This window comes from Mustela nigripes, chromosome 13 (assembly GCF_022355385.1).
Source record: "Mustela nigripes isolate SB6536 chromosome 13, MUSNIG.SB6536, whole genome shotgun sequence".
NCBI classification, from domain to species: Eukaryota; Metazoa; Chordata; class Mammalia; order Carnivora; family Mustelidae; genus Mustela; species Mustela nigripes.
This window is the reverse complement of record NC_081569.1, coordinates 1,027,701-1,090,405: the sequence shown is the minus strand read 5'-3', so window position 1 is coordinate 1,090,405 and position 62,705 is coordinate 1,027,701. Positions and strand designations below refer to the sequence as shown.

Sequence of the window (62,705 nt, the reverse complement as noted above, 5' to 3'; positions counted from 1 at the left end):
GTGGTGACGCCAGTGGCTGCCAGTCCCCTGTGGGTTGCAGGGAAGTTGCAGGAGACAACCACCAGCCACCCTGCGGGTCTCCTGTCGCTGTCGGGTGGGACAACCTACTCCAAGGACCTAGTGTTTCAGGTTTTCCTTCTGTGGTTAGAAGCAGTTACGGTGTGCAATCCAGCGGGGACCCGGGCTAGAAACCCTGTTTCTCTCCGCAGACATTTGGGTCGCCAGCCGCGTCATTGGCTTTGTCGTGTGACCTTGGGCCCAGTCCTGCCCCTCTCCGAGCGTCCTGGGAGAAACTGGGGGTCAGAGGTCGATCCCACTGTGACCGCTTAGAGAGACACGGGTCACAGTGACAGAGGCGGGCGTGGACGCCCCCGGCTGGGATCAGAGCTCCTGGGGCACGTCGGGTGAGCGGGACACGCACTTTGTATCAGCCGCTGGTGAGCGTGCAGGGAAGCAACAAGGGTGGGAAGCCAAGGGCGCGTCAGGGTTCTTCGGAGGAGCGGAGCCTGCAGGATCCCTACGTTTACGCCGTATGCACCGTGGGGGCGGAGAGTTCTAACGGACGAGCTCCGGGGCCCACGCCCCTGGGTGCACAGCCCGCTGCGCAAAGACCCGAGAGCGGCAGCCTCTGGAGTCGGAAGGCGGAGACCGTGTCCCGTCCGGCAGGAGGACAGAGCCTTGACTCAGTCTGCCGGATTGCATGTTCGTCCCCTCCAAAACCCCTTCCCGGACGCACCCAGGGCCCGGCTGGTGGCACGTACAATCCACCCCTGCGGACACCAGAAGCCGACTTCCCGAGGGACAGCTGGGGGCGTCTCCTTGGTCAGCTACGGGGCTTTTCTGGGGGACGGTTCCGTGCACCCTGTCGGGCCACGGAGTCTAAGTCGGCATAAGAGAGGACGTTCCGGCACTCAGGGAGGTCTGTTCCCGCAGACAGCGGCAGGAACACCAATGCTGGGGGGCAGGCACGGGACGGTGTCCGGGGCCTCAGGTATCTTCCAAGCACGGGGGTCTTTGCAAAGGCTTCCAAACGTAGGTGGTGTCGCCACCAGGATCCACACGGGACCGAGCGCATCGGCACCTAGTCCAGGCCAGACTGTCCCCGTCCTTCTTCAGTCCACCCACCACAGGGCTTGTGTGAGGACACTCTCCCTCAATAACCATCAGGGGCTCCCATCACCCAGCAAACAACGCTCAGACTCACTGAGCCAATCTACAGGGCCTTCCTCCCCCGCTGACCACACCACAGCTTGTCTCCCCACGGCTTTCCCACCAACCTCCCATGCCCCAGGTCTCTGTGTCCTGTCCCTCCTGGAGGGACAAGCTCCCAGTCCTTCAGGAGAGGGCTCTCTGACCCTCCGTGAGTCGCCTGGGCCCCGGGTCTGATGCTTACACCAGCACTGGCCACACGACCCCGCTCTGTCTGCGTCCTGCATCTGTCACCCCCGTGAATGGGGCGCACGCTTGCTCCTGTGCCCAAGCCACACTCGGTGCCGGCCAAGGTGACGGTCTCAGATCCCGCTCACGGAGGTGGACGGATTGTGTCTGCCGCCGGCTCCCTTCCGCCTGCAGTCCTTCCTGCTGAAACCTGAACCCCTTCTGAACCGTTAATCTGCCCAGCTGATGTGTGCGAGTGGTTTCCAGGCGCCAAGCCCCGCCCGCCCGCCCCAGGTTTGGGGACAGACCTGGTGAGAGGTAAGAGGACACGATCTTGGCTTTCAGGAGGTGTGCGCTCCAGCAGATGATGTAGGAACAGAGCTGACGAGCAGACGCCCCCCCACAGACCCCCCAGCAAGCCGTTGCCCTGGACAGACAGCTCCCGGCCAGCAGGGATGCTCCAGGTGTTTTATCTCCGTCCTTCAGTGCCCAGCGGGGGACAAGGCGCATTGTCCCGGCGGTGGTTCACACTTGGGCCAACAACGGGTCCACCTCCTCCCACATGTCCGAACCCCGGGCATCTCAGACGCACCCAGAACCCCGAACTGGAAAGAGCATCAGAGCTGGAGAAGCCCCGTCCCCGGGCGTCATTTCAGTTCCCTCGACAGCATTCCTCGTCCCGTGAAGACGAGCGCGGGTCCCTGCACACGGAGCTGTCCCGTGGGAGCGAGGGGTGCTGTGTGGTGTGGTTTCAGAGATGGCAGAGGGGGCGTGAGAGGCCTGGGCTCCAGGGGAGCCTGCGGGTGGTGGCGGTTGTCCAGAGCCGGCACCTGCTGTCCGTGGCTCCTGTTCCTCCTGGTGCAGAGACAGGGACGGGCGGCTCACACCCTCATCCCGGCTCACACCCTCATCCCGGCGAGCACACAGAATTGCTGCCCGTGTAGCATGGTCAAGCTTCCGCCCAGAGCCGGCCAGTTCCATGCACCAGGCATCCCGGCAAAGCTGAGCTTCTGGAAATTCACCGCGACCCTCTCTGCCTCGGAACTGACGCCGTATTAGTGTGGGGGGGGAGGTGACAATTCACTCGGGCTCCTTGGCTTTGCCTCGCTGAGCAAATACGTCTTGGATACAAGGCAAGTGTTTAACCTGGTTGAACAAGACACATCTCCATGGGAACTCCCGCTCTGGCCGCTGTGCTGCTGGGGACAGGGAGTGACCATGCGGCACACAGATAGATCATCTCAGAGCACGTGCTGGTCTCCATCGCATGGGGCCATCCACTGTCCCCAGCAGCAGCAGCACTAAATGAACCGGTATCGTAGGTTCGATTTCTTTAAGCTGTGGCCATCGTCTTGATGCCTCCTGTTTGGGGACGCGTGGGGCTCCACGGTGAGAGGCGCGGGGGAGCTCAGGAAGGGTCTCTGGGACCACAGAATCTGATGGAAACGCCTGCGGACATGAATGGTCTCAGTCCCCTCTGGAAGGACAAAGAGGATTTGGGGGCGTCAGAGAACTGCCTCGCATATCTGGGAAGGACGTGGATGGATGTTTCGGGGACGCGGAAGCTCCATGTGGAAGGTGATTGGGGAGGCTCCTGTCATGGCCTGCTCCCCTCGCGCTCTGTGCAGTGAGACAGCCACAGAGGGGACAAGGCGCGTCCCCCAGGTTGAGGGAGCGGGTGAGGCAGGGCAGGTGGCTCAGAGCTCGGTGAGCATCCTCCCCCACCTGTACCGGGAGCACAGGGTTTACACGCGTGCACACACAGACTGCACACGCATGCACACAGCAGGCTCCAGCGCCCGGCTCAGGGCCCTCTGCAGACCAGGCCCCGCAAGGCCAGTCATGGGAGTGATGGATGAACTCTGCCCGCTACAGTTCATCCTGGAGGCCGGGATGGACCGTGTGCCTGTGACAAATCGTGCGGCTCCTTTTCTGTCTTTACATGAACACACTTGTCAGCAAAAGAGAAGGAGAGAGAAAACCACAGAGAAGCCCGGCGGGTGTCAGGGCAGGCCTCTTACCGATGCGGTGACTTGCTTCTGTGACTTCTCGTTCGGAGTGGGACGCGGGGGCCTCTGCCTGAGAGTGAGGACAGCCCAGGCTCAGGACGGGCACCCCAGGGTTCCGCCCACCCCCACCCCTGTCCAGCGGGGGAGGGGGAGCGGGAGGAAAAGAGCAAAGAGAGCCCCAGCGAAGGTCTCTTCCCTTTGACCACGGCCCGCACGGCACAGTTCCGAACGTCGGCTTCAGAGTCAGAGCGGGATTTAACCAAAATGAGGTCCAAGTTCAAAACCCTGCTAGCTGGGTGACTTCAGCGTCCTTAGTAACGTCTCTGGCCTCGGTTTCTGCATCTGTAACGGAGTCGAGAGGAGTGGGAGCCCGGGAAGGAGCCGCTGTGTCCGTCTCTGGCAGGCACAGTCCGGCTTGGGTCCGTGGGTCCCCCCACTAAATGGTGCATTTTTTCCGCTGCTGTGCCCTCACCCCCAGAACCCCGTCCAGGGCGGAGCAGGCACTTGGTACCAACCGTTTCAGGGAGCAGCCATGCAAACACCGTGGACAGCCTTGCATCCTCAGAGCTCAGTCCGGGGGGGACAGTTTTGGGCATCGGTGACTTCTCGCTGCCAACTGGACACGATTTCCACATTTGGCTTCCTCACTTGAAACTACAGGGTTAAAACCTCGGAGTGGAGCCCGAGCACGAGGAGTTACTGTAATAGTTTTGAAATATTATTTTAATAACTTAAAAGGTGACTGTGGAGATGAAACTCGCTTTCGCCACCACACTGAGAAGAAAGAATTAAACTGACACAGAGCAGCACGGTGGCCTGCGAACCACAGGTTCCTGAAACCCCGCGCTGCGGTCCCCCTTCCTGGGTCTCTGCGTTCAGGTCAGACCCTCTCTGGGTCACAAATCACTAGTGGCCAGCACACGTCACACAAGAAGGATGCTCTCCCGGCCGCGGAGACCCGGAAACAAAGCTGTCCTGCGTTAGCTGTGCCTCCCGGACCCGAGAGGGGACCCCACATGCTCCCCCAGCGATCTGCTCTGTGCTTGTCTACACCGCAGGAACCCGTCTACACATAGTCGTACTTCTTCTCCTGGGTCTCTTGCTTCTCTGTGTTGGACGCGAGGAACGCCCTTCCTTGCTGGTCCCTCCCCGTTCGCTTGCTACAGCCCAACTCTCCGTCAGGCAGAGGCACCGGGGCAACGTGAGGCTCACGTCGGCCCCGGGAAGAGACCCCCCCAGTTCTCACGTGGCTCCCTGCAGGGTGAGGGGCCAGGCAGGTCCTTGAGGTGACCAGAGCCCCTCTCCTGAGGGCCCAGCTCAGCGCTCTGCAAGCGGCGTGCGGACGGGGCCCTGGTGCCGTTGGAGGCTGTGCTGATCCCCAGAGCCAGCCGGGATGGGAGCCGGGGGTCTGGGTGGGCACTGTGCTGAGCTGCCCGGGACCCCTCTCCCACCCTGGATGGCTGACCCCTCCACCTGCCAGCGTCAGCGGCCCCAGCATCAGGGGAGCGGCTCGCACCATTGCCTTCAGCTGAAGCAAGCTCCCCTCCCCCACGAAGCCAGCTGCCCCGACACTGTTCCAGGCAGAAGCAGGAGCTGGAAGACCCACACCCTTACTTCCAGGGGCGACAGCAGCTCCAGAGCCCCGGGGGGACGGTCCGCCTCCGCTGCTCCGGGACGGCTCTACCCTCCAGGCCGCGGACGCACGTGCTCTCGCATGGGGTCCCCGGCCAACCGGTGTCTGTCCCATCGTCTGCCCCTGCAGAACCTCACCCGAGCCGCCTTCTCGGCTCCAGAATCTTAGCCTCGCAAATGCAGGGACACCCAAACCACCGTGTGAACGCTCGCATTTCGTGGATTTTGTGCTCTGTTCAAGCAAAAGCTTATGACGGTCCTTACGTGTGTCATTTCTAAATGTCCTGTTTTACGCTATTTTTCGTTGCTGCGGGAGAACGGGGCAGCTAATCTACAGGAGTTTATCCACCGGCGTTTTTCACTGTGTGGAGCGTCCCAAACCCACATTAATAATGTTTTTCCTCTCGTAGGCGACACGTCCTTTGCACGGCTCCGTATGTGTTCTCGCCTTTAATGCCGGTCTCGGGAAATGCTCCGTCCTTTCCACAAATGCTCCCCGAAGGCCGCGGGGTTCAGCCCTGGGGTGGGCGCCAGAGAAGCAGCGCTCGGTGGTTTCCACGTGGCGTACAAGTAAGTGGGTCCGTCTGCTACCGAACCAAGACAAGGTGCTCTGACACCTAGTAACGTGAACAGCAGGGACGGGCGGTGGTGAGGAGGCTGGCGGACCCCTCCGGTGGTGAGGAGGCTGGTGGACCCCTCCGGCTCAGTGACGTGGGGACAAGGAAGGACATTTCTGCCAGCGAATGCCCCGAGTGGGGACGGACATGGGGTGCTTGGGCAGCACGGGGACCCGGGGCTCGGTGGGAGGTGAGCGCGCTGGGGGGACCACAGACCCTGTTTGGTCCACATGCCGCGGGAGCCAGCGAAGGTGACGCAACCCGGTTTCGACCGGTTGGGTGGATCCCTTCGGCTCCTTACGGAGGATGAGCTCCAGGGCAAGGGGAGGGCAGCAGCGCTGCAGCGAAGGGTGTGGAGTTGGTCGGGTGTGAGGGGCGGCGAGGCACAGGCAGGCGAGCGGGATGTGCGAGTGAACCGAGGTCCGCAGGCGAACGCGGGGCGGACGGACTCGCTGATGCGGCTCCACTCTTGGCTGCAGGGACCGCTGGGGATGCCGCGGGAACCCCGGGAGGGGCCTGGCGAGAGCATGACCTAGCGGGTCGCCGGGGGGTGCGTGAAGGGTGCGGTGCCGTCACACACCCACGGAGGCGTCAGCGGACATTGGTCTCTCCGCGCTGGAGCTCGGGGGAAGGACCGGCAGCCAGGACATGAACGGGCCCGTCCGCCCTCGGGTGGCGTTTGAAGCCGGGGCCGCGGGGCCCAGCCCGGGACCCCACAGCCGGAAGGAGGAGGGGCGCGGAAGAGAGGCAGAGACAGGAGCAGGAACGTGGAGGCCAGTATGGAGGGGAGAGGCCGGGGGGCGGGTGTGAAGGAGCTGCTGCGGGGCTGGTGACACGGACACGGAGCAAGGACCCAGCGGGACGGAAGGCTCCGGCACCTTCAGGGGCAGTGCTGGAATAGTCCCGGGTGAGAGGTGGGGCGGGGGGAGCCGAGGCTGCTCCCCACGGTCCAGAACATCCCTCCAGGCAGAAACTGGGGGTGCCCTGCTTGCCGACCTCACCCTCCTGGACGCCCCGTGTCTGACGCCTGGGAGCAATTTCATCTCCTTCACACTCCGTCCGGTTCTCGACCGGCTGACGGCAGAAGGGCAAGCTTAGGGCCGGTTTCTCCGTCTCGACTGCGGGCTCATGTCTACACCCCGCTGACGGGGTCCTGCTCGGCGAAGTTGACCCCAGCCTGATGCCCGATGGAGAAAAACCCTTTCTGTTCACATGTGTTTCCTGCCAGGCCCTTCGGGGTCTCATGGTTTTTAACATCGAGCCCTCCAACCCCCACGCACACTGCCTACGGCGAAGGGCGTAACAGAGTCTGGTTCCGACTTTCTGCTGCTAAATCCCTGGAGGTGTGACATGCCTCCTCTGTACACCGAGACCTTCACACGCCCGCATCTGTGTCTTGACTCTTTCTTTTGTTCAAAGAACACAAAGTTCTGTTGCTGAAACCACACTGGAAATCACTCCAAGCTCCCGACACCAACCTGCAGACAGGCCGCCGCAGGAAGACTGTTCCAGAACTCCCAGAACACGGGAGTGGGGTGCCGAGCGCCGGGGCTTACGTCTCCATTCCGCGCTCACTCCCTGCTCGGCCCTGAGGGAGCACTTGACCCATGGGCTCGGCTTCCTCGATGTGAAATGCGGCCAGCGGCACTCTCTTATCCCTGCCCCGCTAAGCCCCGCATTCCCGCAGGAAGGGGCTGGCCCTGGAGCACGCCCCGCGCGTTTGCGCGTCCATGTGCCGCCCCACGCCGCTCCCTCTGCTCCCACAGCCGTGTCACACCCTCTTCGGAGGGACTCATCACTCACAAAGTAGATGCCAGAGCCACCCTTCCTTGAGACCGTCCCCGTGCCCCGGCTGTCCAGCCACCCCCTCGGGCTACCCCGGCCGCCTGCGCGCGCATCTCCCAGGGATGTATGTATCTCGTGTCTGGCCCCAGCAGTGGGCCCTCATCCCAGGAGGTGAAAGCTGGGCTAATTATCCCCTGATGAGCAGAACCAGCACGGAGCAGGGGCTCCACGGGTCAAGCAGACAGGTGGGCAAGCAGGTGCTGACACAAGGCAAAGTGAGGGTCCAGCCGGCCGCCCATGCCCCTCGTTGGCTCAGTGGCCACATCCTTAGTTCTCTCCTGCTCCCTGATGACAGCATCTTGATGTCAGAACCCCTCTCTCTTTGGGACTGTCGACCCCAGCTAGGTGCCTGAAAGTCTCTTCACAGCTCCTTGAACAGCTGTCCCCTTCTTTCCCTGCGGACGTCCCTGTGAGCTCCTGCTACAGGCTTTGGTGGCCTCAGGACATTGGCATGAGCCCACCAGGCAGGTCCCTCACTGGCCTGCAAACCTGTGGGATGGCAGGGCTGTCCGGTGGTTCTGACCCTGGCTTCCCACCTGTCCAGGGCTGCGCAGTGGGGCCTAGACTCTATGTGTGCCCACCCTCGCCCCTCAGGCTGCAGGAAGGCAACTAACATTCGTTGAGCAATTGCCGTGAGCCTGATGCTTTGTATGGGGTTTGCTTTTCACTCTCTCAAACCCCCGAAGACCGGGGTGATCGCTTCCGTCCCCAGCAACCCCAAGCAGCTGAAAGTTTCCAGCAGAAATGGAACATGTAGGATTTAGTCGCCAAGCCCAAAGACCCGTGCTTCCTCCGCATCTTCCTCTGACGCCCTGGCCCTGCTTTCCCGGGGTCATCATGGACCTGGGGCGCGCTGCATCCGGCCCATGGAATTAGACCCCCAGGGAACCCACTGAGCAGCTCTGTCGAGGCACCAGCTCCACGGGTCTCCCCCAGTTCAAAGTCCACGCTGCCTCGGGTTTAGAGTGAGAACCCCCGGTCCCTCCAAGATTTGCATTTAGGTCCTGCCCATGTTGCTTATGGATCCTCAGTGTCTCTCTCCAGAGCAATGCTCCCTCCTCTTCCCTCCCAGAGCAGCCAGTTCCTGGAGGGGGTCGGGGACTCACCCTCGAGAGCACACTTCTAGACGCGAACCGACCATCCCAGAGCCCACCCTCCTGCGTCTTAATGGAGCGGTTCGCCCTCCCGGCTCCTCTCCACCCGCCGCAGCCGGGGCCCGCATTCTCGGGCCGGTGCCTGGAGTTAAGAGTCCTGGAGTGGGAGCTCGGGGTTGAGCTGTTGGACCTACTGGTCCAAGCCGACCTATCGGAGCACACACCTGGGCGCGGAGACCAAGTCCACCCTGTGAGTGTTGCAAGAAGCAGACTCGAGCCGGCTGGCGGGGCGAGGACTGGTGTAGACGGACGGTCCAGACCGCGGAGGGTGACCTCCCGGAATCCGGGTTCTCCTTGACCCTGCACAGAATGCCAGTCCCAAGAGCATGACGGACCGGGGACCCCCGCAGCCGGGCGAGGGTGGTGAGTGCCACACGGTTCCATCAGCATTTATTATGCACCTACTATGTGGCAGTCTTGCTAGCGAGAAGGCTGGGTCTGCCGAATACGGCGGTGATGGAAGTGGGGGTGTGCCGGGGAGCAGCTCCCTTGACCTTGTCAGTAGCAGAGTCAGAGAAGGTGCACGAGGTCTGTGGGTCTCAAACCTGAGCATGCATTGGAACCACCGAGAGGGCCGGCAAATCACGCCCCTGCACCTGCGTCCTGCCCCCACCTCCAGGATTTTCTGCTTCAGTAGATCGGGGGGGGGGGGGGGTTGCTGAATCTGCCCTTCGAACACACTCCTACGTAACCAGTCCTGTGTCACGTGAGGTTGAACCTGACCTCAGCCCGTCCCTGCCGGGCTCCTCCCTGCTTAGCCGCTCCCTGGACAGGGGTCTGTTTCCCACTGGCTGACCCCGGGAGGGGCCGCGTGACTCGCGCGCACACGGGGCTTCCCTGTGACTCTGGGGCAGGAACCCCCACCGTCTTTCTTTCTCTCCGTCAGCAGACAGCTGTGTCCCAGACACGGGGCTGCCCACACGGCCGGGGCTCCGCGACGATGAAGGCGTGAAATCCAGCTGCAGGGGTGACCATGCCCCGAGGGAAACGCAGCTCTGTTGTCGTGAGCTGTGGGGACGGCTTGTTGGTGCAGCACGTCATGGCCTGAGCCGACAGATATGGGGACTGTCCGGAGAGAACGGCCCCGAGCGGAGGCCCATGGGGAAGCGTCCAGGCAGGGAAGGGGTAGGGGTTTGCAACAAGACACAGTGGGGTATCTAGGGCACAAGACAGTCTAGTAGCAGATGCGGGGGGTGGCAGGCAGCAGCCAAGCCGGTGGGGACCAGAGGCAAGAGACCTCAAAGGCAGGGTGTCCACGGCAGGGCCCGAGATGCTGGTGCCCGTCCCGAAATGGTTCTGCCCAAACTCTCCAATAACACACTCTGTTCTTCAAGCCCCAAGACCTCCCGCATCAGCCTGTCCCCCTCTCTCTCACCAGAAGGGCCAGTTGGCTCTGCCCACAAATAAAGGTCAGTAACGTTCAACTAACGGCCTTGCCCCGGCCCGGCTCAGCCATCTCCCTGCTACTGATACCAGCCCCTCTGGGCCCGCCACCCTGCTGCCCTGCTGCCACCACACTGCAGCCAGAGCAATCTCTTAAAAATACGAAGTGGATCAGTGGATCGTAGATGATGGGTGGATCTCTCTGTTTACTGCCTTCCGGCAGCTTCACGTTATACTGAGAATAAAACCCAACCTCTTTCCTGTGCTTGAGGGTCTCACCTAACCCAGCCCTGCTTGCTTCCCTGATCTCACTCCTCCTGTGCTAATTCGAGCCACGTGGCGAGCTTGCTTCATTCCCACCTCAGGACCTTTGCACAACCGGCTCCTTCTGCCAGATGCGCTCATCCTGAGATGTTGCACACCATATTCTCCCAGGAGCCTTCAGCGGCTGCCCTACCACAGAGCCTCCAGTCCCCTCTGAAGGGGAAATCGTCCTTCGTTACGCCTCTTGCTGTTTGAAACCACGTCTTTGCTCACTTGATGCTACGTACACTTTCATTAGAATGGAAGTTCTAAGACGTCAGCTCTCAGGCGTCGAGCGTTCATTTCATCACTCGTCATTCAATGAGTCTTTTTTATTAAGCATCTAGTATGTTCAAGACATTGTTGCTTCTGGGGACAATATTTCAGTCCCAAGCCACGGCCTTGCCCATTCGAGTTGCTTAATAAATATCGTTCAATTAAGTAAGTGAGTGGAGCAAGGGGTAGGTAAGAGGCTGGGCCGGGAAGACCTGCATCACGTCTACCTCGCTAACGGTAGAGCTGAGCTTTGATCCTAAAGCTGATCGGTCATAAAATGCTAACTTGGGCTGGCGGAGACATCCACCTCCAGCAGCACTGGTCCCAGAGAGAATGAGCAGGGAGAGCCTTCCTCGCTGGGACTCCTGCCGTCACGCGGGGATCACTACGACGCGGGACAGGACTGTGAACAGCCAGCACGAAAACACCGTGCACGTTTCTTCCCTTCGCAGGGGACTGTCTGGTGACGTGTCAGGCATAGTTTATTAGCTGCTTTCCTTGACGAATGAAAGGAAACTGTTAGCAATTAACCGCACGCACACCGTAGATTTCCAACAACAATTTTTTTTTAAAGATTTTTTCTTTTATTTATCTGACAGAGATCACAAGTAGGCAGAGAGGCAGGCAGAGAGAGAGGAGGAAGCAGGCTCCCTGCTGAGCAGAGAGCCCGATGTGGGGCTCGATCCCAGGACCCTGGGATCGTGACCTGAGCCGAAGGCAGAGGCTTAACCCACTGAGCCACCCAGGCGCCCCTCCAACAACAATTTAATGTTGGGATTTAACGAATCTTTCAGGAATCTCCAGAAACTGCTGTGAGTTGCAGTCAGACTGGAGAGGGCGGAGAAACGGCGCGTTCGCGGCTTGGCCGGCACTGCCGGGCTCCAGACGGACACGCGGACGTTCCGCTCCCGTTTTCAGAGACGGGTGTATCTGAATACGTGCTATCAGATACCACGTGGTACCTCTTCCGTCTAAAGTCAGGCTGCCTCCTCCCCTCCTTCCCATTACGGGGACGAGTCCCGGTATCATCCACAACGGGCTACGACTAAACCCCAGTGCGTCTGGCTCCCCGCGGACAAAGCCCGGAATCTAGATGACTGGGGGCCGTGCGTGTGTTTAGAAGTACCTTCGACGGCAGAAAGAAAAGTAACAAAGAATCGACTTTCGCTGGTACTTGGAGGGAAAAATCTAAGTTAATGACGGCTAAGATGCCTTATGACAGCCCAGTGCACACTGGCTTGTTCCCACGGGGAGATAAATGTTCTCCCTACACGATTACTCATGCACTGTTGCTCAGAGCACTCTGGCAAAATGCAGTCCAGGTCCAGTTACTCTGTATGCAAATCTAGGATTTAGGCCCAAATTGGTGTCTTATTGGGGAACTGAGAAGCGTTCCTTAGCCCACGCCCTCACCTTGTCCAAGCTCGCATCAGAGACTTCTCTCCGTGCGCCAATGTCGAGACATTAATTGCTTTTTGCAATGTGCTCTGACTTGTGTCCAATCACTTTTCTTTAATGACTCGGGCAGGGACCTCGGTGACATTGTGAGTGGCACAATGAGATGAAGGAACCGGATGAACGGTCTTCTCCTCGGCGTCCTCCGCGATACGATTTCACAGGCGAGAGGTGTGCTGGGGCTTCTGCCCAGGTCAGCGATGACGCATTTATCCAGCGTGAGGGATGTCCTCACGTCGCTGGCATGGAAAAAGTCATGCTGAGGCTGTGCTCACACAAACACAGACGGACAGACCTGCAGCAGGATAGCAAGCCCAAAAAAGCCATACCTTCAACCGACGTGTGTCAAGCGGGGAAAGATGGTCTTTCTCATAAAGATACCCCCGTGGGGAAACACACACCGTACTCGTGCATCTCACACCAAGTGTGAATACGAGTTCGGGAAGACGGACAGACCTAACCATGAAAGGTAAGACAACAGGGGTTCAAGAAGAAAACATGGCAACTTCACGACCTCAGAGTCTAAAAATTTCTTAAATGGACTCAAATTGTCAGTCATAACGAAGAGAATGATACCTTTCTCTATCAAAACAGAGGACCTCCGTGGTCAGAAAGACACCATTGGGAGAATAAAGATGCAGCGCCCAGAAGAGAAAATAGTATCTGTGACGTAACTCGTATCCGGAATGTATACAGACGCCCGACGAATCATGAAGAAAAAGACAACATGCCAAACAGAAAACTGGGAAAAAACGTGAACCGGCACTTCACAAACTAGGACACCCAAAGGGCCAGTGAGCGTACAGAAGGAAGTGAGTGTCGTTCACCCTCGGGAAAATGTGAACTGAAGACACAGCGAGGTCCCACGACACACCTGCATGACGGAGAGTACTGGGAGCTCACAGGCCTGCTGCATGGGGAGGGTCAGCTGGAGGAAGCACGGAGACAATATGGAGACAATGTTGGGGCCTGAACCTTACAGCAAAGCATGTGCCTACCTTGTGGTTCAGCATTTTTACTCTTAGACATGCCCGCCCCGGAAATGCACACAGGCATCTGCCAAAAGCACAGACAAGAGTCTTCGTGGCCCTGGGACACCTGGGTGGCTCCGTCTGTTAAGTGTCTGTGTTCAGCTCAAGTCATGATCCCCGGGTCCTGGGATTGAGTCCCACATGGGGGGGGGGGGGTCCCTGCTCAGTGGGGAGTCTGCTTCTCCCTCTCCCACTGCTACTCCCCCTCTCTTGCTCACTCGCTTGCTCTCATTCTCACTCTATCTCTGGCAAATAAATAAATAAAATATTTTTTAAAAAGAGTGTTCATAGCCCAAAACCAGAAGCTACCCAAATGCCCATCCACTGTAGAATGGATAGATAAATTGTGCCAGGTTCTCCATCAGTGATGCAACAAAGTGGGAAGGCTACCCCCCCCCCCCCCCCCCAGCAACACGACGTTTCCCACAGCAGCGCGCTGGGTGAGGAAGAGAGACACAGAAGAACACGAAGTATGTGTTCACTTGTCTTTTTAGATCCACCTATGCACGAAATCCTATGGCATTTCTCTTTCTCTGACTTACTTCTCTCACTCTGACTTACTTCGCTTGGCACACAAAGAGGAAGCAGGGACAGACCCGTGAATACAGAGAACACACTGGTGGTTGCCAGAGGGGCAGGCAGGGGACGGGTGGGCAGGTGGGTGACGGGGAGCGGGAGGTCCAGGCTTCCAGGAATGGGATAAAGACTCCACGGCATGGAAGGTGCAGCTCCCACGGGAGTCACCCTTCCTGTAACAGCGTCGTGGTGACGGACGGCGGTTACACTCCTGAGCTCAGCCTCCCAGGAAACGGCCCACGTTGTACAGATCCTTGGAAGTGAGGACACTTGTTTAACAGGAAGGGGGCATGAGGGAGGCTTCTGGAGTGTCTGGGTGTCCTGCCTTCTCATCTGTGCTCAGTATATGCCTGGTGTTTCCATTTGCGCAAAATCACCAAGTCGGACGCCCACAACGTGTGTGTCAAACTCAACGCTTAACCGTTCCTGCCTAGAACAAAATCTCACGGCAAGAGATCATATAATTTTTCAGTTTATTTTTGATTATATTTGGAGAGGCAGACTTTACACAAAGAGCTTCCAACCAACCATGGTACGTTGCCCAAATTTTACACAAGCCATTGGAAAAAGGATCTAAAAATGTGCTTAGTTATTGGTATTATATAACATTGATCAAGCACCAAGAGTGTGCTGACAGCTGTACAGAGCCAACGTAGAAAAGACGACCCCTGCCCTCGAAAATACCATTCCTTGAGGCTCGCACGTAAACCTTCACCTCACGCTCCACACCCTTTTACTCATAAGGCATAAATAGGGAATTTGGTTGCATTTCTCGTTGAGTCAATAAATATCTAATACCCTTTCCCCCAACTGTACCAGCAATCAGTAGTGTCTCTGCCTTTCAACACAAATGTCCGTAGTACGGTATACAGTACGTACTGGTGTGGTGTTCACACAACTGACCACAGCATTCTTGTCGGTTGGCTATGACACGGAGCAGGTTGAACTTCAACATTCACAGATTCTTATACCGCTGAACAGCATCATTGACTGTCGGCAGAACTGACTTCTTGTTTAAAACAAAGAAAAGGAGGTGCCTTGCTCTTACATTGATCCAGTGTAAACAGAAGCAGCCCTGCCTGGATCCCGAGAAGGGTCTGGGGACTCGGGGCGGTGAGTTCGCACACCTACTAAGGGGACTCCCTTGTGGGTGTCGGTCACACAACCGCGGGCGCAACCGCACTAACAGTTCATGATCCGCTAGTCACGGGCCGTCGGAATCTGATTTGTTTACCGTGTTTGCAGTTTGCAGAAGGGGCTCGTGGCGTGACATCAGAAAACCGAGCTGGGAACCTTTTTTCTTTTCTGCGAGGCTGCGATCAAAGAGGACCAGACTAGCGAAGAGAAATGGAACGATCCTGAACCGAACCACGGGCTGAGGGGACCCGAGTTCGACGTCATCCCTTAAGCGACCTCCTCTGATGGTTCCTCTTTTAAAAGCAAGAGAAATGAAGTGGATTTGAGGCCCGGGCGTAAGAAATTGTACTTCGTGGGAAAATGCCAGAGAGCACTGTAGAAGGTGGTGCCCAGCCCGGGAGGCCGGCCAGTCCACCTGTCCGTCACCCTCCAGGAGATCACAGCAGCAGGAAAGGAGAGGCAATGTTAGAGGGAGGGGGAGGGGTCTCCTTCCCAGTCTGTCTCTGGCCTTGCCCTGTTCTGCAAATACAGGGATGGAGGAGTCTGGGGCCCAGGGAGAGAAGGCTGGCACGGGCTTGGGGCCAGTGAAGAGACAAGACCCAACCATGAGCTACGCCTTCCCTTCCCCGGTCCCCAGGACCCCAAGCATGCACCAGCTTCAAGCCACAGCAAGGATTCTTAACTTGATCGCGTGCTCCCGCCTATCAGGCTGCGGATAACCCATCCGCATAGGAAACAACTTGCCGTTGGGGCCGTCTGGGTTCCCAGTGCACTGGCAGGTCTGGGTGTTGTCCATTATGTGGCAATGGCGTCAGCTTGAACTCTAAGGCTACACTGGACTAAGAGCAAGACGAAATTTCTCGCCACCTGCTCAGATAGGAGAAGGGTAGAAGAACAATCTAGAGAGTCCAGTTTCCTCCACACATGCGGTGGGGCTCACGGTCACGCGTCCCCCCGTGGTAGCCAGACACTGGCTCAAGCAGGGCCCATTAGGAACAGGTTCACCCAAAAGTAGTGACAACAGGGGTCTGGTCCAGCCCCTGTGGTCCTACCTGGCAGGGAGAGCTGGGGGGCAGGGGGATCTGACCAAGTTTCTCTGATCTCGGGACGTTATCTTATCTCCACTTCTCTGTAGATCCCAGCGAGACCTTGGGAACTCCCTGTCTCTGGGGCTCTCCTGGTTTAATCTATGATAACAGAGACCACCTGTCCCGGAACCCCCCCCCCCCGCTGCCCTGTGCATGGGAGAGCTGGTCCGGGGACGCCCGAATCTTGTGGGTGCAAATTGTGCATTCCCTTCCGGAAGAAAGAAACATTATTTGGTGTGCCCGACCAGGAACGGCACTAGGAGACTAACACTCTGACCACAGACAGTAACATAGAGAGAGATAGAGATATATTTTTAAATTTTTCAATTATAAATCCTCAGTTCTTCATACTAAGGCTTCATCCTAGTCACCTAGAAGAAAGTCCATCCACCAGAGACTAGAAACAGGTTGCGTGGAGACCCCTAACGACGAAGGCTTGCTCCCGACAGAAGCACCCTGGCTTTACTCGCCGACGGCGGGAGACGTTCGGACGCCCTGTGCGGGGCACTACAGGGTCAGACAGAGCAAGAGAAGCATTACGCGGAGGTTTCTGGGATGGATGCCGGAATCCTATTGCTTTAAAATCTGAGACGCGCCCCTAACCTCTCCTTAGGGAGCTTCCTCTGCCGTCCAAGAGAACCCTCTCGCTCCCACCTTGTTCTCAGAAAGGTTAAGCTGGCTAGTATCTGTCGAACACCTTTCTCCGACCTGTAATCAGACATTAGGATCAGCTGCTGGAAAGGATTCTTTCTGTCCGGTTGGGTCAAAGCACCATTCGACAGGTGGGAGCAGAGACCAAAATCCGATCGAGTTACAGCCGCTTCCTTCACGCTGGAGAAACTGTGCTCTCGTGCTGTTTAACAGAGGACACCGTAACCCCAGACTAGGTATTTAGATAGACATATAGACATATAGATAGATAGATAAATAGATAAATGTTTAAATAGAGATTTTTTTCTTTTTTTCTTTTTTTTTTTTTTTTTTGCGCTGCTGACAAGAACACGAGTTGGGGTCATGGTGGGTGAGAACACCCGGGTACCTTTGTCGTATGATTGGCAAACCTGCCAGATCCTGTGAAAGCCCCCGGAAATGGCTGGGATTGGGGCACACGGAAGCCACGGCTTACGGTTAGAATGGGCGAGTTCAGCCAACGTCTCTGCTTCAAGGCACAAAGAAACGTTCCAAGCTCTTCCAGGAGACAGAAGACCAGGGAGCGGAGCCCCCGACCAAAGCAGGCGTGGGAGGCCCTTCTGGGGGTGGGAGGGTGGCCTGGGACTCTCAAAGCCTGGCCTTACGCCAGGGGCAAGCGGCTCCCCCAGGCCTTGGGCAGGGACAGGAAAGTCTCCCGGCCTGAGCACCGCAGCCTCTCAGGCAGAGGCAGCGCACTCCGGGCCATGCCTGGTCAGGCAGTCCAGCTCCCCCCTGCACTGAGCACAAGGAGGACGGTCCGGAATGTTCCGTGAAGATCGTAATGACGACCGAAGGGCGAGAATGGAAAGTCAGTAGCCCTTGATGAAAGTCAGCAGAGAAGAAACCTCCTCCGCGGCCACGACCCCCGTGACTGCACCTGCCGTGGACTGGACGCGATAGAAAACAGAACTGTCTTCCTTCTCGTCTTGCGATCTCCCGTAGCCTCCCCCGCGGGCAGGTATTAAATAGCTTTCGTGTAACCCACCCCCCTCAACTATCATCTGTTCTGTTCTGTTTTGTTTTTTGCTTGGAATTCAGTTTGTGTCCACCGGTGGCGCAGAGCGTTCTTTCTGTAGGAGAAGACATCGCACGGCTCCCAAAAGCATCCGCGCGTCACCGAGTCAAAGCCAACAGGAGGCGGGTGTCTCCGGAGAATGCACCCGCCCCAGACCCTGCTCGCCCTGGCAGAGACCGGCAAGCAGTGGCCGCACCGGCCCCGAGCCCTCCCGCCGCCGGGGGTGCCGCCGGCCGTCGCGGGCTGTGCGCCGCCAGCGGCCCCGCGCTCAGGACTTCATGGTGCAGATGGGCACGACGATGACGAGGATGACGGTGCAGGCGGCGGCCGCGACCAGGGCGGCGATCTTGCAGACCTTGGCCCGTCTGAACTCGGCTTCCTTGCGCTTGAGCAGGGAGTCGTAGCCGGGCGTGTAAATGTCTTCCATCCAGTACTCCAGGTTGTTTGGGTTTAAAGATTCTTGCGTCTGGAAGTGAAGAGAAGCGGTTAGAGACACCGCCAACACCGGTTCCCGAAGGTCCCCCGTGCGGCCCGCCGCTGGCTGACCGGGACGTCCGCCGCCGTCGCCGGGCCGGGCTGGGATGGGCTGCTGAGGGCCCAGGCCCCTTGGCATGGCGGCGGCGGGCACCTGCCCCACCCTTGCTGCCTGTGTGCCGAAGGCCCCGACGTGGGGAAACCACGGGTCTCCTCCGCAGCAGCCAGCACACAGGGCTGCGGCCTCGGGCAGGCTGTCCCCACGGCTGGAGGAACGGCGACCACCCCTGACCAGGGGTCTCCCCAGCAGCCCCCCGGGAGCAGGGCCCTTTGCGGCACGGCTGTCCTCTCGCTCTGATTCCGTTCCCAGCTCCTCCCTGAAGCCTCCACTGAAAACTCAAAGTGCCTCCCGATAAGCAGCTCGAACCAAATAGAAACTCTTTCCATGTCAAACATTTGTCGGAGCAGGTCAGGCCCCTGCGCAGGGTCAGGGTCTACAGACGTGTGCAGGCCATCCCCGGGCCTGGGGCTGCGTCCCCACGGGCAGAAGCCGCATGGAACCTGTCTCCTGGCTCCCCGAGATGGGGGCACCATCCACAGGAAAAACACCAGAACGAGCCTGTCCTGCCGAGGGCCCCACTCCCGGGGACGGTTACGACCCCCCGTCACAAAAGGCAGCGTTCTCGTTTGGCAGCAAGTATTTGATAACACAGTGTCACATGAAAGCAAACACGTTAAGATTCCAAGTGCGGGCCCCTCGCTCTCTGAAACGCAAACAAAACATCCGTTTTGAAGATGGCCTCGGCTTGCTTCATACTCGAAACTCGGGCACATGAGAGTCTGTCTCACGCACACGAGATCACAAAACAAACCCCTCCAAACCACTCTAAACCTGAGTCAGACTGTGGCTTTGGGAGAGCGCTGGTGATTCGAACCCGTTTCACTCATCATCACCTGACCTTGCAGAGGAGCCCTGTCTTTCCCGCCATGCTCTTTGCCCCAGGAGCCTGGCTCCCGGGACCACCCGGGGGCGCCCGGTCAGGGGATGAGGGGCCTCTTGGTCCCTACCAGGCACCAGCTCCCGAGCCGTGGGTCTCGGTGGATTGCAGAGCAGCTCCCTTGCCTCAGCTTCAGACCCCCGGGTGACGATGTCCTGTCACTGGCGCCAGCTCCCCAGAGGCTGCCCGGCCTCTGCTCCTGCTCTCCGCACCTGCAGACCACCCCCCCACAGGCGGGCCAGCCAGGTGGACAGCTGCGGCCCCACGTCCAGCCCCCACCACCTGCCCGTGGACAACCGCCAGGCTGAGAACAGTTCCTACACATTCCAGTGGTTGACAAAAGTCAAGAGGACTATTTCACACTATGTGAACATTATATGAAATTCAGATCTCTCCGCCCACAATAACGCTTCGTGGAATCCCAGACATGCCCGGCCGTTCGCAGGGAGGGGGCAGCCACTTTCAGGGGGCAGAGGCAGAGTCCGGCAGCTGTGACAGACACCAGAGTCCTCAAGGCCCAGACTGGTCACCAGCCTCCTTTGCAACCCTGTTCTAGTGCCTTCTGTACAACACTACATCATGGCAAGGACAGGGCTGAAGGGTCCTTAGAACTCCCCAGACTCCCTTCCCCACTAAGACAGAACATCCACGGGCTCCTGTCCCCTGCGGGGTGGGAAGCAGCGCTAGCCACTCCAATGTCCATCCTGGGCAAGAGGACCCTCTCCTTGAGCTCAGGATGCTCCGTCTTGGCAAGAGCCCCCTACAGCGTGCTCCACCAGGGTCCCCGGGACGGCAGCCTCTCCGAGCTGCCCACTCCCATTGTTTGGACACACGCCCATCTGCACGCTTCAGCCAGAGCTCCTTCCCCACCAAGCTCTGCCCTCCGTGGGCCCTTGGGCTGCGTGGCTTCGGCCACCAACCCCCTCAGCCATCACACAGACAGCAGATGGGACAGACGGATCCAGGGTGGGCGCATCTGGCTGGGAGACTGGTCCGCAGTGGCGGGGGGCTACCCGCGAGGGCTGGTGCACCTGTTCCTGCCGTGCACCTTGAGGACGAGCTCTGGCCACGTGAGCCACACCAGTCCCCCTCCTTCCCGAACCTGCCAAGGAGGGAAGCTGTGAACACACCCCACTTCCGGTATCTTCTTCCCTCCGGCTCAAACACAAGGATATCAGCTTCTTTTCTTGTACGTGTGTTTGATGGGCTGGGGGACAGCCTATGAAATAAACTATTTTTCACGAGTTTTTCTAGCAAGCGGAAACTCTAGTGACAACAGATGAAACGGTGACACTGAGGTTTCCAGGGATGCAGGCGAGGAACCTTGTTGTGACCAGACTCCAGCAGGGAAAACCAGGAAAACCCAGCCCACACCCTTTCTCTGCCCTCCAGTAGGCCTTACCAACAGGGATTCTCATGTGCCCACGAGGGGACCCCGTGAAGACCATCCCCACGCTAACGCTGTTCGCACACGACCCGAGCTCCGGGAGCGTCCCCTAACTGCTGTCCCTTAGGGCCCAGTATGAACAAATGTCACTGCACAGCAGTCACGACAGGGGCCGGAGGCTCCTGGACACTCCCATCAACAGGAAAGGACATGCGGGAGAAAGGGCCCAGGCCACTGTTGGGCTGAGCTTCTCCATCTCCTCACTGGGAAGCTGGAGGTGACCACAGTTGTCCCTGTGCCTTGAGCTTGCAGCTTGCCGTGAAAAGCCCCTGCGAGGGGGACTGACGGGTCTCAGCATCACGGACTGGCCCCGAAATCCGTTTCAGTGCCCACTTAATGGCGGTGCTTTAAGTACCTTCTTTCCAAAATTCCTCACCATGACTCTGCAAGGGAGACAGCGCCGTGTGCCCACCGGACAGCCGAGGGGAGGGATGCTCAAGCAGAGGCGTGAATGTCCTGGGTCTCATGGCAACGGAGCCCTGGACCGGAGCCCCACACTGCCGTGGACCCGTGGAGTCCATTCCGGCCACACCGCGCCCCCCCACCCCCTGCCTCGGGCCCGGGCCAGCCCCTCCTGGCGTCTCTCCCACTGCCCCTCAGTGACACGGTCATCCTGGGACCCAGAGGTCCGGCCCTACCACCCACAGAGCTAATATGCAGGTGGGGACACGCGCCTCCGGGTCCCGCAGTGACACGGACACAGGCAGATGTGGGGCCAGCGGGAGCGGGTGGAGCTGCCCACCCACGTGCGAGGGGCCCGGGCCCCAGCCCCGCGTGTGGGGACCAGACACATGCCCGCCGGCCACGACGGCCTTCGCAGAGCTCGCGGGGCGCTCCTTACCTGGGGACGGCTCCGTATGGAAACAGAGTCCATAGCTCGGCTCCCACAAATGTGCTTATCCCACGAGCTACGTGTGGAAGGAGAGATCAGCGTGCATCTCACTAAACAGTTCGGCTCAGGTCTCGTGTGCAAAGACGAGGAGCTTCACTGGGCGCAAAGCCTTAAACGTGCGGTGAGCAATGGTGCGGCCCGAGCGAGGGCGTCAGTCACACCGCGTCACGCTCCCCTGGTTACCATCTCCGCTCTGCAGCCCGGTAAAGCTCCGAATTCCGTGGCGGCGGCCCGGGGAGCTGAAGGGTGCCGGGACGGGCTGGCCCTGGCCATCCCGGGTCCTTCCTGCGCGGCCCGGGCGGGGACGGGCTCCTCCCCCGCCGCCCCTCCCCCACCCGCACGCCCGGTGGGGACAGCGCGAGGCTCACCTGCAGGTCCAGGGCGGTCAGCTTGCCCTTGTCGCCCGCGTTCCTCGTGTACTCCTCGATGGTCCAGGAGGGCTGGCCCCGCTTCACCTCGGCCAGCTGAGTCAGCCGCATGTCCGTGTACAGGGGGTTGCTCTTCAGGTGGGCTTTGAGGGAGGCGGGGTGGGGACGCGGGCTGAACACCTGCGCCACCAGGAAGCTGTCTTTGGGCTGCTTGGGCAGTCGGTGCTGGGGGGGGATGTCGTACTGTCTGTCCGCCTGCGGGGGGTGGGGCACAGAGAGGTCCAGACAGACGGCACGGGGGCTGTAGGGTTTCCCTCCTGCTAGACCTCCCCGGGCCCCGAGGCCAGCCGCGGGCGGAACCGCTTCCCACGCAGACGCCGCTCCCCGGGAGCAGCCGCAATGCAGCCGGCCTGGCCGAGGCCCACACTCGACCAACCCCCACACCCTCACGACCCCCGACCACGGGCAGCTGCGCTCCTGGTGCAGAAAAGGGGAGAACCGGACCGTGAGGGGCGGTGGGGCAGGGAGGGGACGGGCGGCGCGAGCGCGTGTGCGCCCCTGCCCGGAACTGGGCCAGCGAGCCTCCGCCGGCCCCTCTCCAGCCCCGCCAGCCGTCCGCAGCTGCGGACGGACAGAGCAGCCACCAGCATGGACACCGATGATTCTCTGGGATCAGAAAAAAAAAAAAAATCACTGCTTTTATTTACTCTTTTCCCCCGACTTTGGACACTGAAAACCCGCCGAGAGCCTGTCTTCGGAGTTTTTCCTTCTTGGCACCATGGGAGGGTCCCGGCCTCCCACCGGGCTCTGTGTGTCGGCAGCCCACGCCGCCGTCACTTCCTCTTGGACCCCGGGCCCTCGGGTGTGTCCCCGACCTTCAGAATCAGGGGAGGGGTCTGAGAAGGCAGCACACGGTCCTTGGAGCTGGGGCGGGGGTGGGGAATGACCCCGACACCTGTCACCCCACTGCAGGGGACGCGAGCACCTGCACCTGAGCTCCCTCCGGCCCACGCAGACGAAAGGGCCGAATGGGGAGCTGCTGTCCTCGGGGACCGGCGCCGGCGCCGGGAACAATTTCCTTATTTGTCTGGCTTTTCCTACTCACCCTCTACCGATCTTACCATGGAAAGACTCAAACTTTCCAAGAGGAGCACCGTGAATCCATGAGGCCCAGGGAAGGGACCCTGGACCCCGCACGCCGGGAAGGCAACCCCGTTCCCTCTGCCTGCACCCCGCTATCCCAGAAGGAACAGGGTGTGCCCTGGGCAACGCCCGCCTCTGCACCACGTCCCCCATCACGAGGACTTGACCTCGGCCACCCATCCTGCATCCAGACCCCACTTTCGCCCACGGGCAGCCTGGCAGCCCGCGCTCCTCGAGCCGGCGGGACAGACAACCCGCCCGAGCCGTCCCACCCGTGCCAACGCGGAAAGCCCACAAATCTGGAAGGAGAGCCAGCGCACGGAGGGAAGCCCTCCTTCCCGACCCGCGCTCTGCGCACGGGGACGGGAAAGGTGTGCGGGCCCGGCCTCATGGGCGCGGGTAAGATTACCTCTTTGGCCTTGCGGTGCCAGTCCTTACTCTCCCCGGGGCCTCTGTCCTTGCTGTCCTCCTCCCCGAGGCCCCCGCGGCTGGCGTGGGTGATGGTGCGCCAGTCTCTGGGTGAGTTGGAGGTGCTGGCGATTTTGGATTCCGTAGCGCTGTTCTCCTCCGTCAGGGACCTGGAGGACGGCCGGGTGAAGAGGTTCTTCTTTAAGGCCTTGACGCGAAGGCTCTCGCTGTTGCTGCCGCTGGCGTCCGAGCAGTACCAGTCAGCCGCGTGCTCCAGCTTGGGTCCGCGGGGGCCGCCGGGCGCGCGGAACATGCGCGGAGAGGCACTGTCGTCCGACGGAGCCTCGCTTGTCAAGGAATTCAGGTCGATCTGCACACTCACCTTCTCAGGCTGTTGCATTTTCTGATCCAGCTTGTTTAGCTTGCCCAGGACCTGGGAGATTTCCTCGCGGACCCCCGACAGTGACTCGAGCTTCCGCTCAATCTCACCGATGCGGAGCACCAGTCTGCACACGCTGGTTTTCAGCTCCTCGTCCGAGGGGTGGCTGTTGTTAGGCCGGTTGCCCTTTTCTCCTTTGCTGCCGGGAAGCCCATTGGCAGTTTTGGTTAGGTTGTGCTCGGGGGAACTGTCGCCGTCGGACTTGTGAAGCTGAGACAGGGACCCCGTGCTGTTGTAGCAGGAAGACGGCATCACGCCCGTGGAGCCGCTGACGCTCATGTCATCCAGAAACCGAAAGATGTCGCTGATGTCGTCGCTGACGATTTCCGAGTCGTCGTCGGACTGCTTGGTGGCGTGCCTGTCGCCGTACGTGGTCTGCCCCGAGGCGCACAGGTCTTTGCGTTTCTTGGCCTCCAGCACGTGCTGCTCCGTCTGGGTGCCCACGCTGCTGGTGTCCGAGCTGAGCTGCCCGCTGGTGCAGCCGGTGCTCTTGTCTTTGAACTTCTTGACCGGCTCGTGCTTCTCCAGCTCAACCGGGGACGAGAGCTCTTTAGACCTGAGCGCATTCGGTTTCGCCATGTAGCCAACGGGCAGGATGGGCTGTTGGTCCTTCGGCACCAGGTAAGTGGGGCGCCTGTCTGGGGTAGGGAAACCGGGGCTCTGGCTGCTGGGATTAGGGTAGCGCAGCTTCTCCTCAGAGGGGTTTCTGTTAAAAAAGGACCGTTCAAAGTCAGGGACTTCCTCGGTGTTCAGGCTCCAGCTTTTGGCCGGCCAGGGGATCTGCTTGCCCGGCCTCCCGGCACAGCGCCTGACATCCTGCGTCCCCATCACCGGCGTGGGTCCGAAGTACGTGGAGGCTTGAAGGTCGTCCAAGCTCTCGTGCTTTGCGCGCCTTTTGTCGGGCACAGGGGAGTACATGGGATTCAGGTACTGGCTGCTGTAGGGCACCTCGAAGCTGTGGTTGAAGAAGGCAGTCTTGTGGGGCTCCTTCCGGCCCTGGGGCTCCCCGTGCTGGGCCTCCGCCTTGTTAGCGGGGCCAACCAACGTGGGGGACACGGTCATCAGATTATGGAAATCCTCTTTAAAGATGTTCCTTTTCTGGACACAAGACGGCACCATGAACGGCTCTTCGCTGGAAATGAAGGTTTCCTTGATGCCCTGGCTGACGGGCAGGGAGTCCTGGTCCGAAATGGACTCGTTCTCGATGTTCATGGGGAAGTAGGTTCTCTGCATCTCGCAGGGCTGGGGGCTGGCCACCGAGTAGGGGGGGGCGAGGGTCTGCAGCCGGTCTAGGGAGGCCGCCCGGCCCTTCAGCTCTCTGCTCACGCCCAGCAGGAAGTTGGGCTCCGAGGTGGGCACGAACTGCGGGCAGTCCTGGCGGTCAGCCTTCCGGCCCTGGGAGGACTGCCGGGCAGGGTAGCCCCGGTGGAAGGGCCTCTCGCTCAGCTCACAGCCGACCGGCTCACACGCGGCGGCAGTGCAGACCTCCGTGTCAGAGCGGCACGACTCGAAGGACGCCTCCTTCTTGCGCACCTTCTGCCGGCCGGTGGGCAGCTTCTCCTTGGCGACGCCCCCGTTCATTTGGATCAGGTTGAATATGGTCACGATGTCCGCGGCCACCATGATCTTCTTGGACTGCTGGTTGTTCACGGTACATTTCATCTTGTCTTTGAACAGCGTGGCCGGGAAGTTGGGGTCGAGGCAAGCCGTATAGAAGAGCACGCTTCTCAGCTTGGCGAGCTGGGAGAGGTCAAAGCGGGCGCACAGGGACTTGCACAGATCCTGGTAGGAAACGGTGTTTTGCTTGCTGTCCAGCTCCTCCAAGATCTTCATCAGGAAGAGGGAGGTGTCCTGGTTGGTCTCCATGACTTCGGACGTCACAGGCTCCTGCCGTCACGGTCTTCCAGTCCGTTCTACAGGGACAACATCAAAAATCGGAGGGAGGTCACAAACACGGTGGGGCTGGGAGCCAAGCTTGTTACGAACCACACAGAGACATGCAGGGAGAGCCCTCTTAATTGAAAAATGTATTATCAGCTTTGAAAATATTTAAAACACACGACTTTGTAATTCCCTTCCCGGGAATCGATGACAATGATTTACGGATAAAGATGTTCGCTGCGATGGCATTTATAACAGTGAAAAAAATAAACCATCTTTAATACTCCAATAACCGAGGGATGCGTGAACAAAACTATCATACAGGACGACTTTCCACAGGCATTACGACGATAGCCACACACATCCTTACGACGGAATGTGACCCGTCCATAAAAAGGAACTCATTGGGGCATCTGGGCGACTCAGTCCGTGAAGCCAATGACTCCGGGTTTCTGCTCAGGTCCCGGTCTGAGGGTCATGAAATCGAGTCCCATGTGGGGCTCCGTGCTCAGTGGGGAGTCTGCTTGGGGGGTCTCTCCCTCTGCCTGCCCCACCCCCGCTCTCTCGCTGTCTCTCTTTCAAATAAATGAATCTTAAAAAGAAAAAAAGGCATGAACTAGTGTACAGACAAGGATGTGGACGGCGCCCACAGGCGTGACGCTCAAGCTGAAGAAGCCAGAGTCGCCGGCTGTGTCCCGTAGGACTCAACTCTGATCACATTCTAGAAAACACACCCACGGCCTCAGGGCTGGCTGTGAGCGGTGCAGGGGGCTTCCCCGACTGACTCAGGAGACCACGCGCTCACACGTGTGAGTTTTCTTGCACGTCCATTACACCTTCCTTGAAAGATGACACATGGAGGACTTTTGGGGACACACACCGAAAAACCATGCTGCAGTACTGAGAGGGGGAAAAACAGGAAAATAAATGTTTTAAGCCAGAAGCTCTTAATTACAGGAAGTTATATATTCTTAGAGATGAAAATGAAAGAAAACAATGTACACTGAAATATTAGCAGTGGTTATGTTTGGGTGATAAATATGGATTTTTCCTGAAGAAGAATCTTTGTTCTTCAGTATTTTATGATGCAAATTTTCAAACGTAGAGCGAAGCTGGAAGAATTTTTCTAGCAAATACCCGTGTACTCGCCCTCTGGATTGCACCGCTAATGTTTCACGATATTCTGTCCCTCTCAGGCCGATCTATCTACCCTTCATCGAGCCTTCTTGTTTCTTCTACTGCACTTTGAAGTAGAGTGCGGGCATCTGAACATTCCGTCACGTGCATCGTTAACCCGAGGTCGATCATCGCTCACGGTGTTCCTTTGAGGATCAGATCCTCATGCACGAACCCTGAGTGTGCGTTTGCTGAAGCTCTGATGAATGTGCCTGCTCGTGCAGTAACCCTAACCTCCGGAAGACCCGGAGCGTTCCCAGCCCCCCTCCCACCCACCGTGTTCTCGTGTGGCCTGGGTACCGTCACGTGCTCCTTGAGACTTCCCGTCCTTTCTAAAATTCTGACATGTGCTACTTGTCATCTGCACACCGTAATAACGATAGTAAGCCTTACTTCGAAACGGAGGGAAAGCAACGCTAACCCATCCTGATGGACAAGTTAAACACACTAAACCCAGAGTTCCACGAAACATCACAAGAGCAGTAGAGCGCATCAATACACACGGACCAGGTCTGCCCACAGCACCGCCACACACACACACACCGCCCCTCGGCACACCTGCTTGGAAAGGCACTCAGATGGGCCGACTTGCTGATTCTGAGGTCGGCTCAGCCCGTTTCCCCGGGGAATGGTGTCTTTTCTCCGGGTTAGAGTTCGGTGCTCCTGGCAATGGGTTCTCCGTCCCTCCCGAGGGAGCCTCCCCAGGGGCTCCTGGCTCAGGCTTGAGCTCCCCGACACGTGTCTGCAAGGACATGTAGGGCCCACGGTTTGGATTTTCCCATGCGGAAGAGACAACAGCTCTGAGGGGTCCTGTTCCTGCCCAGGCCTGCCTGGCCACTAAGCCCGCCCTGTGGAAGCATCGGTGAGAGGCGGGGACAGCCTGTTGCACTGGGGCATCAAGTAAATGAAGGGACACTGGAATCCGAGCGGCGTCGAATGAACGCACGGAGGGAAGGGTGAGCGGGGCACACGGTACTGGGATGTTTGCTGCTGGATTCTTCCAACAAGCACTTCTACGGTTGCCCTGATCCACAGGAAGCATGCATGGGGGACACAGGGCGGCCACAGGGAACCCCATGCCGCAGCGAGCCGACCCCTGCGGCTCCCGGGACCACAGGACGCTGCCCCCCTGGGAGAACCTCGCCACGCCCTATACCACTTCCCTGGCTGAAAATCTCCATCCCAGCCCAAAAGCGGCATTAGGAAGGGCGCGGCCCCGTGTACCCTGGGGAGAGTGGGATCTGGGGGCTTACGAATGGCCAGGGAGGGGACAGCGCAGGGGTTCCAGGCAGAGGGCGGGAGGCTCGAAGGGGTGGTGGGGCAGAGTCCGCTTGGGGAGACGGAGAGAGGGAGGAGGAGCCGCACAAGCAGGGATTCGGAGCAGGTGGGTGCTGGGCTGCTGGGGGGGCATCTGGACTTGATTCTGGCGCTAGTGGGAGCGGAGAACACCAGGCGTACAGCTTGGGGTGAGCTCTTAGCCCACGGGATGCGCAGGCAGATCCACACCATCTGCCCCTTGAACGCCTCCCGATCTGCACAGCCTGCTCTAGGCTCTCCCGACTCCCATCCAAGGCGGCCTCCAGTCTGTGGCTCTGGGAAGCGCAGGCCCCAGACGTCTGATGTTTTCCCCGCCCCTTCACGCATCCCCCTCTGGCCGTGATGGATGTTGCTGCCGCCTGGTCCTTGCGGCTGGAGTGAAGGTTCACCCCTCACAGCCTCACGCATTTGTCAGAGCTCCTGGTGCTGACCTCTGCTGCCAACCGAAACAGAGCAGAAGAGCGGGGGTGTGCTGGGGGCTCGTGGGGTTGCTGTGGGAAGCTCTGGGCGGACTCAGCTGTCCTCACCTGCCTTACAGACTCCGTCTCCTTTCTGCCAACAACCCTCAGATCTGGTGGGAACGAATGACACAAACCTTCACTCGGATCAGCAAAACTGTTACGAAGGGTTCTCATTCAGGCTTTCCCACGGGCCGTCATATCCTGATTGTTCAGAAGCCAATATGATGGCAGCGATGAAATGTGGCCGCGGCGGTCCGGCTCACACGCTGCCGCACAGTTCCTCGGCAGCCCCCGTGTGGCTCCTGCCCGAGTGCTGGCCGGCTTGTGGTTTGGATGTTGTCTGCTTCCAGGACAGTGTTCACTGCCGTGACTTCAGTACAGATTGAGGGAAACTGTAAAAGGGAGGCAGCAAGTGAGCATTCTGAGATGTGTGATCTGGAAAGTCTGCATTTCCTTGCGTCGCCTACAACACAACGTCCCGCTGGATGGAGACCCCTTTCCCTCTCGCAGGCAGCTCTCCTCCACACCGTCTGTTGAAGACGGCGACCAGCGCTGGGAGGAGCTACCCTTCTGTTTGCCCAGACGAGTCCCCCACCCCAAGCTCAACCGTGGTGCAAAGCCCTTGCCTAAGAAACCAGGACATTATGAAGCAATTTCCAGGTCTGGTGAGAAGGCAAGCTTAGAAAATGTGAGAAACCTTCCATTATGAACACCTACAAATGCTGGATAAAATACATTTTTTTTAAACGTGTGGAGCTAAGTTTGGGAGAGAGCCAGGTGAATGTCCAGGTGCCAGAAACAGAGAAAGGATTGAAGATCATGGGGTGAGCGGGAACATTGGTAATGTGGCTGCTGTGGGGAAGGTGGGCAGGTGGTTCCCACTGAGTTAGGAGACAAGAGGCCTCCACCAGATGGCGAGTGGGAACACGGATGTCTGCCTGGGGCTGGGACCCCTGAAGGACTATTCTCTAACTCTGCGTGAAAATAGGAAATACAGAAAAAATCTGTTCATGAGCTCAGGAAACAAGGAAGCTTGTTGGCCTCTGAGTTAAATAGAGGAAAAGATTACTCCTTGAATTGTAAAGCAGGGATACGCCTTAAATGCTTTGGGGCCAAAATTTATGCTACCACAGGGTTCAAGAACTCTCGAGCTGAGAAATTAATATGATATCAGTTCCACACTGGTGACACCCCTGGATGCAAGCAAGGCAAATGCGAAACTGCTCTGGTCAATCCACGGCACCCTGCGGAGGTAAGAAGCCACATGCACTGACCCTGAGTAAAGGTTCAAAAAATTACAGTGCACAAGAGAAAATATTCAACAGGGAGTGAGAGTCATCAGACACAAAATAATCAGGACCATTAGGACTTTAAGAATGTCACAAAATGGAACGGCAATCTTAAAAAAGCTGTAAATATATTTTAAACAAGGAAAGATATTTTAAAATATTTGGAAATCCAAATGAAAGAGGACGTTGTGAAAAAAGAACATAGAAACCTGGAAAAGAACCAAACGGTACCCCTTGAAATATAAAAATAGTCACTGAAATAAAAATCACAATATCACAAATCACAAATTAAATAACATATAGCATAAGTAACGAGAAAAACAGTGAACTGGAAGACAAATCTAAGGAAATCTATCAGTATGCAGCATAGAGAAATACAAAGATTTTAAAAATATGAAATCAGGGTTAAAAGACATAGAGCACAGGAGAACTTTTAACAAATGCCTAACAAGAATTCCAGGAGAGATAAGAGAGGATGGTGTAAAGTCAATGATCAAAATAACAATGTCTAGAAATGTTCGCAAATTGGAAACGCGAGTCCTCAAATCCAAATAGAAACTGCAAATAAGACCTATAAAAATAAATGTACCCTTAAAGAGCAAAGCACACCATATTGAAACTGAAGAATACCAGAAGCAGAGAGAAAGCCTGAAAGTGGGTGAGGCCGTCAGGAGAGGGAATGAATTACCGAGAAAAGAATAAAACAAAAAACGGGTGTTTCAGGAATAATTAAAAAAAAAAAAAAAGGAGAGGGGACAGGGGCAACTGGATGACACAGTCAGTTAAGGGTCCAACTCTTGGTTTCAGCTAAGGTCATGATCTCGGGTCATGAGATCAAGGCCCCTATCCAGCTCTGTGCTTAGAACAGAGTTTACTTGGGATTCTCTCTCCCTTTCCCTCTACCATTCCCACTCATGTTCTTGCTTTCCCTCTCTCTGAAATAAATAAATCTTTACAAAAAAAAAACCTAAAAGGGACAATTCTGTTTTATAAAGATGAGATTGTAATTTGGGGCATTTTTTTAGATAAACTCAGATCTATGTATAAAATCCACATTTTGTGTATATTCTGTGAAAAGATGTCCAGAATTCTTGGTCCTTTTAGAGTTAAAAAAAGAAAAGAAAAACTAAAAGACATGGACACAAAATTCTTAAAGTGTTAAGGAAAAGTGACTTACAGCTCATAATTATATCACCTGAAAAAAACCCCACTATTCATAAATTAAAATTAAAACTGAAGACACATTTCTTACTGTGAAAGTAAGGGAAAAGAAGCTCCTTTGGGGGGAAAAAAGCAAATTTAGAAAAAAGAAAGTAATAAACATATAATTAATTCTAAACATGTAGCAATTGTATAAAACCATATTAGTGACTGTTTTTTTTTAGCTACAATGAATGGGGGATGGTAATCAGGGTTAAAACTTCTTGAGCATTACCAGGTATTCTCAGGAGTAGGAAAAGGATGTTAAATAAATTTAGATGTTAACTCAAAAAAATGTATATTACAAAACAGTTTATGGATAGCCAACAATAGAACAGGAAGAAATTATAGAACTTAATGTAGAACTTCTAAACTAGTATAAAGAAAACCGAATAAATAAAATCTCAATCAATTAATAGAAAATCAGGAATAAGAGAAATAAAGAAGAAATGAAAAACTAAGATAAGCAAAAATCACAAGATGACAGAAACATTTCCAAATACATCAAATCACAATAAATGTAAATGGGCTACAGTTAACAGTTCAAAAGACTGTGACTCTCATATTGGATTTTAAAAAAATATTGCAGTCAAATGCCACCTATGAGAAATATACCTAAACATGCTGTCACAGAAAGGTTGTAAGTATAAAGATAAAACAAGGCATAGCCATAAAAACCAAATCAGAATACAGCTAACATTTGTTATAGGCAGAATGGTACACTAGTTAAAGACCATAGACTCTGGAGCCAAATTGCCCAAATTTAAATCCAAGCTCTTCCACTTACTAGCTGGGTGACTTGAGCACTAGGAGTCTCTGCACCTCAGTTTCCTCAGCTGAAAATGGGGAGGATACTAGTACCAATGTCACATGACTGAGTTATATGCACGAGTACCTGGCAAAGAGTAAGAAATCTGGCAATACAGATATAGCTCGAGATTGGCAAATCCTATTGCCCTCCAAATCTACCTCTGGTTATCTAGCAAGATAAACATTCACATGGGTTTACAAGGTGGCAAAACTGCTTATTTTTTTTTAAGATTTTATTTATGTATTTGACAGAGATCACAATTAGGCAGAGAGGTAGGCAGAGGGAGAGGAAGAAGCAGGCTCCCTGCGGAGCAAGAGCCCGATGCAGGGCTCGATCCCAGGACCCTGAGATCATGACCTGAGCCGAAGGCAGAGGCTTTAACTCACTGAGCCACCCAGCTGCCCCGGCAAAACTGCTTATTAAAAACATTTTTTAATAGTAAAGAAGTAAAGTGGGAAAGAGATAAATATCGGTTTATCATATCACCAATATTATACAGCAGCTAATGTGAATGAATTTATTTATATTAAATTTAAGGATAAACTTAAAAAAACGCAAAAATGCATGGAAAGGAAAGTTGCAAATGGATGTATCCTATCGTTGATGTCACTTGAAAAAAAATATAGAGATTGTTTTGGCATGTTTAGATAAAAAGGATAGTATGAAAACATATATGGAAATGAAACATGCCAGGTTTGGAATGATGGCTTCCTTTGGAGAAAGAGAGGGGAGGAAGGAAGATGTGGGTCTAAGACCTAAAATGAAGGCCCGGCATTCTGTGCTGCCTTGACATCTGGTCAAACCAGGAGGGCCTCCACACTCTGCTCCTGCAGAGAAGACCCATTAGCCAATCAGCTCTCCTTATCAAGGGGGTCAGGCACAGCTCCTACCTGTTCCTGAGTAGTAGGAACAATCACAACACAAACCAATCACAAACAAGCCAATCACAACATCCCACAGGATCCAGGGGTCCCTTCACCCTCTTGTCCCATAATGCCTGCCTCACATGGAGCCAAGTTCAAACCCTGTGTGCCCCGTGTCCTCCTCCTCTGGGCTATGAATACATGATATATAAACTGCCGTCGATTTCATCTGTCCAACATCAGGTGTTCAGTGCATGGCCATCCCCATAACCCTAGGGAGGGAGTCCTCCCTCTAGCGCGGTGAGGAGCAGGTGAGGGAAACACAAGGAGCAGCAGGTAGAACATGAACTTTCACATACTCTTCCCTTAAAAAAAAAAAAAGCAGGGAAGCAAAAATGATCAAATGTGAACTCCCAAGTTGGGTTATGTTCAGTGTTTCATTTGACGGACAGAAAGAGAGAGCGAGTGAGCACAGCAGGGGGAGCATCAGGCAGAGGAAGAGGGAGAAGCAGGTTCCCCGCTGAGCAGGGAGCCAGATGTGGGGCTCGATCCCAGGACTTCGGGATCATGACCTGAGCTGAAGGCAGACGCTCAACCGACTGAGCCACCCAGGAGCCCCCTTTCATTCACTTTTAAAAAGATGTACTAATTAAAAGGTAAAGTACATTTTAAAAACTGGGAAAACAAGTTTCCACTTACGCCTGTCAAAAGGGAGGCAAAAGAATAGAACACAAATTTAAGGAGGCTCCACACCTAGTGTAGTGCCCAGTGTGGGTCCTGAACTCAAGACCCTGAGATCAAGACCTGAGCTGAGATCAAGAGTCAAGAGACTCAACCGACTGAGCCTCCCAGGCACCCCCCCCCAAAAAAAATCTTATAAATGTGGCTGTCAAGGTGAGTAACTAAGAAAATCGAGAAGTGGTGTTTTGCTTGTTGTCCATGCTTCATTGTCTTTGCCTTTCTGCAGTGAGAGGTCCTGTGTGCTGGAGGGAACCCTATCAAGGTATTTGCTTTGAGATACTTAGTGAAGTGTTCTGGTCAAATGTCAATCTATTTGGATAGCCAAATATTAAAACTTGCTACAAAGCTCCTGCATTTACAATGTGATGGCTAACTCACCAGAGACAAGACAGACACGCAGAGGACTGGAAAGGTAAGGACTGCACACATGATGAAGGTAGCCTTTCGAGTCGATGAGAAAACAACAGTGTATTCTGCAGAATGCAAATGCATCAATAGTTAAGTATTATGGGAATGATTGGTTCACTAATTGGTGAAAAATTAAGTTCGCTCTCAGTCTTTGCCATGCCAAAAGGAAATTGCCAATGAAATAAAAAGAAGGAAATTTGAGTCAGGATTCAGATAATGTGAGGTCATGTAAGCATTGTACATACAAGATTCCAGAAATTGCAGAAATAGAAATCATGGATAAGGGGCACCTGGGTGGCTCGGTGGGTTAAACCTCTGCCTTCAGCTCAGGTCATAGTCTCAGGGTCCTGGGATCAAGTCCCACTTCAGGCTCTCTGCTCAACCGGGAGCCTGCTTCCTCCTCTCTCTGCCTGCCTCTCTATCCCTGCTTGTGATGTCTCTCTCTGTCAAATAAATAAAATCTTTAAAAAAAAAAAAAAAGAAGAAGAAGAAGAAGAAATCATGGAGAAAAAGACTGATCAGCTGGGATAAATGGAAATCACTTTCTTACAACACTAATAAAGGTCACAAAAGTTGGGGGAAAAAACTGGAATGCAGAACCTTTTAGCTTCTTACTGAAATCTCTGAATACTAATAGGAAAGAAGGAACAGCCCCCAAAATACTGAATTTACAAAAAAAGAAAGGCAAAGAAAATAGTGTAAATCATAATCAGTAAAGCAAACTAAAACAGCAATTTAACTAACTTATAATTCATAAATCTAAAGAAAGTATCTAAAATGATATTCTCTTTATGAGGTGTGGAAGCGGTATTAGGCATGGGATTTTTGCTTGCTGGATTGGTAATGGTTAGGAAGGCTCGTACTGCTATCAAGGGAGAGGTCGACAGTGGAAAAGAAGGCGCCCCATGTATCTGTCGTTGGAGAGGAACACACCCGTGTGACTGCTATAGGAAGTAATCAGCAGTAAAGTTTAAAATAAAACTTAACACCTAAAATGAAAATATACCTAATTTTATTTTATTTTTTTTTTAAGATTTTATTTACTTATTTGACAGACAGAGATCACAAGCAGGCAGAAAGGCAGGCAGAGAGAGGAAGGGAAGCAGGCTCCCTGTTGAGCAGAGAGCCCAATGCGGGGCTCGATCCCAGGACCCTGGGACCATGGCCTGAGTTGAAGGCAGCAGCTTTAACCGACTGAGCCACCCAGGCGCCCCTATACCTAATTTGAAATTTAAAAATCCATACTCCTAAGTACAGCTCCAAGGGAAACACTGGATAAGTATAAAAAGAAAAAAAAATGCTACAAATATTTTCTCTTCAATATTGCTCCTAAGAAGAAACTTTCACCAATAAACTCTGTATCCAACTGGTCATGTAAGATTACGGCACATCAGTATGCTGAAATACCATGCAGCCATGAATAAATCATGTTGCAAATATTTATTATTGACACATTTAATGTTAATGGCATATTTGTAAGTTAAAAAGCATGCTACTAAATGACATATTGTAATGCGTTATAAAACCGTCTATATATAGTATCTTGTACACACCCTAACTAGTAATGACCGTCCCTGGGTGGGTTTTCTCCTTGTTTCAGGTCTGTGTTTCTTAAATGTTCTGCGTATCTCATTTTCTAATGAAAAATGAAGAGGAAAAGATATACAGGCAGATCCCAGAAATGGAAATTGGGGAGTAAATTATCACCTCTGATCTTTGGCCTTCTCGTCTAGAAAGGGAAGGTATCACTTCCTCCTCCTGGGATCACTAAGAGGCTCAAATGAGACATTCATTTTCTTCATTCAAAAGATACTCATTTTGTAACTGGCACATGCCAGGCCCTAGTTCAACAGGTAGAAATACAGCAGGATATAGAGCAGATTAAAACAAAATGAGAATACCTTAGTAAGCTTATATTCTAGGTGGGGAGATAGATAATAAGCAAAATAAATGTACAATGTGTAGGAGAGTAGAGGTAGAAAGCATTATGGAGGGAAAGACAGGAGGACAGAACAGGGCAGATGGGGGTCGCAATTTTAAAAAGATGGTCAGAGAAGTCCTCAGAGGAAAGACTGTGTCTGAACGAAGTCCCCAGGTATGTCTGAAACAAATCACGTGCCTCCTTTCTTTCCATGAGGTGGAAAGGTGGAGGAAACAGCCCGTGCAAAGGCCCTGGGGCAGAAGCATGAGTGGCATGTTTGGCTGGCCATGGAGGCATTCTATAAAATATGGTGTGCAAAGAAATATGTATTACTGTATGATCTCTGATATAATAGTTTGCTCCAAAATGATTATTTTCTTTATCAAAATGTCTCCAAAAGATAGCTTCCTAACGCTCAGGCATCATTCATGTTTCATTTTAGGGCAAAATATTAATAATGAGTAGGAAGTCCCTTATCTTCCCCTCTCTTCTCCTGAAATCATCCCCAAACCAGCCTCCTCCCTTTGACCATCCAGGGAGAGGTGAGGCCCTGGACCAGATGACTTCTGTGTCTTGTTTTAATTTGAGTTAACTGTTTGTTTCCAGCCCAACAATAAGTCTAAACGCACATCCCAGATCTCGTGTGTGGCCTCCTGACAGCCAGGTCTAGCGCTGCATTTCCCGAGCCTGAGTGCTTTGGCGATGATGTTGAACTTTTGTTGCCGTGTTTCCCAAACCTGGCTCCATGGGTTCAGCCATTACAAGAGGGCAGAACTCTGGGATTTGAGAAACGCCGACCAACGTGATGATCGGTGCAGACCCTTCAGAAGTCAGATCAAGCTCTGCCTCCGGGTCAGCCTCCCTGCACTTCCGTGGCAGACACAGATCATCTCGGACGTCGTCCTGTATCCGCCTCCCCTGCAGCTGCGACATCACCCCAAGCACAGAGGCTCGCCGCCGCCCGCCCTGATCTGCCATCTGAGAGAGGAGACAAGCCCCCAGCGGGCCACACGGGGCTGAAACCCAGGTATCGGCGGGGCGGCGTTCCTCCCTGGCGCTCTAGGGACGAATCCCTTTCCTTCCCTCTTCCTGGTTCCTGCACGCGGCTTTCCTTGCCCCTCAGCCCCTTCTTCCATCTCCAAAGCCACCAGTTACGAGGCTCCCAGCCCCGCTCCAGTGGCTACGGCTCCCTCAGCGAGTCGTCTGCCTTCGCCTCCCCATTTACAGGCTGTCGTGATGATCCCCGGCCACCCAGACGGCCGGGATGACCCCCTTCCCGAGGTCCTCAACTGCCTCACGTCTGCAAAGCCCCCTCTGCCATGTGACATAATGTGGTCAGGGGTCTGGGGGGCTAGCCCAAGGGCAGCGTTGGGGGTTCTTCCTTACGGGGCCTCCGACCGGGACCTGGAGCAGCGGGCCTGAAACAGCGGCCCCCCCAGCACCAGGAGGGAGGGAAGGCTCACCCCCTCCACTCGCTCACACGTGCGGCAGACGTCCCTGGAAGCCTGCCATCCTCTCCAAAGGCGAATGCTTTGCCCCAGTTGATAAAGTCCAACCTAAAATAGAGAGGGAACCTCTACTGACAGGCACGCGAGGGGAATGAGACTACTGCTGGTGCGGGACTAAGCGCTCCCCGGGGCCGTAATCCAGAACACATCCTAAAATCCCGGAACCATGGCCGGCCACACGGCCTCATCCCTCTCCCCGTTCCTGGAGCTCACGGCACCCCTGCCCGGAGCCAGTGGGCGTGGTGGCCCCCCGGAGAGAAGGCAGCCTCTCCCCCTTCCCTAGGGGCCCAGGGGCCAGGCAGAAGTCAGGGCCCTGGGGAAGGCAGGGGAGAAGGCAGCCCTCCAGGGATATGCGGGTGGCTCCTCCCACCCCCCCACCCCCTCACCCCTGGCTCCAAGGCCACCGCAGCCACCGCACCTTCCCTGTTGATGGGATGTGGCTGCAGGAAACATTCTGTGACTCACAGTGTTGGCTCAATTCTCCATGCCCCTTCCTCCCGTGACTGGCCACGGCACTTGTAAATGTGGGGTAAACCCAGGCTTGGTTCTCAGCCCAGACGTTCCAACAGGGCAAAGCCGGGAAGTCCATATTCATGAAGATCCCAGGAGGCTCTGGGTTGTTTGGCAGCTGCTTGCGAATTCTGGACAGGTCGCACCTCGGTGCCGCGGACCCGTGGTTCTTCTTTAAATAATTCCCGACTGGCACATGTGCTTCTCGAGGAGCTTTTTTATCCTGGCGTGCAGAGCACAGGTCTCTCCCTCAGCCTGGACCTGACGATCTTTCCAGTGGCCGCGCCACACAATGGACTCAGACCGAGCTTGTGGGGGTACTGAATCGCGATGCTTTTCTTCCTGTGGCCGCTGGAGAATCAGGCCTTCCGCATCCCCACAGAGAACCTTGTGAGTCACACGCCAGGCCGATCAGTCCCTCCCTCACCGACAGTGCGCGCCGATCTATCCAGACTGTGCCAGACGCCGTGCCAGTTCCAGGGCAACATGGTGACGGGGGCTGTCCCGCCCCCCCCCCCCAGGGTCTCCCAACCCAGGGGGAGAAGCAGACCAGCAGAAGGGCCACGGCGATGGGGACAGAGGGGAACGGCTCATAGCCCACTGCCCACACCTGTTCTTCGTGCCCACCCAGCCCACTGCCCACCCCACTCATCGCCGCCCCCTGTCCCCTCACTGTCCCCTACCCACCCCCTGCCCCTGCCCCTCACACTGAGGAATGACTTCCCACTTCCCTCAGCTCCACACACCGCCCGCACCCCGCATCTCCTGGTCGCTTCTCAGCGCTGCTGAGGCCCCGCAGGCTTCCAGGAGAGCTACAGCCCCTCGTCCTCACAGGCCGCCCCCCCCCCGTCCCTACTGCCCTGCTGACCTTCTCAGCTTGTTTTCTCAGCTGTTTGCTGAAGTCTCTGCAAGTCACCAGAACCCTTGCGTGTGTAGCTTCCTCCAAAAACCTTTCTTTTCTCAAAATCCCAATGTTCACAGAGGCTCCATGGGAGCCCGTCAGCCACGGGGGGGTCACGAGGGCCCCCAGCACAGAACGGGAGCAGCAGGAGGGAAGGACGCAGCAGACGGGACACACACAGAGGCGAAGTGGACCTGGGCGGGCTCAGCGCGGTCCCCACTGTCCCACCAGGGGAGAAGGCTGTCGGAAAAGCTCTCGTTGGAGGGCGTGCACGAACAAACCCCAGAGCCCCAGAAACATCCCACAGTGAGCACGGCCGCAGCGCACGCCCTCAGGCTGGCATTCAGTGAGGCACGAGCACACGCGCGTAGCCCAGCTGGAGGGCAACCTCCCACCCCGGATGAGGAAGGACACATCAGCAGGCCACAGCCACGTGTCACTGGTCTTTCAGCTCATCCCACAGAACCCTTTGCTCTAATTCCAATGTCACAAAAGAGCTTCCCTTATTACCTGGCCTCTAGCCTCCCTGATCGGTGAACACATTAATCAGACTCACTTTCTTCCCCTGAACCATTAAACCAGCACGTTATGGCTCAAGCCCTGGGCTTTTGGTCATCGTGGTCCTTCTCTAGAAGAACAACGAGGGTATACACTCTCCAACCAGCTCACGGTGACCATGTCCTCAGCCCTGTGTCCATACCCCAGGGCAGTTCCCCATAAAATGCTGTCTCAGCAACCACCCGCCCCCAATGGGTCCTGATCCAAAGGCAGTGTCAACCCAAGGCCGTCACCTGCCAGGATAGGTCAGGTTCTGCTGCAGTGACAAACAGTCCCCAGACTGCAGTGGCTCAAAACCCCAACGGCTAACTTCTTCTCCAGGCCACGAGTCCACCGTGAGTAAGCTGGGGTCTACGCTCCTGGTCATCTCTGATCGGGGACTCAGACTGAGGGGGCAGCCACCTCCCAGAGCTCTCCCTGTCACTGGAGTGGAGGGAAAGGGGGAAACGGGTGAGCTCCCTTCCACACCTTAAAGGGGGCCCAACCACGTAATTAGAGGGTTGGCACTTTTGGTCTCAGCCCCAGTCTCCAGGGAGGGGACAGGGACTGGAGCTTGAGCCAATGGCCCACGACTTAGCCAATCATGACTCTGTAATGAAGACTCCATACAACCCCAAGAGCAGAGCTCCCAGGCCCTTTTTCAAAGAGCTTTCAAGTTTGAGGAACCAGGATGTGAGCCCTATGGCTCCTCCAGCAGCTGCCGTCAGAAGGAACCACGTGTGTGCATGTGCAGGACCCCACCCCCGATGCTGGAACTCGAAAAAGCCTCCTTAGCAGCTCCGACTACAGGAAAGGTTTTCTTACAATGTGCCACGAGGTGTCCTAGACACTGGAGAGAGCAACGGGTAAATCCAAGTCCCCCTCACGATTCATGCGGCTCCGGAGCCCAGCCATCCATCGGTCACAGTTCCATCAAAATAGCTCCTTATCTGCTCATCCATCCAGCAAGGACCCACAAGCAGCCGCTCACCCACTGGGCACAGGGTAGACCCGGGAAATTTAGGGCTTGCAACAGTTAGGGTCCTCTGGGACTCACGTGCTGGGGACACCGCCAGCCATCTGGAAGGAGCCGGAGCCAGGGAGACACTTACAACACAGGACGGAATCACCACAGTGTCTGCTTCCAACACTTGGGAGGAGACGTGCCATGTTCTAGAGAGAAGCCTTTCGGGACCCTCCAAGTGTGTTCTGGGGAGCCGCTAGCGGTTCCAGAAGGGCCCTCTGGAGTCAGGCTGGGAGGGAGCCGCCGTCGGGTGGCTTCCCACTCTTTAATCTGTTCCGTATACGTAACAGTCATATAAAGTTCAATTTTAAAAGAGAAACAGAGGGGGGACATCCATGATCTGATCTGGTGCGCTCTCCTTTCCGACACAGGAGAACAGGAGAGCAGGGGAGTGAAGGAGCTCCCCAAGGTCATTCGAAGAGTGAGAGGCGGCGGGAGTAGAGTCTGGCCCTAGCTGCCTTGGCGCATCTCTAAACTCCGTAATGCTGTTCCTCTTCTTTCCCTTTTTTTCTCTTTCATGTCAGTGGACAGAGTCTGCAGGTAAGCTCCCAGAACTGCGATCCAAATGTCAGTGGGAAGAGCTAATCCGCGGGGCTGCTTTAGACACAGATTTGCAGAGGAATCTGGAAGGTTCCCCCAGCTAGTTTGAGAATGCCCATCAGCCCCTGGCTGGAGTGGGGAGCAGGGCCCTCCCCTTCTCCCAGCCCCGCCACCCTGCAGACGCCTGCCCTGCAGGCGCAGAGCCCTTGTTGCAACACTGGTCTCTGCTTCACATTTGTCAAGACTCGAGACAGGGCTGATGTGGGGACCCCTGAACCCCCAGACCCGTTCTGTGTGCTGTGGATCAAGACAGGACAGGTGGCCTGGCCTCGACGGGGCCTTGCCCTCGGACGGAGTATCAGGGAGTTAATAAATCCAAAGGCTTTTAGAAGCCGCAAAGTCTCATCAGTGTTGCCTCTAGTGCCAGCCAGGGAAAGAAGACATTATGTATGTTAAACTCAGAAAGAACATACCACCAACAAAGAACGCTTTGTCTGTCCTCCAAGTATTAAGTGCTCTACAACACTTCCTCACCAAATCATCAGAAATGCAAAGAAACTGTTTGATCTCATCTTTCCCTGGCAACTGATGTGTGTTTTCATAAAGTCCCTGATCTATACAAACCTCAGACACACACGGTGAAAATCAGACTATTTACCAGACAGCTACGGCTTTCCCTCCAGGCTCCAGGAAGCTACGAACAATCTGTAAGTTTGCTCCTGCCTCTGCTCTCCTCTGCTACACAAGAAGGAAGCCCATTAACGGGGTCGTGCAAGTCCCTCTACAGTGCCAGGAGCCCGAGGCTCTCTTACTGTCTTCTCGCGCTTCGGCTGCTCGGAACACTGCGGCCAGGCTCACAAGGAGCCAGGGGCCCAGAGCTCATTCCAAAAGCCATCTGTGGCCACAGCCCTCGGCTGGCTCCCACCCGCAGGGGAGGCCCAGTGGATTCCAGAAAGGGGGGGGGGGGCAGGGGCTTTTACTGACCCTCTCCATCCAGAGAGGGGATAGCAGCGGCTTGTTTGCAGGAGGAAGGGGAGCCTAAGGGCCCCAGGAGCTGCTGCCGGGCTCGTGGCAAGTCTTCACATGACACCTAAAATCACAGCAGAGCCCTGCCCGGAAGCTCCAGGTCACAGCCCCGGGGGCGGCGGCACTCAGTCCCCTCCTGATGAAATCACCCCCTCCGCAAGGGAAATGGGCTGAAAGCTCTTTAAGACAGACCTCTATTGTTTACAGCCGAGACTCTGGCTTTTTCCCTCGGCTTCGGTCTGCACCGAACGTGTGCACAGCAGTTGAACAGCTACACTCTTCCCCGGGAGCAGTGCTGACAGAGCGCGGTCACAGTCAAGCTTCCCAGATGCCACGGGAAGCTCCGGGCACCCCCAGGGAACAGACAGATGATTACTCCGGCTGGATCGGATCCCGCGGGGGACACTCGTGTCCTCGCTCTGCATACGCACGGATCAGACGGTATGTGAGGGCGCACTGCCCGCCACCCAGGCCTGGCTCCTGTGCTTTCTGGCAGGTGAAGTTGAACCTCTCATCTCCCCGGGAGGAACAACGATCGCTTTCTACCTCTACGTGACTGGAAACGTCAATGTAAGGATCAGGTGCCGGGGCTGGTCCACCTGGGTCTTGTCCGGCTTTCTGTCTTACTTTGCGCCTCTGATGTGTCAGGCTTTTTGCCCACCCAGCTCACATATTTAACCCTCCAAATACCGTTTTCCAGAAGAGAATTTTCAGCCGTGAAAACTTGCCCCAAACTGCACGGTCCCTTCCCGGATCCCTGACCTCACCGCCAGGTTTGGTGAAGCCCGGCAGTCCCCCCCCCCCCCCCCACCCCTTTTCCACCAAGCCCAGGGCGCCGCGCCAAGCGCCCCGCGGCCCGCAGAGCTGGGAGCCCCGCCGAAGAAGGGGGGCGCGCCCGCCGGCCCCATCTACCCCCCGCGCGCGGTGGCCCCACCGCAGGCACTCGCGGACCCACGTCGCCCGGACACACACCCGCTCGCGTGCGCCCCTGCCCCGCTCGTCCCGGGCTCTCCGAAGTTACCTCCGAGGCCCCCGCGGGGCTTCCTCTGCTCTCCCGCGGCGCTGCGCTCGGCCTCCAACGCCGCGCCTCTGGAAGGTTCCGAGCCCCCGGCCGGGCTCCTGGGGCAGTAAGGGGTCCGCGCCTGGGGGCGGGGCGGCTGCAGCTCCCGCCACTCAGCCGGGGGGTCCGCCCTCAGCCTCGCAGCGCCCACCGGGCTGCGGGCAGGGCCGGGGCGGGCGCGCGGCGGCCGGGGCGGGCGCGCGGGCTGCACCGGGGCAGGGGGCGGCCGGCTCGGGATCGCATGGCCCCAGGCGGCCCCGGCCGCGGTCTTTTGTCTCGGCCGGCGCGCCGCGTCACGGGCTGGGGGCAGAGAGCCGCGCGGGCCGGGCAGCCGGCGGCAGAGAGCCGGGCTCGCGGCTCGCGGTCGCCCGCCCGGGGCGCGCAGCAGGCGGGGCGCACGGGCGGGGACTGCGCGCACCCCGGGGACGGAGGGGCGGGCCCGGGCAGGGGCGCGGCTGGAGGCTGCGGCGAGCTAGAGCGGGCGTGGGGGCGCAGCCAGAGCTCGGGGACGGCGACGTCGCTGGGTCCTGGATCGCGGCCGCGGCGCCGGAGGAGAGCGAGCCGAGGCTGCGCGCTGGAGGCGGCCCGGCGGCGGGAGCCGCCAGCGGGGTTCGCGTCTCCTGGCTCCCGGGAGCTGAAGGTGACTGCGGCCCCCAGTGGCCGAGCCGGGGCGAACAGTGTCCTCGCTTCTCCTCCGGGTGCACTGGGCTCGCCCTTTCCGGGCCTCCGGCTCCGCAGTCTTTGGCAAGGCCCCGGCAAAGTGGTCCCTTGGCTCATCGATTTTTCCCTCTTGGCGGGTCTCGGCTTAATTGGTACCCAGATTGGAGACTGGAGGTCATGTGACTACCCCCTCCCCAAACACGCACAAACACACACACTCACAGTTGCACACACCCCAAGCCCAACGAAACCCGCGCGGGTTTGCAAGAGTCAGACTGGGCACATCGATCAGCGCTGGCGGCCTTTGGCAAGTCACCGAGCGCGCTGCAGTCAGCGGGGCTGAGACGTGGCGGCTGCCTCTCGTGCCACCGTCTACACAGACCTGTGTCTGCCGCGGGGCGGGCTCCCATCTTACAGCGTTCTGGGCCCCCTTGGCGAGAACAGCACAAGAAAGTCTTCCTCTCAGACCTATGGAATCCCTTTTCAAAAGGAATGCAAGTCCCCCCACCCCCACCGGGTCTGGGTACCTCCGCGGGGCGCCGGGCGGGGCCCTCTCCCTGGGCTGCAGTCGGTGGCTCTCCCCGGAGCACAGCCAAGATGCCCTCAAGGCGTTTGCTACCTGTGGTCTGAGCCACAGCGGGGCGGGCGGGGCTTGGTGGGGGGGAGGGTGCATGCGGAGGGAGGTGGGGGTCGCAGAGCTCCCGCACAGACACCCTCCCTGCGCGGCCTGGAAAGTGAGCCCGCTAAGAACCAGATACTTTAAATCCTGCCTGACCCCAGTGCTGTGTGTGGACAGCTTGATTCTTCCCAGAGCTCCTCTCTGCTTGAGCAGTTAAACGCATTTGCCTTCAGTATCTTTTCACCAGGCAGGTGCAAACCGGACTGCGGAGGACAGGAAAGGACTGGACCGGGGCGTTGGGAGTCAAGTGCGCCCCCCCCCCCCCCCCCTCGCTCAGGGACTCAGTTCCTGAATGGCACGGCCTCTGTCTTTTGTCTGGATGTGGTTTGTGACAAACAAAGGCATAACCCCAAAGAATAAAGGGGTCAAGGTGAGGAGTCTGGTGGTAGCTGGAGAGCCCTGAAGCCCCCCCCCCAGAGACCCCCAAACCTTTGCCCTCAGAGCACAGGTTGAGAGTTCGGCAACAGCAGATGGATTTTCTCCCCAAAATGAGCACGGTGGCCCCCTGCAGAGCAGTCAGACAGAAGTCCTGAGGCGTCTGCCTTCCCCGGCTCTAAGTTCTACTTCCTCACTCTCCCTATGGTTTCTCCACCAAGGGCCGGCACAGAGGTCCTGGGAGGAAGACCTGAGCTTCCCAAAGCTCGGAACGACCCCAGATCCGCTCTTTCCCTCTTTGTTCAGCTGAGGCCGTCAGAGGGTTATTTAATTTTTTTCTTCTGAGAAACCATTTTGGAAAACAATGTTTTAAATTTAAAACAGCCTAAAACAAACATGCAGAGTATAGGCCTCGGATGCTAACATCACTGGTTTCTGGCCAGAAGTTTCCTCTTGCTGGTCAAAGTCCCAGAGAACTCAACGTATGTGTCTCCCAGGTCTTCCCTCAGCCTGTCCCAGAAGCCCTCCTCGAAGCCTTGGGACAAATTCCGCCCACTTTCTGTGCGGCTACTCCCCGTCCCCAGGAGAGACACAGGTGCCGGTGTCCTTCTCTGGGAAGTGGCAGTCCTTCTGGGACTCTCTTGACTTTTCTGCACTCATAGAGGATGTCATTGGAGCCGCCCCGTCCCGGCCCCTCGGGACAGAGCCCGCGCCCTCCAGAGTCATTTCTGTCCACCATCCCTGCGCCCAAAGTGCCACCAGATCATGCCCACTGATCTATGCACCCAACACAGAAAGACTGGGGGAAATGATAGAAATTCATGGATTATACTCCCGGGATAAGCTAAGTTTTTTGTTGGTGGTGGTTTTTTGTCTTTGTTTTTGTTTTTTTGGTCTGGAGAACAGGAGACAGAGGTTGAGGTGGAAGACGAGCACCAGACCAGGGAGGCAAGAACAGAAGCAGCCCCCAGCCCCCGTTCGACGGCATCCTTCCCTGACCCCCCCCCCCATCCTACCTCGTAATACCATTCATAAACGGGACAGAACCCAGTGCAGAGTGGGCAGAAGGGCATGAATTTGGAACCGGAAGATCCGATGGCAGACATCTGCGAAGCGGTACGCACCAGCGAGTGAACACAGACAAAGCACCCAGCTTCTCTTCGGTCCTTTAACACTTGAAACGCTGGGTTTTGCTTAAGTCTAATATCCGGGCTGAAACACACGGCTGGTTTCCATCATGTAGAATCCGAGTGCGAAATGCTAGCAGACCTCTGGGGAGCCTCTGGGGCGCCATGGGACCCAGTCTCGGCAACATGGCCCCTTCGATGAAACGTGGTGCAGCAGCCCAAAGAGATGCGTCCGTCATCAGGTCCTTCGTCCGAGCCTCTCAGGGACAGCGTCGTCCTCTGCCCTTCTGACCTCAACTGCTTCCCACCCTGTCTCTGTCTCCCCCAGAGCTGCCCCCCGTATCTCTGCTTCTCTCCCTTCCTGTCTACTTTATCAGGTCCCTGCGTTTGCTATCCTCGCTCCACGGGGGCAGGGGGCACACCGGTGGGGACCGGAACGCCCCGCAGTGACAGGCGCAGGCAGAAGGCCGGGAACGCCCACGGAGGGCACTTTCGGGTCCATCATAACTCGGGCCCCTCGGGTGCGTCTGGGCCTCCTGAAGCGTTAGGAAGGACAGGGCGGGTAGCGCGGCAGCCGGAGGCGCTGGTCTCCCGCCCCCCCCCCGCCCCGCCGGCTGTCCGCGTGCACTTCACACCGCGTTATAACCTCGGCTGCCCTCAGTCTCGCCGTCTGGAGCTGGGGTGGGAACCTGCACGGGGCCGCTGGGAACACAGCAAACGCACAGTGTGAGCATCGTGACAGGCATTCGGCGGGTGCTTGTGGCTTTCGAAGATGACAGGAGGGAGGAGAAAAGAACGAAAGAAAGAGAGGAAGAGAGGGAGGAAGGATGGAGGGTGGGGGATGGGAAGAACCAGAGAGAGGGAGGGAGGAGTGAGGATGTCCTCTTGGGCGGCCAAAGCTTTACCGCATCCGTGAACAGGGACGGGAAGCGCGGGGACCTGTTCCCTCCTCTGCGCTGCGAGCCCGGGAGGCGTCGTTTTGCTGACTTGACAAACGGTGAGCGGCTCGAAGGGACAGCGCCATGGCCCGGCACGGGTGCTGTCCCTCACTCTCCTGGAGTGGTCCAAGACTCTGTACTGTGCTGCTTCCGTGCGCTCCCGGCGGTCACCTGCCAGGGAGCACTTACAAGTCTCAGCCCGCACTGGGGCTTTCTGGATCCCAAGCCACACCACCTCGCTCGTCCGTCCGGGCTCTCATCCCGGACTCATCCAGACGTCTCTACCAAGCGGAAGCAAATGTCAGAGACCATCGGACTCTGGTCTTCAAACTGTAGGAGAACAGCGGCCTCTACCCTCGACCTCCCAAGGAAAGCCTTTGTGACACGCTGCCTCTTCTGGAGGAATTTCCTCAGTGTGGGGACTTCCGGCACAGTAATAGGTTCCGGGGGGCAAATTCAGGGTGAGGTGGGGTCCACACCTCTCCACGTCCATAACCCCTCGGCTGTGGATGCATTCCGAGGGCGGAGGCTGCCCTCGCAGGCTGCCCAGTGTGAACGTGCGTCCCGGGAGGGACTGTAGACTCGTCTGGCTCTGATTTAGGACCGGATCGGAACCGGACCAAGCTCTTGGGAGTCCTCACTTGGTGTCCGCGGAGGGCTACGGCCCCCGTCGCAGAAATGCTGTGTGTTGGGGGAGTGTCTCTGGGCGAGGCTGGAAACTAGGGGTCTCTTGGGGCGGAGATGAGCCCAGCAGCCCCGTGGTCCCCTCCGGAAAGCCGGGCCCCAGGTGGGACCCTTCCCCGGTGCATGTGAACCCGCGACCTCTGCTCCTCCACTGTGCGCGTGGCCGTCTCCAGGCAGACGCCGCCGGGGATGCGGGACCATGCTCAGCAGGTGCAGAGGACATTGTTATTCTGCGGCTGCCCAGATTCTAAATGCTCCGCTTATATTGGAGAAAGCTGCCATTTTGAAACTTCACTGTCCCCTCTCCTCCCAAACCCTGGCAGAGCCTGAAGCCGAAGACTCCGGTGACAGTTGGGAAAGTGTCTCATCACGCGTGGCAGTGGCATCCAGGCCCCGTGTGGGAACACTGGGGGCTCTCATGGAGCCCTTCCTCTGGCATGACCTTGACGGGGATGCCAGGCCCTCCCCACCGGCTTCTGCCCGTGCACTTTCCAAGCCTGGCTCTCTGGCCTCCCCACAGACTCAGTCAGCTCCTGGGATGCTTCCAGCAAATTCCCTTGGCCTCTCTGTAGACCAGAGTCAGGCTCTGGTGCTGGCAACCCAGGTTCCTGACCGGCAGCGAGAGGCTGGTTTCCCGTGTGGATATCCCCGTGGCCTGGACATCCTGGACAGGAGATGAGGATGAGACCCAGCTCAGAGTGTCCAGTGTCACCAAAGCTGAGCTCACCAGGCAAGGCCACATCCTGCAACCCCCTCTCCTTTCTCGGCAGGTACAGGCCATGGTGGACGACAGGGGAGCTGCGGGTGACGGCGGGGGGTGGCGGTGTCTCATCCTGCCGCCCTCCCCCCGGGCTCGGGCACCTGGCCACGGTGCTGTACCCTCCAGGTCTGGCTTCCTCCTCCTCATGTAGAAGGAGTTCGCATCAGGTTGTCCCTGGAGAACTTTGTCGCCCTGGCGTGGCGGTCAGGACCCTGGGATGCATACAGGAGAGTCTGCAAACCAAGGGACACCCCAGCACTTGCCTCTCAATGATGGGGGCTCTGGAATGCGCTGCTGGAGGAGATCCAGGGGGAGAAAGCGGGGAGTAGGAGCTTTGTCGTGCTCTGAGTTCTTCAGTTTCATCGCAAGGGGTGTGAGAGGCATGAGGGGTGCTACCGGGACCAGCTGATGGGGAGTCCGTAAGTCCTGGGCACTGCCGTTGAGGGGACACGTTCATCCGAATTTCTTGTTGTTCTGCACTTTATTGCAGAAAAACCATGATTCCTCTTCAGACCATAACTATGCGATGGTGCCTATAGGATCCCCAGGGGGCATTGCTGACCTTAGAAGATGATGCATGAGCCCCCAGCAGAAGGAACTAGACCTTCCCAGTTCTCTCAACGGCACTCAAGGGACTCGGGAAGCAAATGGAGAAGATCCTGTGGAGCCCGACCCCTGACACGGCCCAGAACATGGTAGGGGCTCAGGAAACACCCAACAACTTGGGTGTCCTTACAAACATGGCATAACACAAACCTTTTCTAGGCGAGGGCTGGCACACAGTAGGTTCTCTCCATGCGTTTGCAGAGTCATCTCTGTCTCCCGGCAGTTCACCCTGGGAAGCTCCAGCCCAAGCTCGACACTAACTTCCCAACACCCACAAGGTGCCCTGGAGTGGGGGTGTGGTTTCTGCGTGTGTCTTCCCGCCATCACTGGACAATTTAAACTGGACAGATCAGAGAACCAAGCCTCAACCCTGAGAGGGCAATGACCTCGCCAGGGCCATTCAGGAGGTGGGCATTCCCTCACCCTGATCTAACACATTCCCATCGAGACGGGATTCCGACAGGAGGCGGATCTCCGTTCAGTGTGCCCGTGGGATACCGCCAGACAAGGAAGAGTTCGCGGAGGCTCGGGAGAAGAGTGCCCACCGATGCGCATGGAGGCTGCCTGGTGATTGCCCGTGCCGTGCGGGCACTTTGGCAACCAGAGAAGCCTGGCCTCTCGTTCTGAGCTCCCAGGATTTCTGGACCCCTAAGATAAACAAAAATATTCAGCATTGGCGAACGGGCACGCCTGCAGGTTTCTGCAGAAATAACCCTCTCCTTTATTGTATCAGCATGTTGGGCTGAATCACCCGGAACCATCTACCAGGTAAGCAGAAAGCAAACAGCCTTGCTAGCACCGGATGACGGGGAAGGACGCCTCTGCTTGTTCTGTGGGGACACCGAGCGCCACGATGGCCAGGCCCTGGGAGCCGCGCCCAAAAGCGGAGACGTTGCCAAGCGTAAAGAGCTCCCGCCACACCAGGCGTGTGTTCTGAGGCTTAGCTTGCTAAAGCTTTACAGAAATCCTACAGGGCCACTGCTGCTGGTCCCGTTGTATGAACGGGAAATCGGAGAGCCAAGAGGGTCAGTCACTTCTCTGCGATCACACAGCTGATAAGGACCGGAGCCGGAGCTGCCCGGGGCCGTCTGGCTCTCGAGCCTGGGGGAGCGTCTTTATGCCACAGAGTCGAGTGGGGCTTGGCTCCCGAGTCTCACTGTCCATGGGAAGGACGAGGGCCCAGAAAGCCCTTCTAGCTCAGGTGGTCAGTGAGGACAGGACAGCCTGGGGATGCTCGGGAGGCCAGACCAGCCCAGGTCACAGGAGTGCCACTCTGTTCATGGTTCAATCAATTGCTCATTGTGTTGTTTTGAGTTAGTAGCATATACAATGTAGAAAATGTAACAGTAGCTTAAAGAGGTCAACCAGTTACCCGATCTAGAGACACCTGCCGTCCCGGTTCCTCCAGAGACAGACTATAAAAGCAAAAGTGTGTCAGGATTTCTTCTGCAAAACAGCAACATTCTACCCACATTACCTTATGCATTTTTTTCACCATCAACAAGATATTTTGGAGATCACTCTTATCAGTGTTTGTAAGACTGCTTATTTTTTATTTCAGATAAAATTTATTTTTGAGATATATGTAGATTTGCATGTGGTTGGCCTGTTCTTTTTTGTGGTTGCATAATATTACACTCCACAAATTACCATGATACGTTTAATGAGTCCCCACGAATGGATATGTAGGTCATTGACAAAGTTTTGCTATTATAAAAATAATGCAATTGCTATACCTCATACGTGTTATTACACACACTTAAGAGTAAACATCTGTAAGATCAATCCTGAAAAGTAGAACTGATGAGTCAAAATGTATATGCAACTCAAATTTATTGATATTAAAAATTTACTCTCCAGTGAGGTTATAACAATGCACACTCCCAACAGATCAGAAAAAGTTATTTGCATGTTTTCCATTTTTTGGACAATTTGACAATTAGCAAAAATGCAATCCCCATTCATTTATATGAGAAAAGCTTCAAGCATTCCCAGACCCAAAAAAGACCCTCTCTTAGGCTTTTCTGATACCTCAGGACACATCTTCCTAAAGGGCGCAGGGACTGAGCTTAGATGCAGCTCGAATGCTCACGGGCTCCTGACTCTGGCGCTGGACTTGCTGTGCTGCGTGTGGCTCTCGGGTAGGGGTGTGGGGAGGGGGGTATGAGCAAGCCTTCGGGGCACTTGTGGCTGGGGGGTGCTCATAGCTGGGGAGGCCTTGGGGGCCGTTCAAACTTGGAGTGTGCTCAGGGTTTGGTGGGGACCCTTGGGACTTGGGGGACATTCGTGGCTGGGGGCACTGGTGGCTGGTGGGGGTGCTTGGGGCTTGGGGTGCTCGCATCTAGAGGGGGCGCTGGTGGCTGGTGGGGCACTTGCAGCCAGTGGGGGCCGCTCCTTGGCTGGGGGTGGGGTGGTGGCTCTGTAGGCAGCAAAACCAGCACGGAACACTATTTTCGTTGTTTTTGGTTTGTTTTGCTTTCAGCCTTTCTCGAAAAAAACAAGAGGGTTTCCCCAGTTAGCAAGAACAGGCAGGAAGGTATGTCTTTCTTCAACCTGAAACGGGTCACGCCAGCTTCTGCGAAGTGGGGGGAGACGTGCGTATCTTCATGACGTGATCGTCGGCTTTACGTCATGTCGTTGGCCCCAATCCTGTCTCCCATCCACAGGTGTTACTGGAAACGGAATACGCGTGTCCCCAGGATGTACGCCCTGCGCGCTCGGACCCCGCAGCGCCGTCCCCCCGCCTGCGCTGGCCGTCACCCTGCTGTCCCATAAACCGACTCCTTCCACCCCGAGCTGTGCTGGTTAGTAGTGACTCACTCCGTGCATCTCTTGTGCAGGGAAAGCTCACCCTCCAGAAGTCTCTTAAGAAAGCTTCGTGGAAACCATAGACCTTGTGTTCTCCCGTAGTAAACCGTCTCTCTCGCCTTGCCACCGAGCGACAGCTCCGAGCGTTGCCTACGGACTCCTCAGACGTTTTCTCTCGTGGAGTATCTCACTTTGCTGCCTTTCAGAACCGACATTTTCTGAGGAAGTCGGAGGCGGTTGTACTTCTTCTTTTCGTAAGTGATTTGGTCTTTTCGTCTGGCTGCTCAAAGGACCCTCCCCTCCCCCTCCCCTCTCCCTCCCCTGCCTCCTTCCTTATTTTCTCCCCAATAATTTATTTTGATTTTATTGTGTAAAAGTATTAATTCAAACAAATGGAAATTGGGGGGGGTGGGAACAGAAATCAACAATTGGTCATTCACACTGAGTGGTCCGAGAAATGCCCAGCCCTCCCCGGGGGGAGGCTCCATGAGGCCGGCGGAGGCGGGATGGGGACCCCAACTCGGGATGCTAAAACTGGGGGAACGAGCAAGGCTAAGAGTCAAGTGCTAATCGTGGTCCCATGTCCCCAAGGGGGGAGCCTGCCAGTCCGACCAAGCTGGTGGCTGCAGGCAGAGTCCACGAGCAGGGTTTGGAGCCGGGGGCCAGGGCAGTACAGTGGGTCGGGGGCAGCTGCCGAGAGGGGCCGTGTTGCCCCGGGTGGCCTCGGCCCGTGCACTGTCTGTCCTTGCGCGGCAACCACCGCTGGAGCAGGGGGCGGGTTAGGGGACCAGCAGGGTAGCCCACAGCCTCCACCCACGTCCGCGGTGACCGGGAGCATCGGATGGGGAAATTTCCTATGAACCGCAGACAGCACAATCCGAAGGTCGTATTGGCGTCCCTGTTCCGTGAAGCACGGGGTGCAGAAGTCTCCGTGAATCCAGGTGCCGGGATGGCCGGTCCCCAGGCCCTCATCAGCAAACAACTCATCCCATGGTCCGCTCCCGACGCTGAGACGCCCACGGGAGGGTCACTGCAGGCCGCACGGGCACCAGCCCGCACGTCCTCCATGGGAGGCCAGGCCCCAAATACCCGGGACACTGGGAGGGGGAGACACCGCCGGCAGCTCATACGGGGCTTCTTGTTTGTTTCCTTGTGTATTTATGTAGTAACTTACTTGCATTTTTATTATCTGAGTGAGGATAAAAGAAAGCCACAAGTGAAACAGGCTTTTTTTTTTTTTTTTTTTTTTTTTTGAGCTCTATATTTTCTACTAAGTTTCCTTTAAAGAACAGTTTTCGAGTCACAGAGATTTGCGGGGATGGTACGCACAGGGTCCCCGGACCCCAGACCTGATCTCGGCTACTGTTCACATCTTTACACAGATTCGGCTCACGGGTTCCACTTAATGACCCGTGCACCTTTACCAAGGAGGGCCGACGTCACCCTGGGTTCCATGGTTTGTGCCCCGGTCTTGAGCTATCCCAGGACCCCATCCAGACACAGGGTCACGTTTCCTCGCTGTGTCCCCTTGGGCTCCTCTGGGATGGGACAGCTTCTCAGACCTCCCTTGCTTGAGATGACCTTGACAGTTTGAGGATTGAGGGTCAGGGATGGTGTAAACCGTCCCTCAGGGCGGGTGGCAGGTATTTTCCTCCTGGCTGGACTGGGGCTCTGGGGTTGGGGGAGGACACCACAGAGGTGACCTGCCCTTCCCATCGCATCAGACCACGGGGACACGGCACGCTTCGCCACCGGTGCCGCTCGGGGCACCTGCCACGGTCACATTTGTCAGATTTGTCCACCACAAAGTCACTCTACTTCCCCCATTTCGGAGCCCTATTCCTTGGAAGAGGTCACCCCGTGCGACCCACACTTTGAATTCTCCCACATGACGAAGAAACTTGTCTATTCTCCTGCACCGATTTCTCCACTCAGTCGTGCACTGACGGGACCATGGACTCTTGACGGACGCTCCGGCTGCCAGCCCACCGCTCCCTGGCCGGCGCAGCGCTCAGCTCTCCCAGCCTTGCTACCGGTCGCTCCTTCGGGGGGCCCAGGGGGCCGTAGGAGAATGGGCCGGCATGACAGCATCACACAGAAAATTCACTGAGCTCCCCCATTGCACCTTCCTCCCCACGCCCCCGGCAAGCACACGTGAGCACGTGCTTACATGCATGTGTCCGTGTATCGCCACCAGTACACGTTACTAACACACGGACACACATGCATACACCTGTGCGTGTATGTACGCCTAAACGTACATATAGTAGGAATAAAAGTACTTTATTTTCAAATGGTGCTTGCACAGTAACAATACTTAGGTTTACATAACTGGTTACACTTCACAAAATCCCTTGAGAGCTCTTGGTTAGCTGGTCTGATACCTGAAATGTCTGGCTGGCGGTTACCGCATGAGCGGTAGCATAGAGGCGTTCATTCCCCAAGACAAAATGTTGCTGGAACACCTAACTCTGCGTCAGCATCTCCTTCTAGTTTGCCTGCGAACAGAACCCGATTTATGAATACCTTTCCTGAAAAATAAATAAGATATTTTGGGGTTGGGATGGAGACAACCTCTCTGCTTAAACCCCTTGAGCGAAACTTGTAACTGGGTGTTGTCACCGGGGCTCCTTTCCAGAGACAAGGCGGACTCACGCCAGCCAGGCCCCCGCCCCCCAATCTCCAGCGCGTTTCCCCGCGGGCCCCCCACTCTCCTCCACGCGACCCCCTCTGTCTGTGCCCGCAGGTGCTCACCAGCAGTCCATGCCCGCGGGACGGATGGGTACAGGGTGGGCAGCCCGTGGAAGACCGACCGGCACTTTCGTGCCTGTGTTTCAGAGACATTTTGCTTCCAAGTTTCATTACCGAGGCTTTTAGCATCAAATGTACAGTTGTTTCCTTTCCTGTTAAACGTATTTGAGATTTCCAATGTAACTAAAACTATCTTTTAAAAGCTGTCTTACAAAAATTATCCTTAATTACACAATTAATGTGCAAATAAATGTTCATGCTCGATTCTTTTTCTTTTTTTCCTTTCCTGTGAGGATCTTCCAGATTCCTGCTGGAATATATCCTGTAACTATTCTTTCTGGAGTGGATGGGAGGCTCGTTGACCTGCGTTCTTACACAAACGCCTGCATTTCATTCTCCCAGCCAGATGATGCTCTATTGGATAGAAAGCTCCGGCACCAAAATCTCCCCTCCTCTCCCAGCACGTTACAGTCCTTCTCACCCGGTGCTGCTGCGGCAAATCCGACTGTCGTTCAGACACAAACACTCTGTCTTCGTTTCTGGGGGTCCTTACGGTTTTCTGTCTGTGCCCTTGCAGCTTCGACGGTTCGCTGCCACCCGGCCAGCGGCTCCTGGGGGGCTCGCTTGTTAATCTGCCTTCCAGCTGGAGCAGGAATGTCTGCCCCGTGTAGGAAGGGCTGTCCTGGCTTCCAGATCCTGCCCCCCTGGCCCGTTATTTGCATTCTCCACTCCTCACACCGCCCCCCGATGGTGCCCTCACCTCTGCATGGATCCCTCATGTCCCCGAATGTCTCCCTCTGTGCGCTCCTCCCCCTTCCCCGTGGTCCGAGGGACCCCTCAGTTCAGCCTTACGGTCACTCGTGCCTCTATGCTTTTCATCCTACTGTTCCGCTCGTTTGGGGGGTTTATTTAAGATCTTGCTCTTATTTACAGGGTTTTCGTTCTGCTTTTCTTTCTCGTGTCAGAAGCGCACCCACTCTTGGTGAGGGGGACGGGAAGCTGTGGACCCACACAGGGGAGCCCCCTCTCGGCAACGGACGCAGGTGTGCGGGCAGGATCTGAGGCCGCCCGGGCCCCACCTGAGAGGGGTCTCCCCTCCGGTTGCTTATCCGTGGAGACGATCCTGAGTCACGTGGCTTCGAGGCTCATCGGCTGCAGGAGCCACCCTGCCCCGCCCCCGGGCCTCCGTGTTATCCAGATACCACCCGGATGCTGGGCTGCTCTGCCTCTGAGCCCCCAGCCAGCCTGTCCCCACGTTATGGCCCTCCCCACAGAGGGGAGGACAAGAATCTATAGCAGATCTGAAGCCACAGCCTGGCCGGGTGGGTCACCTCAGGGCTGTGTCTTCCTTGCTTTGAACCTCCTATCTTTTGCAGGGGTTGGCTTTCCTGGAATGTTTGCTGGCTCTGAACTGGGTGCCCGTCCAGCTAGCTGAGACTCCCAGTCACCTGACCTGCCTGGGAGAAGGGGAAGGACCTGTCCCCACGGAGCGCACGGTGCCTGCTGGACTGGCTCAGCTGACCGGGCTCGAGGGCCTCTGGACACCAGCGTCCTCTGCCCTCCCAGGGGCTGCCGGCCTTCCTGGTCTGCTATTCCCACTGGAGGAAAACATTCCTGCTGCCTGTGGGCAGAGGAGAAGGTCTACATGGTCCCCCCAGTGGGTCAGGCTCCCCGCTGCCCCAGCCTCCCCCACCTCCCGACAGTAGCCTCGGGCCAGCCCCCCTTTCTGCGCCAGCACCCACCTGGTGCCCCCGCTTCTGTGTCCGACTCTCAGGGCCCCTCCCAGATCTGAGACCGACAGCACCCAGGGATGCTCCCGAGGCGACCGGGAGGTTGAAGAGCCAGCTTCAACCTAAATATCGTATCTAAATAACATCTGTTTGGGCCTCTGACCCGGCTTTTCTGCTGACTTTGGACAAACAGTTTCACCTCCCTGATTCCATCTCTTCTCGGGCAAATGAAGAATCTGGGGAGAGGCTCTTTCTGACCTTTCCCTCTGAAATCCCGTATTTATACTCCAGTGCAGCTGCGTGACCTCCAAAGCCAGGCTTCCCACCCCATGTTCCCGTCGCAGCCCCCAGCTGCCCCGCCCTTGACGTCCAAGGAGAGCCGGTGACGGGTCCTACCCCTCGGGATCCCTGCCTCAGCCCCGGGCTTCACAGCCAGACCTCAGTAACTCGGGCTACACTAACACAGAGTGTGTGAGAATTCCACGGCGGACCACCGTGCGTCTTCATTTCCACGGAACGTGCAGACCAGCGGCGCCCCCAGCACTGCCAAACCCACATGCAAAACTCTTCTGCAGCGGTCTGGCACAGGCATTTATTTTATCGTTTTAAGATTTTATTATTTAATTATTTGTCAGAGAGAGAGAGAGCATGAGCGGGGGGAGCAGCAGAGAGCGGGAGACGCAGGCTCCCCACTGAGCAGGGAGCCCGACGTGGGACTCGACCCCAGGACCCCGGGGTCATGGCCTGAGCCGAAGGCAGATGTCCAACACCGGAACCCCTCGCCATGCCCCCCGACCCTGGCCAACACATGCATTTATATCTACCAGAACCACTTTTAACCCTGGTGACCGAGCTCCTTTTCCGTGGCCCCACGGTGTCCCTGCTCCACGCTTCTGAAAATGGGGGGAACCCCGCGCCGTGCAGGAGAGGGAGCGTCCCCGTGCTGCTGTGCGAGCTTCACGGCAAGCAGAGAATTCCTAAGTGCAGCTGCAGCCTCCAGGGGAGGGCACCCGGAGGAGGGAAGGGGAAGCCGGCCTTGCAGGTGGCCTGGACCGCCCACGGCCAGACGCCACCACCATCGCTCCGTTCCAGCAGGAAGCCTCCAGCCTTGGGGGAGAATCCCGCCTCCGGGACTCCCACGTAGACGACGCCAGCAGGAACACTAGGTGCAATGGCTGAGAAAAGCCGTGCCCGGAAGGAGCAACTACTGACTGGTGGCTAAGGAGACCCGCGCGGCTGTGGTCCCGGGACCCGTCTGCACTGTACTAGACGGACGCCTGTGTTCACAATCCCCCAAATTGTGCATCTCACCTTCTCATTATTATTAGAGACTCAGCTGCGCCGTGTGGACCAAAGGTATTTGTAGCCCAGACTCTGGTGTCTGGAGTAGGCAGAAAAGGCGCAAGCAGCCCTGTGTAGAAGCAAGTTTGCACCGGGGGCACAGCAGCCTCTCTGCAGGAGGACCGGCTGGGCGAGCCCACGGAAGGCGTCTGGGCTACATGTGTGCGGCCTGGCTGCCCTGTGCCCACAGGGGCACCTTACAGAGTCCCAGGAAGACGGGGTATCCCAGGTTCCCCGGTGTCCCAAGCCACCCCAGCCTGGGGGGTGGGGATGTCCATTGTCCATGAATGGGCTCTCGACCTGCACAAACCTGGATTTGGACCCTCGCAAACCCACGGTGTCCCCACAGGCCAGCCGCTGTGCCCAGAGTCTGCCCCGCCATGGGAAGGGTAGGGCAGGCAGAGGTATGTTCTTAGAATTATTCTCACCTTTCTCATTTTACAACCCCCAGTGTCTTGGCTTATTTCCATCGTGGGTTGTCCTCCCCTTCCCCAGATTTGCCTTGAAGGTCAGACTGCACGAAGCTCTGGGCCATGTCTCTGCAGTCCCACAAAGCTGAAGGAAACGACCCCATCAGAGACGGTCGCCACTGCCCGCAAACTCTGGTCCCCCTGGAAGATGAGACCGGCAGCCCCTGGACACGGGCGCCGAGATGGCACACTGGGAGCATCCAGGGACAGGCAGCCGACCCTCGCCGGCCAGGATTTTTGGCCAAGAAGCCTGTCCCCTCAAGGAGGAGGCCCTCCTTCCCAGATGCGCAGGCAGGAAGCGGGCCAAAGACTGGAGACGTCACTCCCAGCTGCCGGAGTCTGGGCTCAGCTGAGAAGTCTAAGACCGATTTCTAAAACGTTGGAGGAGGAAGCCAAGAGAAACATTTCCCAAAAGCTGTCCATAGTGATGCCCACAGCAGCTTCATCTACCTCAGGAAAGAGTTTCCAGGGTTAAGGGAAGGAGTTTGGGGTCACCTGCCTGCAGGCCATGACCTTCAGCCACTAAAAGACGGTTAGTAAGACCTCTGAAAGAGAATCGGGTTTATTATACATTGTATTTCCAACCACAGAAAGGACCCTGTATGTCACCCTTGCTGCAGGAGAAATACGTCTGGGTACAGACAAGGGCTGGAAGGTTCAGAGCAGAAAATAAAAGCTGCCAGTTTTTTCCGGGGGGTGCGGGGGGATGGGGTCACGGGGGACGGGCATGAGGAGGCGCGTGAAGAAATGAGCACTGGGTGTTACCTAAGACTGATGAATCGTGAAACTGATAGAAAAAATAGTATCTATTGTTAAAAGAAAAATTCTTTCAAAGTATGACCTTACCACAGGAGGGAGAAAAGGAACAAGAACCCCAAAACAACATTTTCCTGCCATGTCCTTGCGCCTCTGTTTATTAAATCCCCAGAGCTGTCTCCAGGCCTGTCATTAAATGTGTGTTTCGTGTCTCCTGACCTTTGTGGGAGCTTTTCCTGTGGTTTTCCGACTCTTCCTCCCCGTGCTTTCCCTACGGCTCTGACACGCTCAGACGAGAGGCCCCGGAGAACCACGGAGGGAAGGCCCCCACGGCCCCAGAGCTGGTCTGACCGCACCTGCACCACCTTGTCCCCGTCTGCAGCCTGCTGGGCACAGACCTTATCCAAACCCATCGCAGAATCTTCTAGAAGGAGGCTCCCGGTGCCAAGGTTTTCCACCACTGCTATTGATCTGGGTCTGTGACTTTGGAAGAACTCCACCGGCGAAGGTAGAAACACAGCAAGTCGTCAAATCCACCCCAAATCACCATGACAGGTGTAACCAGGAAATTGATGGCCACCAGGGGCCTGAGTCCAGCAAGCAGGCTTTCTTGCCTAACGGTGGGAAGCTGCAGGGGCTGCTTTATTAAAGATGACACAGGTCTGCTCAAGGCCCTGACCGGCCGGAAGAGCGTCCGTGCTCCCACTGCTGACCTCGTCGGTGCGTCCAGCCCCCCAGTCAGGGCCTCCCGTGGGAGCCTGCCGGCCTCTGGGCGCACCCGTCCCCTTTCCAGCCACAGGCACATACCTTGTGGTTCCCACCCTCCCCCCACTGCGCTCCGCCACCTTGTCCCATCGGCCTCGCACTGGACCCTGGGAGAAACAACGTCGTTCCTCGGTCGCGCCCCCAGCCTGACAGAGCAGCCTCGGAGAGCCGTCGACGCTCTCGGGCCCGGAGCTGACATTTGTGACGTGATTTTCTTACACTTGCGGGAGAGCTCTGCGACTTACTGTGGATGGGACCGGCTCAAGCTCTGGGACCCGGGGTCACCCCAGGTGCTGACCGCTCCCCTGCTAGGCTCCCACGGACCCCTGTGCTCGGCCAGCAGCTAAGGATGGGTGTTCTCACACCGTGTGACCGGGTCTTCCTCACGCCGGAACACAGAGTCCCACGGGCACCCGTGGGCACCCAGATGGTCCCGAAAGAGCGCCGTGAGCTTGGAGGTGGCGGGTCCCGAGAGCCCGGGCCTCACCTGCACCCGTGCCAGGGTCTGCAGCCCCCAGCCTCGTTCTCATCCCCCCCTTACTCTCCCCCACCCACACTCCAACCAGGTCCCTCCCAAGCTCCTCACAAAGGCCCTCCCCGTGCGGCATGACCCCGGTGCGTGTGTTGCCTACAGCCTTCTGCCCTGCCCCTCTGCCCGCGCAGTGCCCGTCCCCACACGTACCTGGGCTCGTACTCCCCACTCTGCACGCACCGTCGGTTTAACGTGTTGTCGCGCAGGCACTAGGGGCCGGAGGGGCACAGACAGCAGCAGCGGGGGCATCGGGGAGGTGGAGCTGCTTACCGGGCGTGGGCTCGGTGCACAGGGATCTTGGCGGATACGTCAGGGCTCTTTGCACAGTCACAGGCGCTGACTTTGGCCGTCTTATGTGGACGGGGACGGGCTGAAAGGCTGTAAGTTTGCTTAAAGGAGAGAAGATAGCACAAGAGCGGGACCCCAGTTTGCGCAGTCCTTGTGTCCCCCAGTCGCTCACATTCAAGGAGAGCGCGTGCGAGGAGCCTAGCATGCGTTCGGCTAGGGGAAGCCTGACGCAACTGATGCCCAGCCAGTACCCGGGGAGAGAGCCAGAAGCCGGCCGCCATCCACGGTGGAAGGCGGGTTGGGTGTGGGACGGCCACGGACCATCCACATCCATCGCAGCGATAGCTCTGAACGTTGAGTGACGCACAGTCCGAAGGACCCCAGGAGTGCGGTCTGGGGACGGGGTCCCTCCTGTCACTTGGAACAGTCGTGACATGGTCACTGTGGGGCTTCCTCCCCCGGACGGTACTGGGACAGGCACTGCCCCAGACTTACGCATCTCGCTTCACCCCAACCAGGTGGCCAGCTTCCCGCTCAGAGCGGAGTGAGGAAGCCCGCTCCTGGGCCCCCCGAGTCTGGGGCACGAGCTGTGCACCATGAACGTGGCTTCAGCACAACTCAGCCGGGACCACGCAGGGCTCCTCACCCACTCAGTGGCTCCCCTCTTCAGACCACATCCCGTGTCTACCCTGAGGCGATGACTCTGTCAACATAGGCCATAGAAAGGACCCGTCAGTGCTCCTGGTCATTTGCATGGCCGAGCTCATCCCCCGGGGCGGGGAGGTTCCACGGGGCGTGCGTCTCACGCTAACGGGTGACTCACTGAGCTCTGAGGACGGCCGCCAACGGTGCAGGTGATCGACTTGCCGGTGAGCTGGGGTCCACAGCTATGGCCCTTCCGAGTCCCAGGATTGTGAGAAAGGATGAAAAGACCCAAACAATGAAACTCAGAACCATGAACAGCCCAGGATAAAACCCTCGACTTGCACGCTGCATTCCGCCGGCCGCCCGGGTTCTTCGAGGAAGAACTTACCTTCAATGGTGGCCCAGCTTAGACTCCCCCGCTGGGAAGGACGCTTACCCACCGGCCAGCGCTGGGGAGCTCTTGGCGACCAGAGAGTATACTGAACCGGTCCTGAGTCCTGCTTATCCTCTGCTGGCTGGGCGACCCCCGTGAGTCACCCAACCTCTCCGAGATCATGTATGCATGCAGGAAGCGATGGGACAGAATGACCAGCTCTGGACTCCTGCAGACCCCAGCAGCACTCGGGCCTCACACGCAAAAGACAAACACAGAGGATGCTTCAGGGTCCGGGGCCAGAGAGACTCGCGAGAACACCTCAGGTACCATCTTCCTGACAACACATTCTGCACGAGAAGACAGGCCATGTTTGGGGGGATGTATCGTGAAGGACTCGGGATACTACGGATTAGACTGGATCTCTTGGAGATCCTCTCTTCCGAGCTGGCCCTGCCGGTCTCCACAGTCCCTCCCTCCCTCACGCTACGCACCGTCACCCACACGTGCTCGTCGGCGAGGACACGCCCAGGCCCCCCAGACCTCCAGCGTGTCCCCCACAGTCTGCATCTGTGGGGCCTCCCCAAGCACCTGTCACCGGTTCCACACAGCATTCCCTGCGACGTCGGGTGGGGACGGAATTTATTACATCAACAACCGAACCGATCCCCACGCGAGCGCAGGGCAGACTGTGGGGCGTGCCGGCCTTCCCGGGGGCGGCAGCGCTGCTTGCCGGGCCACGTGGAAGGGGACATAGGACGGCAGCGCCTCCGCCTTCCCCACCACCCGCGAGAGGGGCCGTGGCTGCTTCTGCCGGGCAGGGCTGGGCCTGCGCAGACCCGAGAACGACCCGCCTTCGTCGTGGCGCTGAGACTTTCCCTGCGTCATTTCCCGGAGCAGGAAGGGGTGAAGCCTTGTTCATGACGCCACGTGGGCCGTCGGAGAGGGGACGCCGCGGACCGTTCTGAGCCTGCAGAATCGTGGGCAAGTAATACAGTGGGCTGTTCTTGTGTCCGGAAGGAAATACATAAGCTCCGCAGGTCTGTGGGCGAATTTAATTTTAAGCCGTTATGTCTTTAAGGAGCAGGTGGCGTCTGCGTGTAAGAGGCGCAGGGTACAGGGAAAGTACAGACGGGCTGAGGGCGGCTCTGACCCCGGTTCGGCCTGTCCCGTCCTGAAACTGGTCACTGGTTCTCGGTTGTCCCTGCAGCGGCAACTAGTTACCGACTCCTCGGGTCACCCAGGCCTTGTCCAGCTAAGAACAAAATGATCGGTCCGCAGTCCCAGGACAAGTTGTTTGCTGCCACTGGGCTCGGACCCCGGGTCCCCCCTTCCTCCGGGGTCCCCCCTCGGCCGGACCGCCTCGTCCCCCATCACACGGGCTCGCCGGCAAGCCCCACGCAAGCGAAAGATCTCTGCTTCTTAAAATGCAAACCAAACTGTCCTCATGAAACAACGGAGGCACGTTGACGCGCTCTCATTTGGC

The 62,705-nt window shown here is 56.9% G+C and overlaps 1 protein-coding gene across 3 annotated transcripts; it reads right to left on the bottom strand.

Annotated features, from left to right (window-relative positions):
- Positions 1-14,174: 14,174 nt before the first annotated feature.
- Positions 14,175-43,071, bottom strand: MINAR1 (membrane integral NOTCH2 associated receptor 1). Of its 3 annotated transcripts, XR_009398960.1 has the most exons (6): positions 42,893-43,071; positions 28,727-28,984; positions 23,320-25,670; positions 21,768-22,022; positions 21,349-21,415; positions 17,981-18,054 (listed from the first exon to the last, which is right to left on the bottom strand). XR_009398960.1 is itself a non-coding variant. In XM_059371407.1 (5 exons), exons 3-5 carry the CDS (start codon positions 25,621-25,623, stop codon positions 17,857-17,859), a joined length of 2,757 nt encoding a protein of 918 aa, XP_059227390.1. In that variant the 5' UTR covers positions 25,624-25,670; positions 28,727-28,984; positions 42,893-43,071; the 3' UTR covers positions 14,175-17,856. The 3 variants fall into 3 exon arrangements, 2 of the variants coding, with proteins under 2 accessions (XP_059227390.1, XP_059227391.1); XM_059371407.1 differs by lacking the exon at positions 21,349-21,415 and having other exon boundaries at positions 14,175-18,054; XM_059371408.1 differs by lacking the exons at positions 21,349-21,415; positions 28,727-28,984; positions 42,893-43,071 and adding an exon at positions 27,373-27,518 and having other exon boundaries at positions 14,175-18,054.
- Between the last annotated feature and the right edge of the window lie 19,634 nt (positions 43,072-62,705).

What these genes read in the sequence shown, in the direction of transcription:
- MINAR1 (XM_059371407.1), bottom strand. Translation starts at nt 25,623, where the DNA reads ATGGAGACCAACCAGGACACCTCCCTCTTCCTGATGAAGATCTTGGAG. An exon ending in GGCACCGCAAGGCCAAAGAG is followed by an intron (nt 22,023 to 23,319) that starts GTAATCTTACCC and finishes CACCCCCCGCAG; the next exon opens with GCGGACAGACAGTACGACAT. An exon ending in TGACCGCCCTGGACCTGCAG is followed by an intron (nt 18,055 to 21,767) that starts GTGAGCCTCGCG and finishes CTTCACTTCCAG; the next exon opens with ACGCAAGAATCTTTAAACCC.